The sequence below is a fragment of the Chenopodium quinoa genome, unplaced genomic scaffold (assembly GCF_001683475.1).
Source record: "Chenopodium quinoa cultivar QQ74 unplaced genomic scaffold, ASM168347v1, whole genome shotgun sequence".
Classification (NCBI taxonomy): domain Eukaryota; kingdom Viridiplantae; phylum Streptophyta; class Magnoliopsida; order Caryophyllales; family Amaranthaceae; genus Chenopodium; species Chenopodium quinoa.
In genome coordinates this window covers 5,413,588-5,485,676 of record NW_018742205.1, presented here as the reverse complement: position 1 = coordinate 5,485,676, position 72,089 = coordinate 5,413,588, and the positions used below count along the sequence as shown (strand labels likewise).

Genomic DNA, 72,089 nt, shown 5'->3' with positions numbered 1-72,089 from the left:
CCTTTTCTTAAGTTTTGTGCGACTAATGGCATAGTGTTTCATTTCTCTTGCCTAAACACATCTTCACAAAATGGTAAAGCCAAACGCATTATCCGCACCATTAACATGTCTCGTACTATACTCCACTACTAGAAAACAGGCCATTTCCAACGGAAAAATTCCGTCGGAACCGGTTGTCGGAAAACCCTTTTGTAGGAAAAATGACCTTTTCCGACAGAAAAACACTTTTTCGACGGATTTTTTGTCGGAATTGTTCCGTCGGAAGAGGAATTCCGGCACCAGAAAAATCCGTCGGAATTTTCCGACGGATACTACTTAGTCAGAGAATTCCGACGGAATTTTCGTCGGAAAATGGTCTTAAAAAAACCAAAAAAAAAAGCCTCCCACCACCCCCACCACCAGCCCACGGTACCCACCCCCTGCCCCCTTACCCACCCATACCCCCCTACCCTCATACATGACTGCCACCCAGTCACCAACATCCACCGTAAACCACCCACCTCCACCGTAAACCACCCACCTCCACCCCGTAAACCACCTACCACCACCAACAATTCGAAAACCCACAAAAGTAACGCAAAATTCCCACAAAAATCACACAAAAAACCCACAAAAACAACCAAGCAAAAAACAACGAAATCAACCTATAAAACTTAAACAAAAAAATAACGAAATTAACAAAATCAAATATTAACCACACAAAATCGAAATTAACCTACAATAACAATAAATAAATAAAATAAATAATTCAAACCAAATTAATAGAAAGAAAACGAAGACATACCATCAATTCCACCTCCAAAACCTTATATGGTTAAATTCGACCATAAAAACTCCAAATCTGGAATTTTTATGGTCGAATTTGACAATAAACACTATAATTATTCGTTTGTTGACGACCACCAGCCTACACAAATTCGTTTGTTGTCGAAAATTCGAGGAAAAGAAAAAATGAAGAAGAAAAAGAGAACGCCGGCGAAAAAGAAGACCTCTAGATCTAGACGACGGCGACAAAGAAAAGAGAAGAGAGAATGGGAAGGAAAAGAGGAGAGAGAACGAAGGAGAAAGAGGAACAAAGAAAGAAGAAGAACGAAGGAACAGAGAAAGAAGGAGAACGAAGGAAAAGAGGAACAGAGAAAGAAGAAGAACGAAGGAGAAAAGAGGGACGGGAAAGAGAAGGAGAAGAGGAGAGAGAAAGAGAAGGAGCAGAGGAGAGAAGAAAGAGAGGTGGAAATAGAAGGGGATGGGTATGCGTCTTATTGAGTAGGGTTTGGTAAAAAAAGGTTTTAATTTTTTTTTAAGATTATATTCCGACGGATTATAATTCCGTCAGAAATTTCCGACGGATTATAATTCCGTCGGAAATTGTAAATTCTGACGGAAAATTCCGTCGGAATGCACATATATTCCGACTGAATTTATTTCCGTCGGAAATTTTCGACGGATTTGTTGAATTCGTCGGAAATATCCGAAGGAACATAAATCCGTCGGAAATTTCGATTTTTCCGACGGAATTTCGTGTCCGTCGGAATTTGCCTGTTTTCTAGTAGTGCTCTTTCATGCCTCTCTTCCTCCTTCCTTTTGGGTTTATGCAATTTCCACGGTAGCCTATATTCTCAATATTCTACCATCTACAACCATTCAAAACAAAACTCCGACCAAAGGTTTATTTCATAGGTTGCCAACATATGATTATCTCCGCATATTTGGTTGTCTTTGCTACCCAAACCTTAGTGCTACTGCTTCACATAAGCTTGCACCTCAGTCAAAACCGTGTGTTTTCTTGGGGTTTCCCTCTAACCATCGGAGATATTTGTGCTATGATTTATCATCCAACAAAATCACAATTTCTCGTCATGTAACATTTGTTGAGGACATCTTCCCTTTCTCAAACCTTCAACAATTTAAAGAAATCGATTATGATTTCTTGGAGTCCAATCTTAATTCTGGTTTTAACACCATAATCATGCAAGCACGAACCTAACATGTTCCCAACTCAAAACCCACTCAAAATCACGGCCCAACCCACCAACACTCCCCTCCCACTTCACTCCACAGCCCGCCAGAACAGGCCACACCGCAGGTGGGTCGCGGTATCACCCATTAGGCCGCGACCAGCCCGCGGACCCCCTTGCCTGGCCCAGCTTCATCTCCCAACAGTCTAAACACTCCTTCCCACCATTCTCCTACTATCCAATTTGGATCTCTACCCTTCTCCAGTCCGGTCTCCACATCTCACTCGAGACTCGTACTCCAACCAACTCACACCATGGTCACTCGTGCCAAGGATGGGATTTTCAAGCCGGACCCAAAATATCAAGCTAATATTACGGTTCACGCTATTTCTCCTTTGCCTAAAAATCCGAAACTAGCTATGCTTGATCATAATTAGAATACGGCCGTGAATGAGGATGATAGGCTTATCGCGTACCTAACAAAAATAACCTAACTATTCCCTCTAACTATGTAGTAGGGCAAGTAAGGATCGAATCCCAAGAGACTATGGTTCATTCAATTAATCAGACTCAATTAATCACTAAGCACGTCACCAATCAATAATGGATGATAATAATCAACTAATATATTAAATAACACAATTAACTAGAGGAAATATTAATCAATAAACTAAAGCATCCAAGATCAAGCATTACCACGATTATGATTGATAAACTAATAAATCTACCCCCAATATATAAATCAATTGACAAGAAGAAAAGCAATCCCTAATAATAATACCAAAGGTCTCTTCCGAGTTATCAATGGCTTCCCAAATTAACTATCAAGCCTACTTCCGTGGAATCAAGCGAATAAGGGACATTAAACACCATGCCTAGATTCCTAATTATTCAATCATCTACTTCCGTGATGATCTTCAAACCCTTAATTGAAATAACCTAATCCCGTTAATACCCAACTTCCGTTGCAATAAGAACAAAGGGATGATAACAATACTAATTATCCCTAATCTAGTATTGGCATAAACACAATCAATTAAGCATGTCAATTGGGATTATTATTGGGGAATTTAAAGATCTACTTTATACATCAATCATAATCGGGCTTAGCAAGATCCCGGATTAAGGAAACTACTCACAAATCATAATTAAATCAAAAACAAGATCTAATAGAGAACACATAATTAAAGAACTATAAAATAAATAAAAGAGATGGAAAGTAAGAAATACCAAATACTTCAATTGATGATCTTGAATTCTTGAGGAACAATTAATAAAACTAGGATTAAAGATTGAAATTGCTTAAGAAAATAAAACTAGGGTTCTTGAGAGTTTTCTAGGGCTTAAGGAGAAAACTAATGAAAAACTAACTGTCTAAAAGTTAATTACAAAAGGGTATTTATACCCCCAAAAGATAATATTTCGGAAAAATAAGAAAATACGCGTTCTTGAGCTTTGCCCGGTCTGACCGGGCGGACCTCGCCCGATCGGGCGGAGGAAGGCTGCGTAAAATACGACAGTTTTCCTTCTTTGCCCGGTCTGACCGGGCGAACCTCGCCCGGTCGGGCGCGCGTAACACGTTTCCAAAATTGCATCTCATAACTTGATTTCTTCATCGCCCGGTCTGACCGGGCGAAGCCTGCCCGATCGGGCGCGCGTTGCACCGTTCAGAATTGGGCTTCTTCCTGTGAACTCCTCATTGCCCGGTCTGCCCGGGCAAGCCATGCCCGGTCGGGCATTCCACATAAATTGCAGTTCTTGGCTATCAACTCTTCCGAATCTACTAAAAACACGTCCAATTGCCTAGAAACGCTTCATATTCCTGAAAAGCTTACTAAAACAATCGAATACACTAAAGAAGAGATTGTTAGCAAGAAATAGCTCCGTAGAGCTCAAAACCATGTAAAATCATGCAATCAAACCGGGGAAAACCATTGTATAAAACACGTATATCAAATTCCCCCAAGCTAAACCTTTGCTTGTCCCTAAGCAAAGCAATGAATAAATAAATCAATACTTCACCCCAAAAGCAATTCAAATCAATAAATACGATTAAAGGTAAACTCGACAGTTATGCATCAAAGTCAACCAATCAAATCCATCTAACTACTCATCCTGTCTGACAATGGTCAAATAGAGCAAACCACAAGAGCATATAGAATTCAAGACTAGTGTTCACACACTCAACTCTCATTTATGTGGCGAGTAAAAGATATACTCGATCGCTCTCCATCCAACTCCTTTAAATGTGAACAATGCCCTCCCAAACTCACGCACTCGTGTGTTTTAAGAAAACAAGCACTCAACCTAGCAGTCGACTCGAAATATATCAAATCATTCTTTGCATTGGAAAACAACTAATTTCACATTCACACAACTCTATGCACAAAGGTCAGAAGGTCTTCAAAGCTTGTAATGTAAGGCTAGGGTAAAAGGTAGGAAATATTTGGGAAAATGTAAGAGTAAAGCTATGCTTAAGGGAGCCAAAATCCTAATAAATAAAACCAAGGTCAAAATAAATTAATGACCAAATCATCTCCAACACAACTCAACTCTACCAAAAATTCACCAAACATCCAATTATATTAAAAATTTCCAACACTTAAAATTTCACTCATATATACAAAATATAAAATTATAGAACTTGAGTGAACAAACAAACTTTGAACTCTCTTTTTTTTTTCTTGAGCAGCCTTCAATTAGAACACTTGAACATTGAAACAATTTTTTTCTTTTGCTCTTTCTTTTTCTTTTTTTTATCTCACATTGGAATTTTTTTTTTTCTTTGCACAATAAATTTTCAATTTTTTTTCAATCCACAACAATAAGAACAAATAAAAAACTTCTCAAATCCACCCAAAATTGTGCAAATTACATGCACACTACAACTCCCTCACCTCACTCACTATTAGCTCCCCCAAGCCAAGCTTGGGACTAGTAACCAATGGGGCTTAAATAGGCTTGTAATGTGGCAAAATAAACAATAAAAGGGCACAAGCAACAACATGGGTAGCAAGAAGGGAACAAATGTATCTAATATCGTCTGAAGGCCACCTAGAGGAACAAATGCCTTCGTCCTCCTCAATGTGCATATTAATGAGTCATGCAAACGTTACTCAAAGTTATAAACCAATACTCAACTTCATTGACATACCAGGAACTAACACACATTCCTAACCAAATCAACTAGTCAAGCACTATATTCACAAGTAGTTGGGCAAAATTGACTCATGTTAAGACATCCAAGCAATCAAACATCAAATCATGGCTAACCTATCCACAATACTCGTCATCATATACCAAGAATTAAAACAATTTTCATGAATGGGGCACAGGGAAGCATGATTTATTATTCATTGGATCGTATTTTTTGTATGTTTTTTTTCTTTTTCAAAGCAATAAAATCTAACCTAGAAAGCAATAAAATCTAGACTATGAAAGAAATAAAACTAAACTGAATACGTCAAAAAACAAAAAGAGAGAGAAAAGAAAGATACCTTAATCCAAAAATCTCCCCCAAGCCAAAATCAGACAATGTCCTCATTGTCTTAAAGGGAAGCTAGTAGTCAAGGCGACTACTACTTATCATCATCACCACAACAATGTCACCAAAGCCTCGAGGATTTCAATGCATCTCTTTGGAACAAATTTGGGCAAGAATGAAACAAAGTGTTAGTGGGAAAAATATAAAAATTGAGTTATGCGTACTATTCTGATCATAACTTTTTTTGTATAAATTATAATGCAGTGATTCTAATTGTGTTGGAAAGTAGACTTGAAGAGCTTTCCAACGATAGGTCACACGCAAAAATCCGATAAGAAACGTAAAAGTTACGGCCTGTTGAACTTGAGCAGTTTTGCTGATCCGTACGCGCGCCCGATCGGGCGAGCTCTGCCCGAGCGAACCCGAGTACAATCCAGCTTTCTTCTCCTTTAAAATCGAAACCTTTCTAGATCAAAACCTACACATATAGAAACTCCCACAAGAATAAAATATCCTCTCCTTACCTCTCTAAAATAAAACAAACGAAAACACAAAAATTAGAAAAGACTAAAATAAAAATAATGAAATACGGGTTGCCTCCCGTAAAGCGCTAGTTTATCAAGGTCTTAAGCTTGACCATTCTCCTTCCATCAGAAGAACTTAACGCCTTGAGTAACTTATCATACGCTCCTGCAAACATTTCATTAAGCACTATATAGGGCTCAATTGCAAGCACAGTAATCCTTACATAGAAAAGATTAGGAGCACACAAAGAAAACTCAAGGTAAAAAGAAAAATCAAAAGAAAAAGATGAAGATACACCACAACCTTCTGCTTCCTCCGCTAAAAATTTAGAATTAATAGAACGAACATGGAGGTAGTCTTGTTCTGTATCATCACCCAATAACGACTCTATTATTTTACGCTCACGAATAAGTTCATTACCAAAGGAAAAAGAATTTTCAACCATTGGTTCTACAACTAATGATTCTTCTTCTATTGGAACCAATGATACCTCAACCACTGATTCTATAACCAATGACTCTTTAACCATCGGTTTTTCAACAAATGATTCTTCCTCCGACGTATTATACAAATTATGATAATATTCATCATGAATCCTCCAATAAATTTCATTTAGAACAAACTGTTTTTCAGAATAATCATATACGAATGGAAAGATTCTAAAATCATCCGGAGCTCGAACAAAATACTCACTATAAGGGCAATCAGGGTTTTCATGATAAAGATAATAACAAGAACAATGGCCAGATGCAAGACGTGACAATAAATCATCCATCTCCAAGGCATGTATATCATCAACTCATAAGATAAAAAGAAGTTAATAATAGCCAAAGCAACAAACCAAAAGCTTAGCAAAAAAAACGAATCACAAATAATTAGATGAAAACCGTTAGTCCCCGGCAACGGCGCCAAAATTTGATAGGCTTATCGCGTACCTAACAAAAATAACCTAACTATTCCCTCTAACTATGTAGTAGGGCAAGTAAGGATCGAATCCCAAGAGACTATGGTTCATTCAATTAATCAGACTCAATTAATCACTAAGCACGTCACCAATCAATAATGGATGATAATAATCAACTAATATATTAAATAACACAATTAACTAGAGGAAATATTAATCAATAAACTAAAGCATCCAAGATCAAGCATTACCACGATTATGATTGATAAACTAATAAATCTACCCCCAATATATAAATCAATTGACAAGAAGAAAAGCAATCCCTAATAATAATACCAAAGGTCTCTTCCGAGTTATCAATGGCTTCCCAAATTAACTATCAAGCCTACTTCCGTGGAATCAAGCGAATAAGGGACATTAAACACCATGCCTAGATTCCTAATTATTCAATCATCTACTTCCGTGATGATCTTCAAACCCTTAATTGAAATAACCTAATCCCGTTAATACCCAACTTCCGTTGCAATAAGAACAAAGGGATGATAACAATACTAATTATCCCTAATCTAGTATTGGCATAAACACAATCAATTAAGCATGTCAATTGGGATTATTATTGGGGAATTTAAAGATCTACTTTATACATCAATCATAATCGGGCTTAGCAAGATCCCGGATTAAGGAAACTACTCACAAATCATAATTAAATCAAAAACAAGATCTAATAGAGAACACATAATTAAAGAACTATAAAATAAATAAAAGAGATGGAAAGTAAGAAATACCAAATACTTCAATTGATGATCTTGAATTCTTGAGGAACAATTAATAAAACTAGGATTAAAGATTGAAATTGCTTAAGAAAATAAAACTAGGGTTCTTGAGAGTTTTCTAGGGCTTAAGGAGAAAACTAATGAAAAACTAACTGTCTAAAAGTTAATTACAAAAGGGTATTTATACCCCCAAAAGATAATATTTCGGAAAAATAAGAAAATACGCGTTCTTGAGCTTTGCCCGGTCTGACCGGGCGGACCTCGCCCGATCGGGCGGAGGAAGGCTGCGTAAAATACGACAGTTTTCCTTCTTTGCCCGGTCTGACCGGGCGAACCTCGCCCGGTCGGGCGCGCGTAACACGTTTCCAAAATTGCATCTCATAACTTGATTTCTTCATCGCCCGGTCTGACCGGGCGAAGCCTGCCCGATCGGGCGCGCGTTGCACCGTTCAGAATTGGGCTTCTTCCTGTGAACTCCTCATTGCCCGGTCTGCCCGGGCAAGCCATGCCCGGTCGGGCATTCCACATAAATTGCAGTTCTTGGCTATCAACTCTTCCGAATCTACTAAAAACACGTCCAATTGCCTAGAAACGCTTCATATTCCTGAAAAGCTTACTAAAACAATCGAATACACTAAAGAAGAGATTGTTAGCAAGAAATAGCTCCGTAGAGCTCAAAACCATGTAAAATCATGCAATCAAACCGGGGAAAACCATTGTATAAAACACGTATATCAGAGGAATTTAATGTTCTTACTAAACAGCATACTTGGGATCTTATTTCAAGACTGGAGGGGGTGAATGTTATTCGTTGTATGTGGTTGTTTAAACACAAGTACAGGGAAAATGGTGACTTGGAGAGACACAAGGAGAGACTTGTTGTGAATGGCAAGTCTCAACAAGTTGGTGTTGATTGCGATGAGACTTTTAGTCCTGTGGTTAAACCGGCAACTATTCGTATTGTTCTGAGTATTGCTATGGGTAGAGATTGGCCTATTCATCAGTTAGAAATCAAAAATGCGTTCCTTCATGGTGACCTCCAGGAGACCGTATTTATGCATCAACCACCAGGATTTATAAATCTCAATGCTCCTACTTATGTTTGCCGGCTCCGCAAATCTCTCTATGGTCTGAAACAGGCCCCTCGTGCTTGGTACCAACGGTTTGCTAATTATCTCTTGCAAATTGGTTTTGTGTGCATCAAAAGTGATAATTCCCTCTTTATATTGCGACATGGTGCTAATGTTGCATATCTTTTGCTTTATGTTGATGACATTGTTCTTACAGCTTCCTCCATCAAGTGTGATATTATTGCTCTTCTTAAGTCCGAATTCTCCATGTATGACTCGGGGAAGTTGAGTTATTTTTTGGGAATTTCTGTTACCCTAACAAAGGACTCCATGATTCTTTGTCAGAGTAAGTATGAAGAGGAAATTATTCACAAGGCTAAGATGGACAGTTGCAAACCGGTTGTTACACCCGTCGACATTAAGTTGAAACTTAGGCCTCACGATGGTGAGCCAATGAAGGATCCCTCTCTTTACAGGAGCCTTGCAGGTGCACTTCAGTACCTCACATTCACCAGACTTGACATTGCTTATGTCGTCCAGCAGGTTTGTCTATTCATGCATGCTCCTACGGAACCACATTATAACGCTCTTAAGCGTATCATCAGATATATCAAAGGCACTTCAGATCATGGCCTACATTTATACCGTTCTGCTCCCACGAGTCTTATTTCATACACATATGCTTATTGGGGCGGCTGCCCGGACATCACACGACGCTCCACTTCAGGGTATTGTGTCTATTTGGGTGATAATCTTGTCTCGTGGTCTGTGAAACGACAAGCTACTCTGTCCCGATCAAGTGCCGAAGCAGAATATAGAGGCGTCGCTAATTAATGTTATTGCCGAAATCTGTTGGCTCCGGAATCTACTTCTCGAGCTGCATTGCCCTATTCGACGGGCATCCTTGGTTTATTGTGATAATATCTCTGCCGTATACCTATCTTGCAATCTGGTACAACACCAACGTACCAAACACATTGAGATGGACATTCATTTTGTACGCGATAAGGTCGCTCTTGGTAAGATCAAGGTCTTACATGTTCCGTCTTCATACCAGTACGCAGATATTTTCACTAAAGGTCTACCCCGGCAACTATTCTTAGACTTCAGAGACAGTCTCATCGTTCGTCCTCTTCCTGCTTTGACTGCGGGGGTGTGATAGGTAATAGATTGATATTATTTTGTCAATATTCTGTAAAGATATATTTTGTGTAATTTAGGTATCTCATGATTAAGGTTGTACATACCTATGTATATTGAATGAATGTGAAGCCTCCACTCAAGGAGAATTACACTATTCTACATATACATATATGCCAATGAATAGTTTCTAATGCAAAAAACCATGATTACATATTAGCCAAAAAATAATTATTTGATAATTAGAAATAAATGCTGAAACGAATCTAACAAAATCCTACATGTTTATACTTTTCTCAATATGAAATCATAAAACGAAGTCAAAATAAATTATGTGAATAGTGCATAGTGCATAGTACAAAGTCAAAGTATGTCATCTAATTTGGAACATAGGAAGTAAATGCTTATAAAGTACATAAAATTAGTTAACATACAGAAGAGTAATTAAGATAATGCTTATAAAGTTCATAAAAGTACGGGAGGTTACATTTATATGTTAGCGAATAAACGATATGAAGATATGAGTGCCGCAAATGCCAGAAAAATACTTGTCAAAACAGACATGCTGACGGATGCTGCCACAAGTTGTAAGCCTACAGTCATGTAATCTCCACTGCTGAGAATGATGGACAATGTTGCCCCTGTTGAACTTGATGAAAATAACACGTACGCCAAAAACTGTAATTCATAATTACCAAGCAAAAAATAATTATTTGTCCATTTATTGATATATAAGACAAAAGTTCACCAATAATCTACATTTGAGCTGAGTTCTCACTAGGGTGGAGTGGCTCAAATTTATACTCTATATGTACTTAATATATTATAACATAAATATACTCCCCTGTATTTTAGTAAGTGCTTCACTTTTCATATTTGGCTGTAATTTAATAAGCGCTTCACTTTTCATGTTTGGCCGTATTTTAGAAAGTATTCCATGTCTATTTTTGGAAATTTAAGACAATATTTTACTATTATCTACCCCATTAGTAGTTCCCTATATCATATTTTAAAATTTGTTAGATTCTCTCTCCTCCCCACTTATACCCACTATTTTTTTCGTAGTTTATTTAGAGAAAATTAATTCTAATAATCCCATCTTTATTTTGCCGATTAGTTGTCAATAATCCTACCTTTTGATTATTATCTAATGATCCTACACCTTTCTGGATCATTCACTTCTACTAGTCTCTTGTGACTGATTACTTGTATGTTGGGTAAGTTTTAGTTTTTATTTTATTTTCATTTTGTCCATCCTCCTACACTCTCTCTCATCCTCTCCATAGAAAGTCAACCTTCCTTCTCTTTCCTCCCTTTCTCTCCGTGCACCTCCCCTCTAGCAACCACCCCTTCCCTTCCCTACCTAGCTTCTTTTTCTTGTCTCCCCTTCCCGACCACCCTACCCACCTCCATGCAACCATCCCACGACCACCACACCAACTCAAATCCACCCCAAATAAAAAAAAAAATTAAAAAAATAAAAAAAAAACCAAATTGATAGATGGCGGTGGGTTGAGAGGAATGAAGTCGTAGCTGTTTGTGGTGGGTTGAGAGGAATGAAGTCGTCGCTGTTTGTGGTGGGTTGAGGGGGATGCATGGTCGCTTGTGGGTAGTTGTTGGTTCTGGGTTATAAGGTCACAGGCGGTGGGTTGAGGGGGTTGGTGGTGGTGTGCCAGCCATAGGAAAAGGTGGCTCTGTGGGTAGAGGTTGCCGATTTTAGGGGATTGAAAAAAAAAGGAGACAGAAATATTAAAGGAGGGAGATGGCTGGTCGTGAGTGGGGTGGCTGATTTTTGGGGAGGAGGTGGCTCGGTGGAGGAAAAAAGGTGGCTCGGTGGCCGGAAATTAAAGGAGGGAGAGGGGAATGGGAAACGAAAGAGAAAAAGGGAAATATATATATATATATATATATATATATATATATATATATATATATATATATATATATATATATATATATATATATTTGGACGAATTACAGACTAACACGCATGTAAACCTATCGTACTAGATGTCAACAAATCAAAGACCAATAGAAGATATTGTGATAGATACAATAAGTTATTATGATAGACAAATATAATTGCAAAAGAATAAAAGATGGCGTAATGTTGACCTGATCTCCGTAAAAGTCGATCCAAATTGCAGCCTTGGGTGGAATCACATCCTCTTTGGTGCGAAGTTCGTGACCTTTTATCCCAACTTGCACGGTTGTATACACCACCACAATAATAGCTATACCAAGCACATAACTATGTCGCAAAAAAACAAAAAAAAGTTCAAAATATACGTAGACCTCATACGAGACATGTACTCCAAATTTGTCGTGAACCAACCTTTTTCAAATTGTGTCGCAAAATATACGTAAAGCTCATATGAGACATGCACTCCAAATTAGTGGTGAACCAACCAATTTTTTCAAGTGAATTCAAATTAATAAATACTACTTTGTATTATTTAGGCGTATATATATGTCAAGATTTAAAATGATAAGAATAAAAGAATTGAAACAAATAAACCAACAAAAAACAAAAGAAGTACAAGGGGAGAAATTTCAGAAAATTGACGCTACTAGTCCTAACTATGAACGTTTTTCTTTGAAATATCACCTCAACAATTAATTAACTTCCTGGTGATTTCAACTTTGGAGGGTTTCTTCTAAGTATAGTTGTCCCAAATTTATTATGATCGGGTAAACTGGTTAGCATGTTATCACGTGTTGAGTTTTTAATGGTCGGTTAAAAAAAATGAAGATGGTGTACCGAGAAGGGGTAGGTGATTAAGTGGTAGAGGATTAACTTTTTGTAACTAACCTAACAAAAACAAGACATGTGTTATTATTAACCAGTCAAACCAGTTGAAAATATATAATGACCATTTTAAGAATGATGACTCCTAAAGTTAAGACCGCCCTAGAGTACGTTGATTAACAAGTAAAGACACTTTAAAGAAAACAAGTCGTAATTGAAATTAGTAGTGTCAATTTTTCCAAGAAATTTTATTGCATCTTAATTCTTTAGATATACTCTCACCTTTTTTTTTTTTTTTTAAGTGTCTCATTTGGGATTTTGGCACTATTTATTAAACATACTACGTACTTTGGCCAATGTTTGTGAATTATACATAAGAAAATATATAGTTTTGTGAGTATTTGTTGGAATCGTCTCAATGAGTAGATTATTAATATTCAATTGTTATAATTTATAGTTAATGATAATCAAAGATATTATTGCTCAAAGTTTTGAATCGATATGTGTGACATGTCACTGGGGCACTTTAAAAAAACGGAGGGAGTAGTAAATGAGTGTAGTAGTGCTTGAAGTTTGACGTAAGAAACAAGTTAATATACCTGAACCCTGGAAATACATGGAAGTCAGAGACGGAAACCATAAGAACAGAAGAGAGGAAAGAAACGACCATAGCACATGTCCTAAAAATGAAAGACCATAGCTTCATCCGTTCACCCTTCAATAACTTCTGCCCATCTGAATTCGAAGTTCTCTACGAAACGATGTTTACTTGTTCCGGCCTCACTCTAGCACTGCCCTCGGATTGTTCAGGCCTCACTCTAGCACTGTCCTCGGATTGTTCCGGCCTCATTCTAGCACCTCCCAGGGATTGTTCCGGAGTCACTCTAGCACCGCCCTCAATGTCCTCCAGCCTCACTCTAGCACCGCCGCCCACGACATCGTTTCCATGAGGTCGGGGAATATCTCGTTGTTGCATTTTGTTACAAAATGAAACAGGGGGTTTAGCCTTTAGGAATAATAGAGAAATTAATGTGATGCTTTGTTCAAGAACTTTTCGTACACTGTTTTTCTTATATACTCCGTCCGCATAAATTGTATTAAACTATTTTATATGGCTACAAAAATAATGGTCAATGTAATTAGGTATATACTTCAAACAAAATATATACTCCCTCCGTTAATGGTTAATTGCAACAATTGTACTTGTTGCGGAAACCAAAGCAAAAGTTTTAAAGCATGATTAAGAGCATATGATTAAGTGTTAATCCAACCAAAAAAAAAAAAACAAATTCAACTATTATTAAATTAATAACCCACCACCACTAGCACCACCCTACAGCACCAAAACCACCACCACCCAGCAGCACCGGAACCACCACCACCACCCAGCGGCACCGAAACAACCCAGCAACCACAAAACCACCGTCGCAACCACCTCACCCACAAAACCACCGCCGCAACCACCTCACCCAAGCACCCACGATCTGCACCCACGAACCCACCACCCACGATCTGCACCCACGAACCCACCACCACTGTAGGAACCAAATTCAAACCCAGAAAATTAAACCCACGAACCCACCACCACCGCACCCACGAACCCACCACCACCATAGGAACCAAATTCAAACCCAGAAAATTAAACCCACGAACCCACCACCACCGTAGGAACCAAATTCAAACCCAGAAAATTAAACCCACGAACCCACCACCACCGCACCCACGAACCCACCACCACCGCAAGAAACCCATTTCAAACCCAGAAAATTAAACCCACGATCCCACCACCACCGCACCAACGAACCCACCACCACCGCAAGAAACCCATTTCAAACCCAGAAAATTAAACCCACGATCCCACCACCACCGCACCCACGAACCCACCACCACCGCCCACGATCTGCACCCACCCACGAAGCAACCATTCACGAAATAGCCACCCTACAACCACGAAGACGATGATGAGAGATGAGAGATAAAGAAGGAAGAAGATGAGAGATGATTATGATGATAGGAAGAAGATGAAGATCGAAGAAGATGGAGGAGAGAGATGGTGGGGAGATGAAGATGGAGGAGAGAGTGATATGAAATTCAGAATTGATCTGATTTTTTTGGGGAAAAAATTTAGATAATTAAGTTAGATTAGGGTTATAATAATTTGTAATTATGTGTAGTATTATGTGCTAATAATTTTTAAATGAGGGTTTTTTAGTCATTTTACCATAAAAAAGTTACTACAAAAGGAAAAAAATAAGTTTGTTGCAACTAATAGGTAGTAGGGGTGAGCATGGGACGGGTACCCGTACCGTTAACACTATCGGTTCGGGTATCGATAACCAATAACACTAAAAATGATATCCATTACCCGAACCAATAAGTTCGGGTATCCGAACTTCGGGTACCCGGATTTTCGGTTCGGTTATCGGGTACCCAATATGATATCCAATAATAAAAATTTAGACTTTATAATATAGTTATTATGATATCTGTTTCGGGGTTTTTTGATGTGTCCCGCGGGAGAGTTACAATTCCAAGAATGCCCTTCGACGCCTGTGCCTGCAAAATCACGAAGACTCCTGGGGGTAGGAGCTCCGCCTCCGACGATCAAGTTAGTAAAGATACGGGAGGTAGAATGCACGTAATGTAGAAGTTACTTCTCGCGTAATGGGAGAATTCTGCAATTAATATTGCTCGGGGTAAGTGTTTTTCTTTTTGAGGAGTATTCAATGTGAACCACAAATGTTCCAACCCCCATTAATGAGGGTCCTTCCACTATTTATAGTGGGGAAGGGATGGTTTCCCTTTTAGGGTTTAGAGGACACGTGTCAGCAGAGGATTGGAGCCCTGCTGACCAACGGCTGGATGCCACGTGTCACTAGGCCATTGGGCCACGTGTTTAGGGTATTTTTACCCCAAACATTTGCCCCTCACTGGTGCTGACGTGGCAGGGTGCCACGTGGCGCCGGTGAAAGGTTTTTTTTTTTTTTTTTTTTTTCAACTCTTCAGATTCCTTTTGAAGGATGGAAAAGCAGAAGGCGAAGAGTCATAACCTTTCACCTTCTGGGACAAATTCTATAAATAGGAGAAGATGTCCCCCGAGCTCTCATTTACAAACTGCCAAATTTCTGAAAATTTGAGAGCAGCCGGCAATTTGAGAGTTGAGAGCATTCGGAGTTGAGATTCGTTGAGAGCAACCGGTCTACAGACCGTCTGGGTCGTTGCAAGCTAGCCAAAGGTTTTCGAGAGGGTAATCAGAGAAACCCAGCCGGATTTTGAACCGCCTGCGTCTTCGCAAGCATCCCAGAGAATTTCCAGATTTTCTTCTAGGTACCGTCTCTATTCTTTCTAGCTTTTTCATGTATTTCCGTTTGAGTCTTTTACTCGCATTTTTGTTCATTGGCCCCATAAGTAGATGGACCCCTTATACCCATACCCGGAACCTAGCTGTGAACTCAGCCGGTTTATTAGTACGGCTGAGTCTAGAACTGGGTCTGCCGCCTCTGTTCTTTGGGACAACCCTTTTTCAACACCCATATAGACCGACTCTCTGTCTGTGCAGGACACAATGGCCAGAATCCGGTCTACTGCCAGAGATCCCAACTACAGAAGTGGGAGCTCAGATGAGCAGCCGCTTGAGGTCCCAGCTTCAGGCGGTGAAGTAGAGCATGGAGAGGTAGAGCAGAGAGGCTCACCCGGGGGCGCTCCTAGCACCCCGGGTGATAGCATTTTAAACGAAGAGAGTGCTCCCCTCCAGGAGACCAGAGAGCAGGTAGGCTCTGATAAGGAGGTCTCCAACTCCCCAGCCGGCTCTGATGCCGGTCACGTTCAAAGTAGCAGTAGCAACTACTTAACCGAATCTGAGGATAGCGAGGAGGCGGAGAGGCCTTCTTGGGATAATAGGAACGATCCTCTCATGATCGCCGTCTCCTCCAAGGACCGCGAGCTCATGCGGGCTGCGCTGCCAGATTTTATCAAACGGCGGCCGCTGGGTGGTGACTATACAATAAAAGTCCCGGCTGCTCTGGGAACAATATGGTGGGAGGATGGACAACCGAACGCGAACGCTTGGTTCGGGTGCTACGAGGCGGCCTTCGTGGCCGGAGTCCGCTTCCCCTCTCCACGACACAATAAAAGCCATACTTAGGGGGTATGGCCTAGGTCTCTGGCAATTAACCCCCAACTCATGGGTAAATATTTTAGGGTATATCGCCGCCTGCGAGATGCAGGGCCTCAACCCCGGCTGGGAGGCGTTTGCCCACATGCATTACTTGAGTAGGAGCCCAGGCGGCTGGAGAGCCTGGTATACCTTGACCACCCAGCCCAAATACCTTATGACCTTGGACAAGCCATCCAAATGGTCGGACTGGAAGCACCGGTTCTACTTGGTTAAGGCCCCAACTACGGCAGAGAACAGAGAATTTCGGATCTACAACCGGAAACCAGAACTCTTGGGGACCAAGTGCTGCCTGCCCCCTGTCCCGGAGGATGATAGAGAGACCATCCTTGACTCCGGGTTTTTTGAGTTAGTTCCTGACACCCTCTCATCCGGAGAGATAGTAAGGGTACCTAGAAACTGGGTGCCCAAACATGAATTTTTTAGGGACGAATGCTTCTTGTCCGCTTGTGGCCTAAGCAGCATGTTTAAAAAACGTATGTATTCGGAACTCAGCCGGTTTCTTTCGTACCAGATGCTTTTATTTCCTTGCTTATTTATTATTCTAACCGTGTGCCTTCCTCTGCAGAAGAAGCCAAGAAAATGCTGCCCACTGAGAAGACACCGGCTAGGTCGGCTGCCGACATCCGGAAAGCCAATCTCGAGAAAAAAACTTGCTGCCCAGGCGGCGAAGAAGGTATAACCGTCTGATCCTTCTCGTTTATTTCAATCCTTTTATCCCATAACTTATATTTTTCTCGTTTACAGGACGGGAAGCAGATGCCCCGGTCCCTTCAAAAATAGGTCAGGCCTCCGCCGACCCAACAAGAGTCTGCATCCAAGGTGCAGAAGACAGCCGACCGGCAAACTATCGGCGGCAAATCAATAAGGGTCCCAGACGGGCCTGGATCTGCGGATGTGCTTTCTGCCATCCCATTGAGGACCGCAACCGGTCCCTCTGAAGGCCGTTCGGGCCGCCAAGGTAACTTCGACCTTACACTGCTTGATCTGCCCATGCGGGTCAAGTCTTATTCACAGTCTCGATCGCAGCCGGGGGATTCTCCAATCAGCCGGCAATCTATAGGCAGAGCATATGCGAGTTTCTCACCGTCTGTTTCTGGTGCAGATAATTCTCCCCGCTGGCCGGACGGGGCACAATATGCCCGGGCCATGCTGAAAGCCGTCCCCAGGGACGAGAAGGAGGCGATCCCTGGGATCAACTCCTTTAATGCCGACCGGGTGCTGGTCGACCTGGCCGACGTATGCTCCAACAACCATGCGGTAATTTTCTTGACGTGCATTTTTAAATATGCAGTATTAACCGGCTGTATTTTTGCAGGCTATGCTGCGCGTAGAGGGGCTCAAACGAGCTTATACCCGCAAGTCTGAGGAGGTAAGGAGAAGCAAACGGGCTGTTGATGACGCCCATAATGTTGCTGACTACTCTTTGTACATGCATGGCTTAGAATCTAAATCTATACGCATGGAACAGGCGGAGAAGACCAAAGCCCTCCAACAGCAGATTGATCAGCTGAAAAACCAAGTTGACCAACTGCAGGCGTCCCTGGATGATGCCAATAAAAAGTTGGAGGAACAGACAGAGCCCCTCCAACGGCTGAGCAAGGCGGAGACTGAAAATGGCCGCCTTGCCAAAGAGAATGAGCGCTTGCGCAAAGAGGCGGCTGCTGCCAATGAGAACTTCAAGGCCACCTTGGAGTCGGAGCAGGAGAGGCTCATTGAAGAGAATGAGCATGACTGTGCAAACCGGATGCAACGGGCGTTTTCCCTCATCCACCCGGAGGCGGACTTCACCGTCTGGGAACTCGCCTTCAAATATTCTGATCTTGCCATTCTGGCCGAGGAGGCGAATGAGCCGGGGCCCGGACCTTATGACGCTTGGGTTAGGGAGGAGATTGCGCGACGGCAGGCGGAGGCTGCTGAAGAGGAAGAAGTCGTTCCTGAAGCCGACGCAGCCGCTCACCCTGATCCAACCTAGAACCAACCGGAATAGGACCGGCTCACTGTTCGCCTGGAGTAGCAACTACTTCCCGGCCTGCGTGCCTAGCATTATCTTGTAATAGCGCCGGATGAGATGGGCTAAGCTGTAATAATTTTTATTTTGAATATAAACATTTTCACCGGCTGAGCCGGCTTTTGAATGCTTTTTATGTTTCTGCACTTCAATATTAGAATTCTTGATATTTTTTATACATATTTCTGCGAGGATAACCAAAAGAACCCCGCCGGTAACACTACCGCTTGGGTCTGCGCAAACAGCAAAGAAATTTGCAAAGGTTGCCAAGAAGACCCCACCGGTAACACCGCCGTCTGGGTCTTCGCAAACTAGGCGAAGAAATTTGCAAGGGTTGCCAAGAAGACCCCACCGGTAACACTGCCGTCTGGGTCTTCGCAAACTAGGCGAAGAAATTTGCAAGGGTTGCCAAGAAGACCCCACCGGTAACACTGCCGTCTGGGTCTTCGCAAACTAGGCGAAGAAATTTGCAAGGGTTGCCAAGAAGACCCCACCGGTAACACTGCCGTCTGGGTCTTCGCAAACTAGGCGAAGAAATTTGCAAGGGTTGCCAAGAAGACCCCACCGGTAACATGCCGTCTGGGTCATCGCAAACTAGGCGAAGAAATTTGCAAGGGTTGCCAAGAAGACCCCACCGGTAACACTGCCGTCTGGGTCTTCGCAAACTAGGCGAAGAAATTTCGACCCAAAACCAAACCGGATGGCGTCTGGGTAATTGCCCCTGGATAGCGGTCTGGGTCTTTACAAGCCAGGCGACTATCCATATGATATAGCTCGAATATGCACTAAGTGCCAACATTAGATTCGGGAGCCAGTCGGTTTATACTGAATTACCGGTCGGGACTTCGCAAACTAATCACGCCAGATTAGGATGTCCATTCACCGGTTGGGCTTTTGCAAGCATACCCCTGAATGAATTATGGCCTAGACCAAATGTTTAGGCCTGCTCTTAGAGAGTCAGGCGGCGGTATTGAGTACCGGCTGTCCTTCCAAAAAGTGAGCCGGCTGCAAGTTTGGGGTTTCTAGCCTGACCTTTTTTGGTGCGAAGGATCGTCAGGCGGATTTGTCCGCCTGTGTGATCGCTTAGAACAATTTACCACCCAAATGGGAGATGTTCTCTTCGATGAATTCACCCGTATGGGTGTCACCGGATGAAAAAATTAGTTACTGGTGCCGCTTGTGGTAGGCACAAGACATGGCGGCTGTATACAAAATTGAATGTAATTCTCATTAATCATTTGAAAATTTTCAAAAGATGTACAATACTTAGAAGTAGTATTTTTTGAGGTTATCTACATTCCAAGTTCTAGGCAACTTTCTTCCGTCTGGAGTTTCCAGGCGGTAAGTGCCGTCTCGTACTTCTTCAAAGATCCGGTAGGGTCCCTCCCAATTTGGGGTTAATTTGCCTTGTTCATTGGCCCTACCGGTTGCCTCCATTTTGCGAAGCACAAAATCTCCTTCTTTCAAAGGTCTTTTACGAACCCGCTTGTTGTAGGCTCTAGTCATACGCAGACGGTAGATCTCATGACGCAAGGCAGCATTCCCCCTTCGCTCTGGAAGAGCGTCTAATGCCAACCGCATGGCTTCCCAGTTAGCCTCCTCATCATATAACATAATGCGTAGAGTAGGCTCATAATGTTCAATGGGAAGAACTGCTTCAGTGCCGTATGTCATGCAAAATGGGGTCTCACCGGTTGCCCCCTTTTCGGTTGTCCGGATAGCCCAAAGGACATGAGGTAATTCCTCTGCCCATAGTCCACCGGCTCTTTCTACTTTCTTCTTTATCCCGTCTGAGATCAACTTGTTAAAAGCCTCAACTTGACCGTTTGCCTGAGGACGGCCAACGGATGCAAAACAATGGGAAATTCCTTGGTCTCCCAACTAGGTCTTCAGGACAGGCGTTTCGAACTGCGGTCCGTTGTCGAAAACCATGGACATTGGAACCCCGAACCGGGTGATGACGTTTCTCCAGATGAAAGAAATCACGTCTTTCGTTTTAATCCCTTTTACCGCCTCTGCCTCAACCCATTTGGTGAAGTAGTCTACTGCTACAAGAATGTAGCGGCGGCCGCCTGATGCAGGCGTATAAGGTCCCAAAATGTCCATGCCCCATTTAGCAAACGGAACTGGACTATGGATTGCCGTGAGTTCTGTTGCCGGTTGATGTATCAACTTAGCGAATTTTTGGCACTTGTCGCATCTCTTTACTAGATCCATGGCATCTGCTTCAAGAGTGGGCCAGAAGTACCCTTGTCGTCTGGTTCTTCTGGCCAGGGACCTGCCGCCAATATGCGAGGCACAAAACCCCGCGTACAGATCTTCCAACACTTCTCTCCCCCTATCCGGGGTTACACATTTCAAAAACGGCTGCAGGTATCCCTTCCGGAGGAGTTCCCCTTGATGAACAACAAAACTTGAAGCACGCTTCTTGAGCGCTGATGCTTCTGAAGGGTCATCCGGCAAGGTACCATCCGTCAAAAAGGACCGGATGGGATCCATCCAGGTAGCAGTTCTGTCCAAGACTCCAATGGGATCATTCTGAATACTTCGTTTTTCAATGACTTCCCAAAAGACCGTCCTAGGAGCATCACCGGAGGCTAATGATGCCAACTTTGAGAGGGCATCCGCCTGATTGTTTTCAGACCGGGGCACCTGTCGCAGATGAAATTCATCGAAGGACCCAGCCTCCTCTTTGACCGCCTGCAAATATTTGATCATAGCCGGATGGGTGGCTTCGTAGTCACCAAGGTATTGGCTAACGATCAGCTGTGAATCTGAGCAGGCGTCGACCTTTCTTGCACCGGCTGCCTTACACATGCGCAATCCGGCTAGCAGGGCTTCATACTCTGCCTCATTGTTGGAGGCTTGGAACTTAAACCGTAGTGCATATTCAAACTTATCCTCTTCCGGGGAATGACAGATAACACCTGCACCACAGCCGTTCACCGTAGAGCTGCCGTCTACAAATAACTTCCAGACCTGATCAGGGTTTTCCGGGTGCACCGGCCTAGTCATCTCGACAATAAAGTCGGCAAACGCCTGACCTTTCACTGCCCGCCTGGGTTCAAAAGTTATCTCAAGGCCTTGTATTTCAACAGCCCACTTGATCATTCTACCGGATGACTCTATAGCAGTCATCGTACGCTTGAGCGGCTGATCTGTGTATACCACAACCGGATGTGCCAAAAAATAAGGCTTCAACCGCTTGACTGCTACGAATAAGGCCAACCCAAATTTTTCGATCATGGGGTACCGGAGCTCAGCATTTTTAAGGACATGGCTGATGAAGTACACCGACAGCTGAATGCCGTCTCTCTCAGCGAGGAGAACGGCACTAAGGGCGTGATCAGAGACGGCTAGGTACATGTACAGAACCTCCCGGGGTAGGGGGCTCACTAGCCTTGGCAAAGAATGCAAGTGCTGCTTAAGCCTCTGGAATGCCGCCTCTGCTTCTTCACCCCATTCAAACCTTGACCTCTTCCTGATTGCCTGGAAGAAATAGAGGCACTTGTCACCTGACCGGCTGAGGAACCTCCCCAATGCCGCCAGACAACCGGTCAACTTCTGGACCTCTTTTACAGTGCGGGGAGACTTCATGTCAATTACCGCCTGTATTTTTTCCGGATTAGCTTCGATGCCTCTTTGGTCAATCAAGAATCCGAGAAACTTCCCAGACTCAACACCAAATACGCATTTCTTTGGGTTAAGCATGACCCGGTGCCGCCTGAGTGTGGTGAAGGTTTCTCGCAGGTCTGCTAGGTGATCCGTCTGTAGCTTGGATTTGACTATCATGTCATCGATATACGCCTCTACATTCCTGCCAATCTGGTTGATAAAAACGGTGTTTATCATGCGCTGGAATGTAGCCGGTGCATTCTTCAACCCAAACGGCATCACCGTATAGCAGAATAACCCCTGATCAGTGACAAAAGCCGTCTTCTCCTGATCTTTCTTCCAGAGAGGTATTTGATGGAAGCCGGAATAAGCATCCATAAAGCTCATTAACGCATGGCCGGCTGTTGAGTCGACTAGGCTGTCAATCTTTGGAAGCGGGTAGCTATCTTTTGGGCATGCTTTGTTCAGATCTGTGTAATCCATACACATCCGCCAAGTGCCGTTCGGCTTCTTTACTAGAACGACATTTGCCACCCAATCCGGGTAGTAGCATTGCCTAATGAACCCAGCATCCAACAGCTTTTTGACCTCAGCCGCTGCCGCTTGAGATCTTTCTCCACCATGATCCCTCTTTTTCTGCCTAACCGGCTGCTTTTTGGGATCTACGGCTAGCTTGTGGACAGCAAGATCCGGGCTGACGCCTGGCATCTCTTCCATTTCAAAGGCAAAGATGTCTTTGAATTCCTTCAGCAGCTGGAGCAAGCCTTCTCCCAACCGTTCGAAGGCTACCGTCTCGACCTTGACTGTTCTTTCAGGACGGCTGTCATCTAGGATGACATCAAGGCAGTCACCAGCCGGCTGAGGTCGTTGGTCATCTGACCTTTCCCCGGCTAGTGATTGCTATTTCTCCTTTTTGACGGGTGCCAGTTGGTCCGCCTTTCTTTTCATACCGGCTGCCCTTGGAGCCGGGACTGCTGGGTCGCAGTTATCAATATCTATGGGCTCGCCCTGGCCGGCTGCACCCACAGTTGTCTTGACGTCAGAGAGATAGCACTCTCTTGCCGTCTTCTGGTCCCCGCTTAGGGCACCGACTGTACCATCATCCTTCTGAAATTTGACCAACATGAGGGACGGGATGATGACAGCCTTAGATGCGTTGAGGGTAGGACGGCCAAATATCATGTTGTAGGCGGACAGCTCCTCCACAACTAAAAACTTGACTATCATGTGGCGTCCTTGCCCCTTTTCACCCAGCCGGATCGGAAGATCTATGCTTCCGACCGGATGCACTACTCCACCCCCAAAACCGACTAGTGGGTGAGGAGCCTGGTGCATGTTACCGGATGTGTACTTGAGCTTGGTCAAGCACTGATAACTGATTAGGTCAGACGAGCTCCCGGTGTCTATTAGGATCCGGCCAACCTTCTGGTTGGCAACCTTGCATTCGATGACAATGGGGTCATCATGAGGCCGCCTGACCTTGCCCCGGTCCTTTTCAGAAATAAGGACCTCAGGGAAGATGTCTTTCGACGCCTGGCCCTCATCCACTGAGTTGACCAGCTTCCTGATGTTGTCTTTAGTGCCCCGGATGGTGGGACCCCCTCCGGCAAAACCGCCTGCTATGGTGAAGATGGTCTCTTCATCCGTCTCGGAGTTTACTGGGCCGGTTTTTGCCGCCTGCCCTTTCTTGGCCTGGGTATTACCCTTAGCCTTGGGTAGGTAGGATTTTAGGGCCCCCTCATCTGCCAGCCGGTCCAATAGCCGCCTGAGGCTATAGCAGCCATTGGTGTCGTGGCCAACATCCTCGTGGTATTGGCAATACTTGCTCTTGTCCCGTTTATTCACGGGGCTTTTCATTTCAGCCGGTTTGTCGAGAGACATCCGGTCTTTGATTTCCAGGAGGATGGTGGAGCAATCTTTTGTGAACTCGTATTTGGGGACATATGGTTCTGACTTCCGCCTGATCTTCTGGGCCGGATGTCCTGATCGGTCAGCTGCCCAGACCCCTTTTCTCTTTTCTTCCTTTCTTGCCGGCTGATGCTGTTGCCGGCTCTCTTTTTTGTCAGACTTTTTATTATCTGACGGCTGCTTGACAGCACAAAGCTCCGTCGCCTGTATATAGGCTTCAGCTTCAATTAACGCCTCTTGGAGGGTAGCAACCCTCTTCCGGATGAGGTCAAACTTAAAGGTCGACCCATCCTTCAGACCTCGAAAGAAGTCTGTATAGGCCACTTCGTCTGATAGTCCTGGAATCTGAATTCTCATCAGATTGAACCGTCTGACGTACGACCAGAGGCCCTCCCGGTCGCCCTGCTGTATTGCCCCTAGGTCGAGGCTAGTCTTTTTGGCAGGAATATTCATTGAGAAATTTGACGTAAACAAGTACGCCAAAGTTCGAAAGCTGTTGATGCAACCGGCTGGTAGGTTACCAAACCACCGCTGGGCTATGCCCTTGAGGGTAGCCGGGAAGCATCGACACCAGACGGCATCATCTAACCCCTGGAGGTACATGAGGTTAGAGTAGGCCATTAGATGGTCTTCTGGGTTGGTGGTGCCGTCATAGGCCCCCACCAAAACATTCTTGATCTTAGGCGGCTGTGCCACCTGGGTTATCACTGGTGAGAACGCCGTTGGCTGTTCCCCCAAATTTAGCAGGCGCAGCTGCCAGTCCGTGGGTTGGAACGGCTGCTGCGCTTGCCCACCGAAAAGACCCGGTGACATAAAAGGGGATCCACCCAACCCATTCGGTGTGCCGAATAGGCCAGGCTGGATCACTTTGGGTCCAGACCGGGCAGAAGCTTCGCCCGTCTGGCTCCCAAGGTTCGTTCCCGTACGCCTGTGTGAGATGTCATGGAAACTGTCCGGGAAGGTCGACGTTGAGGCCGAAGCAGACGCCTGACCTCGCTTCTCTTGGAGAAATGTGCGGGCGTCTGAGAATGTTTTCTTGGAGCCATCCGGCTGTACATGCCGGATGGCCTTTCGCAGCTCCCCTTGAGGAAAACGGAGTCTGCTTGGATCAAACCTTAAGCCCTCCCCCTCCTTTGGCTTGGGTAAGGGGTAGGAACTCGTTCTTTGACCGCCTTCTTTCCAGAAGGCTTCTTGGCCGGCTGACCCTTCTTTGGAGTAGCTGACCGGATGAGGCTCTTGATCTCACCCTTGAAACTATTCATGAAAGACATGAGTTCGTTTCTTGTAACGGGGGCTGAGCCCTCCACCGTTTGGGCAATTCCAGCCGGTTGACCGGCTGGGTTGCTGGGAGCAACTTGGCTGATTTCCCGTTCTCTTCTATCTTTAGCACGAGGGTGCTTCGTTCTGAAAGACCCATCCGGGGCCACATATGTTTCAATTTCGTCGCCACTTTCATGGTCCGTCTGGACCTCAGGCTCGACCACAGGCCGTTTGCCTTGATTCGGTGACACAGTATCAGAAGTCATCTTAGAAGTACTCTCCCCACAGACGGCGCCAAATGTTTCGGGGTTTTTTAATGTGTCCTGCGGGAGAGTTACAATTCCAAGAATGCCCTTCGACGCCTGTGCCTGCAAAATCACGAAGACTCCTGGGGGTAGGAGCTCCGCCTCCGACGATCAAGTTAGTAAAGATACGGGAGGTAGAATGCACGTAATGTAGAAGTTACTTCTCGCGTAATGGGAGAATTCTGCAATTAATATTGCTCGGGGTAAGTGTTTTTCTTTTTGAGGAGTATTCAATGTGAACCACAAATGTTCCAACCCCCATTAATGAGGGTCCTTCCACTATTTATAGTGGGGAAGGGATGGTTTCCCTTTTAGGATTTAGAGGACACGTGTCAGCAGAGGATTGGAGCCCTGCTGACCAACGGCTGGATGCCACGTGTCACTAGGCCATTGGGCCACGTGTTTAGGGTATTTTTACCCCAAACAATATCATTCAACACTAATTAGCAATAACACCACATGATCATGACCAAAATACTAATAATTACTAATCATTTAAATTATGAAGTGATTACGAAGTAAAATAATCGTTTAGATTTTGAATAAATAGATTTAAGTACGAAAAAAAAAGAAAAAATTGTTTATCGGAACGGATCGGGTAACCGTTAATTTTAAAATGATACCCGATAACCGTACTCGATAACAAATTATCGGATCGGGTACCCGAACCGTTATGGTTATCGGAATGGGTACCCTAATTTTCGGTTCGGTAACGGTTCGGATTTTCGGGTTTTCGGTTTTTCGGATAATTTTGCTCAGCCCTAATAGGTAGCACCTATTAATAGTATATGTTGCAACTAACCGTTAACGGAGGGAGTATACCTCCTCCGTTTCTTTATAGTTGTAACACTTTTCTAAAATGGAAATGTCACAATAGTTGTAACACACTATAGAAAGAAGGTTTTATGGTGAAAATTGTACTATTACCCTTATTTAAAGCTTATGACCCACTTTATTATACTTCTAACAACCTCTTAACTCCGTTTTAAGTGTATTATATCATATGAGATCCCCTTTTTAAATATCGTGATAAAGTGTGTGTTGCAACTATAAAGAAATAGAAAAAGTATAAACTATAGTTCATAAAATAATCATCCATTAACGGAGCTAAATAAAGGAAGTCTTCAAGTGGTAATTAATTTATTATAATTATTGGTGTATATATAATAAATAAATAAATAAAAGAATGTCAAGTATTAAGAACTCATGCTCAACATGACATAAATCGTGCATAATGATTTGCCTTCGTCCTTGCTTGCAACTAAGCTAGTTGAAGTAATTTAATTACTTAACAAAAAAATTCAAAGGGCGATTGTCCTGGCAATTGGTGCATAAAAGTAATGATATTTATACATAGTTGTTGTTTAAGACATTTACCTTGAAACGTCAAAGTCAAGGAGAACTCTCATTACACAAAGAAATCAAATTCAAAGTAGTTTCTCGTTCAATTTTCATATAAGCGTCTTTTAATGATACAGACTACAGAAGTTACATTAGCTAGCTATTAAGCTATACTACATGAAGCTAAACGGTATTGACGATTCATGTATAGAGTTTGATTGAAATGGCTATTAAGCTACACATAGTATACCTAACCCTTCTTTCTGTTTTTGTTCTCTGCTTCACCGGGAGCCTGGCCTATCGGTGATATAGACTCTTCCTGACGAGTTGCCTACCGGGAGATCCTTCTATCACTCGACCCAGGGCACGTCTTCACTCTCGAAGAAAGAAAGCAAAAAGATCCAAGGGAGTTAAATAAGACCATCCGGGGGTCCCCCCCCGTGGTCAAATGATTGTGTGCACTTGGAATGTAAGGGCCCCGTGGGCACCAAAAACGGAGGTTAAAAAATTAGTTTGTCGCTAGGTATTTGACCAAATAGGATCGTCCAGTTCCTATAGAGAAGAAAGCAATGCCCAAAGACTCCCATGCCTTTCTTGGTCGGACCAACCCAACCGAATAAAAAGATGAACCCCACTGCAAATAACATGGGTGTTTTGTATTGTATTGAACGGAGAGTGGGCAGAAGGGAAGGAGGTCCTCATATGAATCACGCTCTGTAGGATTTGAACCTACGACATTGGGTTTTGGAGACCCACATTCTACCGAACTGAACTAAGAGCGGGAAATAGCCATGCGCCAGAGAACCAAGCTCGCTCTCACTACTTATGGGGCTCAACAGTCAGCCTCCATTCGAATTACGTTAGGGCTTCATAGGGTCTTTCTGTCCAGGTGCAGGTAGTCCGCATCCAAAGATGAGGTAAGGTCGATAACCTTCTTTCGTCCGGGTCGTAATGAAATGTTTTTTCGTATCTCATCTAGCGCGAAGCAAAAAGAAAGGTCCCCCTTCCCGGCCCCCCCTAGCCACCTACCTACTCGTGCTCGTAGCTCGATCGGAGGGCACTTTTTCTTTTCATTTCGTCGTTGCTCATTCCAGTATCGCTGCCTCGCCCAGCTCTATCAGCAGGCAGAGACTCAAAGGAAGCTGTTCTAACAAATGGGGTTGACTGTGCTGTGTTGTTCTAAGAATTCAAAGGCTTGCGTGACTAACGCACAACGGCTTTCGCGCTAGCGCGCTTACCCAGCCTATTCAAGGGATTCTTTCTTTCTCTTTAGGCCCTTTTAAGTGTTGTCCAATCTACGATACCACCAGACGCACCTCGTCCATCCGCCAATCAAGGCTAATGGAGCGAAGGGACTCTCCAAAGAGATGCCCGAGCAGAACACAAGGTAAATGGAGTCAAGGCTTTTTTTCCTAACCAACCGACCGAGTTGGGCTGAGCGTCCATGTTGCAGAACCCTGCCTGACTGTGAGACCGACTGGTCGAACAGAGACGAAAGTCGGCCATAGTGATCCGGGAGTATGATACCCTATAGCTTTACAGTTACAAGTCATTTTCTCAACGGCTTTGTTGTGTTCTACCACCGGAATCTCAGGTATTGGAGCCTCACTCGAGGGCCAATCTTCGTCCGGCCCGAGGAAACCTTTGCACAACTCCGCGGGTTGGCTGGTTGGAAGGATTGCTTTCTGCCATCTGTCTTTCCTTTCTCTCTCTTCTCTTAGCAAAGAATCACCCCCAATTCGGTGATCCGCCGGATAGGACAGGGAAATACCGTACGCCCACTACGAGGAGACCCCTTCTTCCTAACTTTCTCTTTGTGGAAATTGCCCCGGGGTGGGTGAACCCTCATAGATATCAGGTTCCCACATATATAGAGTCAAAAAATATATTGTGTCCGAAGGGGAGGGGGGTTTTCTTCGGGGCTCGATAGAAGGTTGGGAAGTAGTACGCCCGGTTCACGAGGTTCTAGATAGCCGTACAAGATATATTAATAATATAGGTTCTTTCTCTTATCGGAGCAACTTCCGAACAAGTATTACTTCCAGGAACTCTCCGGACTCAGGAACGAACAAAGACGAGAAGGAGCGAAAAAACAAAAAAAAATTCATATCAATGAAAGGTAAATCAGCATTAATTGATAAAGGAAAATCTGTATTAAATGATGTTTCAGATTCCAACCAACTCAATATGATGGATCCATCCGGAGCGTCTGGATCGGAAATGCCTTCAGTTATTCTTCAAGGGATTCCGGTTATAGCAGTCATATCAATTCTACTAAGTTATTTAGTAATTCCTTTTGGTTCTCGCCTCCATCCTCCCCGCTGGCTGTATGGGCGGGTTGTCCCTCTTATTCTAGCGCTGACCCCTGATTTGATTCTCCGCATCTATCGGGCAAAGAAGCAGCGGAAAAACATCAAACAATTCATGCTTACTAACTTTCAAAATTAAATACCGTTACTGTATAGGTGGATCTCATTGTGAAAGACCGACACTAACTTACACTAAGAAGATAGTTGTTCCTTCGTCACTTTCGTGTACCCATCGGACGGCAGCCCACATCCCCTCGATCTCCTTACCAGCTGTCCGACTGGACGCAGTTGATGTTATGGATCAGCCTCACTCTTCAGGCATTGGAAACACATCACGTTATGGCAGGGTAATGTTTCACCAAGTTGAAGCGTTCAACGGCTCTTCGGCCTACCACCGCCTTTCTTGAAAAAGAAAGTTGAGCTTTTTCAATTGAAGCTAATGTTGTGCTGTCCTTCCCCCTCGCTTCATGCTTTCTCGTGAGACCTATCTATCCCTGAGGAGTGATAATAGTAGCGGTCTTCATGTTTCACGGCTGGAACAGCGGCATTCACCGTAGCCAGCTGTTACCATAGTAGCTGCATGAATCAACCCAGCGTTTACCGTGGGCACGATAACTGGTACACCAGAGGAATGCATTAATTCAGTCATTAAAATGATTCCTACGACTACATGCGATAGCTACCAGTCGGCTGCTCCATCAAGTCCGGGAGACCCGGAACAGCTGGATCCATCATAAAGTTCCGTGGTAGCTAGGCGAGAGCCCTTCCACACGGGACTCCCGGATCACTATGGACGACTTTCGTCTCTGTTCGACCAGTCGGTCTCACAGTCAGGCAGGCTTATACCATTACGCTCACGAGCAGAATAGACGCTTGAGCCCTCTCGCAAGCCCAGAAGACACTTACGTAAATCGGGTTGAAGCGGAAAGCATAGTAAGAAGGGCTGAAAGGCCATGTCATATTCCTCGGGAATTTGCCAACTAAACAACTGGAGGAGGCCCTTCGTAATCAAGTAGAGGTCGGTTCTTTGCCATCCTGTATTGTTAAATAGAGCGCCCACCCTGCATAGATTGGGTATCCAGGCGCCGAGAAGCTCGAATGTGAGCAAAGGCTTGCTCTGTTCTGGGAGCACCTGCCTCCCACCTTTACTCGGACATCTTTACCCTTAGCCATGAACCCCCAAAAAATTGGATTATTTTTTTACGTGTATCAGCCGTTTCGGCTATAGACCTAATTTTCCTGGGATTGTAGTTCAATTGGTCAGAGCACCGCCCTGTCAAGGCGGAAGCTGCGGGTTCGAGCCCCGTCAGTCCCAACCTAGGCGCTGCAAGCGATCAATTCATCTCTCCAGACATGGTAAGCCTATCTTTCTCCATATGGAAGTGCTGCGGGCGTCTGACAACCTTCCCAGTGAAAGTTTCTCGGTTCCAAGAGAAAGGAAGGGGCAAAGATAGACTTTCCACAGTAAGCGGAGATAGAATGGCACTGTAGGAACCGGTCGGATTCGAACCGACGAATAGAAGTTTTGCAGACTCATGCCTTAGCCACTTGGCTACGGTTCCCTTTGCTGCAGCCTATCTCTCATCTGGATTTCCTCAGTGACAGCCACCCCGACCTAATTCATGATGAGCCCACCAACTAAAGATCCAATTGAATGTCCATCTGCAATCAGTGCCATATCATGGAGTATAAGTGCCTTTTACCAGCTTCAGGAATTGACTCTGCTGCTGCCCAGAAAAGAGACTTGTCGTAGATAAGCTCTGCGATGATATGTGGTTTCCTGTACCAACTATTTCCCTGAAAAGGAGGTGATCCAGCCGCACCTTCCAGTACGGCTACCTTGTTACGACTTCACTCCAGTCATGAAGACAACCCACCGCTGGAACTTGCTTTGCTCTCGCTCCGCTCGTTGAAATTACTTACCTACTCCCTTTCTTATCTGGGTTAGGACTAACAAGAATGGTTGGGCCAACAAACATCCATCTCGTTCGAAACAGGTGATATTTTAGTAGGTAAATTAACGCCTCAGATGGCAAGCCGGGCTGCCCACCTAAACCCGAAGCAGTTATAGATGTCTGTCGATGACCTCAATACGGGAAGCCCCCCCACCTTAGGTGCTTGCCCTTAGTTGATTGGGGGAAGAGGGCATTTCCATCGATCACGAGCGTCGACGTGTCGAAGTGAAAGCCCCGAAAATCTTTTTCTATTATTATACCGGCAATTAGGTAATTTCGGGAAAGGAGCCTGTGCCGCACAAACCAAACAAGCTAAAGCTTGCCTGGTTGGTAGTTCCCGTTCCCTATTCGTCTTGGTCCCTGTGAAAGGTCCAGTCGATGGGAAAGAATCCATGTTAAAGTCTTATTACCGAGTGCGAGCTGCTCTTTCTTACTTCCGAGTTGGTGAGTCACTCGAAGCACTGGAGTGATCCAGTAGCGGGGAAGGGGCCAGTTTGACTCTAGGTTGGAGCTGCTACTAGTAGTAGAGAAAGAAACCTACGAGATGAATTGGACCTCAGCCCGAAGAGCGCTTCCCTGGCGAAGAGATTAAAAAGGACTCAGAAGAGGTGGGAATTCAAGGGTTAGCCGAGGAATTCTGTGAAGTTTCCCAATCTACAATCCTAGCCCCCCTAGCAGGTTCGACAGGACCTGATAAGAATGGATAGCTTTAGAAAGAAAACAGGGAAGGGGCCTTTATGACTATCAAAGTGGACCTCTCCTCTGAGCCCGCGAAAATTCCCCTTTTCTTTTTTATTTTCATTGAATTTATCATTACGATAGGTGTCAAGTGGAAGTGCAGTGTCTAATGTCCTCTCGAAAATCGGATACCTTTTCGTTTTCATTTCTCCCAGGCAAAGCCCAAAGGCTGCTATCCCAATAGGCCAGCGAGCGGAACGAGGAGAAGGCCCGAAAATCATACCACCGCGGCCGAGCATGACAGCAAGCGTAGGTTTAGCTTACGTATGAAAGGGGCTTGACGATCCGTAGTCCGACCCCGTTATCATGGTAGAGGAGGCCTAGGATTCAAAATGATGTTACTGCATGGATCGGGATTATAAATTCTTCGAGTTTCAAGATTATTTTGATAAAGTAGCTCATTTACCTATTCTAATCAATGACTCCTTAAAAGCGTGATCAAAGAAAGTTGTGTTGCATATAAAATAAGATAGATGTCGTATTATAGTAATATAGTTGTATGTTGAGCAAGTCTATCCTAATTACAATTCAGATTATATGTTTGTTATTCTTGCTTTGGTTCACTTTCACGATCTCTAGCTAAAACATGCATTTGAACCCAAAAAACATATGGAGAATATGGATTAGGAGGAACAAATTGTTAAAGGATCAACTCAACCAAAAGTTTGAACTAATGGTTTGAAACCCGTGATTATTGATTTATATACTCCTTCATGTGCCCCCTCATATCCAACGCGAAACATTCCACTTGAAATTAGGGAGTGGATGAGATTTTCAAGTGAAAGTTTTACTCAATAGCTTCCCATGTACAACAATTTGTCATAAGTAAGCTCGTTTTCAACATAGAATGGAAAGTTATTATGTCCGGCCTTGTTTCCCTAGGTGAACATTTGGAAGTTTGCCTAAACCTTTACCTATTCTCTATCCCAAACTCTTATCCATAATACCTATACCGTGTGATCAGTCATCATGGGGGTTATTTCATTAGTATTATAGGGGTTATTCAATCGGTCAGTGTTACAGCTTTATAGGGGTTACTGCGTCAATGTTATAGGAGTTACTTTATCAATGTTATAGGAGTTACTCGTTCAGTATTATAGGAGTTACTTTGTTCTTTTACAAACGATTGCATAGTGTGGCCAACCGCACACAAAACGTGTTAATCGATTATATATTTCAGTTTCCTGTTATACAACTAGTTTTGTTTTTGTTTCTTTAATCATTATTGCTTTTTCAATATCTCATCATATACGGATTACCTTATTATTGAACAAAACTATAATTCAACACAAATAAAATGCAAGTAATACAACTGTCTTTTTTACAAGAGGAAGAATAGTACCGTAATGATGTAATTCCATATACAAAAAACCCACTAGAAAAAATTGAATTTTATGATTATTAATGCGGCAATAATGAACATTCAAGAGATATTTCCTCTTTCTGGAGGAAAGCAATTAATCCAACAAACTAATTAAATCCTTTAGATGAAATGAAGAAAGAACAAGAAAAAAAAAAAAAACAAGGACAAAAAACAGGAACTTGATCGATCAATGTTAAGTTACAATGATGTATATACGTGCGATCAAGTACGGTTAGTTAAATTAAGATCTAGATAACTCAGTGAACAAATGGTATCCTGAAATGAGGGAAGCTGATGCAAGAGAGAAGAACGCTAGAAAAGCCATGGCGACGGCTGTCGATTCTTTTTCTACGATTGGATTTACGTATCCCATATTCCTTGCTAAATTTGTATTCATGGCACCAGTTGATGCTGATGATAGTAGCATGTATGTCATTACCTACAACGTAAAAAATACCTATTATTAGCAAGTATTTCTTCGATCGATTCCTTTTATTTGTGCGTGACAATGTTCTATTAGAAATTAGATATATTGAGTGGTGTAAAATTCTAAACATTACGATAAAAATAAGTAAATAAATACTACTCTAACTACCCTACTTACCTCTTATTTTATTTAAGTCAATTAAATTGCCTAAAACTATGTGTCGGTCAAACTGTAACACTTATCAAAACACAGATTGAGGGAGTATATATTTGAGGGATGATATTGGACACAACTCTAGAATTCTAGGGCTTTGGACCAAAACTTTGGGTTGTACTCTTTCTATTGATAGGTAATAATAAGTTAAATTAAAAAGGGTATTTTTAAGGCCAACCTGATCTCCAATAAAGTCAATCCAAACCACGACGTCTGATGAAATAATATCTTTTCCAATGCGAAGTTCATGACCTTTTATGCCAACTTGTATGGCCGTGTACACCATCGTAATCAGTGCTATTGAAAACACATAACTGCGCCATAAAACAAAAGAAAATGAATTCAAGTTGTAACTAATGCACCAAATGCACATCAAGGATGTGTTATTTCACCTGCATTTGTCAAATTGATAAATTCATTATATTGTACCTAAATTCAACAAAACCATCCATGATTTCACCTCACAATTACACATGATTGAACTTGATCAACTCTTATATTAGACGACCATGCCTTAAACTGTACTTATTTTGTAAGGCTGAGAGAATGTGCCCTCTATTGGCCATATGACCATATCTAACAACTACGAGTATATGTAATGCTTTTTTCTCTAATTAATCGAAAATATTATTGATCAAAGTTCAACATACAGGGTATGTTTTTAGAGGGAAATTACCTGTTAGGCTCACTTAATTGGAAGTTAGGGATAACAACCATAATGATGAAAGAGAGGAAAGAAAAGAGCAAAGCGAATGCCCTTAAAACCAAAACCAACACTCCCTTTTTCATCCAATCCTCCTTCCTCCATTTTTGAACATCGGATAATCCCCGGAAGTGTGACTCCGGCCTCCCCTTAGCACCGCCGTCCTCCATGTCGCTTCCTGGTGGTAGAGGAATCTCGGTCTGTTTCTCGGGTTGCTGCGTTACCTTGCTCATTTAGCTAGCTTGTAAAAAATTATATTAAGAAACAAAACAATAAAAAAAAAAACAATGGTTTAAAGAAAGATGGCTCTTAATTAATTAGCTAGTTGTATACTAATTTGATTATAAATTATGCTCAATTTATCTAACATGAAATTTGATGTACTGTAATCTTTAATTAGCTAGAGGATCAAAAGCTGTCACAAAGCTGTGCTTCAGAGTTGAGGGACCTATGTACGTGAGTAGTGGTGAAGCACTATATATATAACAATATGTTATTTAATTGATGAGGTTATGACATAGTTTAGACTAATTATTACTATTTTTTCGGAAAAAAATATATATAAAAAGATGTTTAGCCCTTGTTCATTTACATTTCTTAATTATTTTTTCATTGGACTATGATGGAAATATTCGGCAGATTTTCTTGACGTATAATATACGGATTGAAGTAAATAATAAGTATAGTGTTGCAAAAGAAGATATCCTTAATCAAGAATTACTAATAGTGACATTATAAATTAATTTAAGCCAAAGCTTAAGCAAATAATTAATCATGTCTACAACTAAATGATAGTGTGGTCAAGGGTAGCGTTGATACCAGCATAATAGTGACATGGTCACTTCCGCAAAAGTTTGTTTTTTCTCCTTATTTATTGATTAACTTGGTTAGAAAGTAAGAGTGTTACTATTAAACTCAAATCAATATTATTTACATACTAGGGCAACTAACACGCGTGTGATGAGCACACTAACCATATCTAGTCATGTTTGGGGAGCTTTTCCAATTGTTGAGGGGGAAAAAAAAGGGCAATTAACCTTAATGAAGGCAAAACCCAAAAAAATAAATAAAAAATAAATAAAATAAAAACAATTAACATTATTGAAGGCAAAATATGAAAATATTTAAACTTGTACATAATAATGAGGGTAAACATATAAACGCACATTTTAAAGGTTATAATTGGCATTACATTATTTATAAGAGTAATTTTGTACTTTTTATAAAGTAGGGATAGAGATTTACTCATTAATGGTACTCAAATCCTAAGCTATGAAATTTAGACCTAAATTAAAATTTGTCACTGTATAGAAAACCAAATGTAAAATTAGATTGAACTACAAAAATTACAACCTTTAGAGACAAAATTATTTAACTTTGATATCTTTACCCACTTTTCAATGGTTGATTCTATTATATACAAGTATTATATTAAGCCATTATTGGTACCCTTACCATTTCTTTTTTTTGACGAATATCCTTACCATTTCACTCACAAACATGATAACATAAAGAATACCATTAACGAAGCCATTTACAAAGTATGAAAATCAGCCAATGGCTTTTGGTGTAGTGGTGATATGGGTTGCACTATAAGGAGGATCGCGCGTTTGATAAAGGTATTAAATATAAATGATTTATTTTATAGTAAGAGATTAAATTACAATTTTATTTTTATTGTTTTTTCTAAATGGCATAATTGGAAAAGTAACTTAATTGAAAATTGTAGGTGATAAATGTGAACATTTGGGCCGTCAGGCGGGGTGGAGTTGGGCTTTTTGACAAGCCTAAATCAAGTTTCTCAAGTCAGGCTTGGGCCAATAGGCTAAATGGCACAAATATTCGACCTTGGGCCGACTTTCACGTAATCAACAATACTGGAGACGAGTTCAATTTCTTTTACCAAATTCGGAGTATACAATTTAGGCCCAAGCACCTGCATATCACATAAAAACTTAAAACCGGATTCGGATATTCAATTTTAATCGGGTATCTACAAAATTGGATATTGATTCAAATTTTAAAATCGGACAAAATATAAAAGTTTTTGTTTACCCCTAGCTCATTGCTCATACCATCATTGTAGTCATTTTATGATTCATAAGATGGTCTCTTAAATGTATGCATACATCTAGTTAAACATTTTGAATACGGTTATAAAACTATGTACATAAGTATATAAATAGGCTGTCCCAGTTAATATCCGTGATAAACAAATTTCGTTTATCACGGAGTAACACCGCTACCTCATTTTCATTGCAAAAATTACGCTTTTGTCCCAGTGATAAACAAATTTTGTTTATCACGGAGATAAACTTGTATTTCCTCAATAGTCCCTCCATCTTATAAAAGTGTTACAATAATGCCTTAGGTAATACATGGTTGTTCTGCTCCATTTATTATTTCATTGTAAAACACGTGTATATTAGCATATATGAAGTATATGGCTATATGCTAGCCTTTTTCTTCCTTCTTAGACTCTGTTCAATTCATCTTAACAAAATAATATTCAGTAAAAATAATTTCAATTCAGTAAAAATAATTTCAATTCAGCAAAAATGATTTCAGTTCAGTAATAATAATTTCAATTTAGTAAAATTTTGTCATTTTAAAGAAGAAATATAACAAAGAATCAGTAAAAATAATTTAAGTTCAGCAAAAATAATTTCAATTCAGTAAAAATAATTTCAATTCAGCAAAAATAAGGTTAAGTGAACAAAGCCTTATTATAAGTTACTTAAAGTAAGGTTGATGGGTAACTCATTTGGTAGCAAACATAGTTTTCCAAAATATAAATCATGGATCAAACCATATCAAGTAGCATGATTCATGATAATACTACCTTCCCAATAAGTAAATCATAAAGGATAATAAAGCAAGAGAATAGCAAATTCAACGTTTTCATAAAGGATAATATAACAAGAAAATAGCAAATTCAATGTTTTCAAACCCAATAAAATTTATGGGCCCATCCTACAATAGACATATAGTCCGAATAATTGAAAAACGGGCCCATGTCAAATTTATGTAGCCAATCAAATTTCTTACTTAAGTTTCAAGGAATATGTGATGCAATATTTAACAATTACTTAGTGGTCTACTTTTGCTAGTTTTAATGGGAGCCACATCGACAAATTTGCTTACTTAGTTTTGATCCACCCTTGACATAGGGATGTGAATGTGATGTTCCCTCCTTTTCACCTTTTACCTTCTTTTTCTCTCTTTGTCTACGGTTCTACGGGAAGCCTTTTTGTATTGCTTCTAAATGCTTCATACTACTAGTAGCTCTAATAATTATTCATTAATAAGAAGACTAATCTATATTACGATGTAATTTTATTATTCGATTGAGCCATAGCGGCAATATAAATTATAAATAGTGATGGGACATTGTACACATATTCTTAATCTTGTCACTAGGTGAAAATTTCACATTGTTAATCTATAACATTATTAGCAAAATATACATACTAGTACTAGATAGTAGATACCATATTTTATGATATTATGCATTTTGTTTTGATAAGCAAAAGGATTAAGAAGTCTCAAACAAGCAAATCAATTTATTAAATGTACTTGGATCCTGTAAAGTCTGTTTCTAGGAGATATTACATTAAAAAATCATTTTTATGAGTGATAAATATTACTCCATATTCAGTTTGTGTATAAATTGAAAGGAGTTGATGATTGCTACAATGATCAATTTACATATGACTATGGGAGCCATACTCGTGATCCAATTAGCTTCTTGAATAAATTGCCCATTGAAAAGCGTGACAAATATTCTAGGCTAAACAACGCCTAATTTATTACTTGATCGAAAAACTTCCACATGGGAGCTAAGTACAAAATCTTAGCTTGAAAAATTGATGATAGCCCCCACTATTAATACGAATGTCTTGTTTTCTTGAGATGTGGATTATTACTTAGCTTGGGATTGTCTGCAACCTTCACGTAATCTTCGAATCATGACAATCTTCAAAATTACTAATAGTAGCATCTCTTTATTCTTGATTTTTGGGTGAGCTTTGATAGGCGGTTACAGACTACGGAGTAATAATATACAGAGTGATAGAGTATAAAAACATATTCCTGGGCCTCAACCATAAGTTTAACCTTTTGGTAGAGATGGTCGTTTAATATGGTATCGGATCCTTTGTAACACAAAGGTCACGGGTTCGAATCTCATCCACCCCTCCTTTCAAAGTGGAATATTTCGCGCAAGGCATACGAAAGACCCATGTTGCATCCACATATAAGGCCCAAAAGGCACTCATGTGAGGGGCGTGTGATAGAGTATAAAAACATATTTTTGGGCCGCAACTATTAGCTTAAGCTTTTGGTTAAGTTGGTCCTTTAACACGATTAATTAAGCAGAACCTTAGCTTATTGGCTTCTACTACTTGGAAATTATAATATTCATTGTGTTTGAAGGTGTGAATTGAAAACGCTAATCAAAGGTTCATTACTTTGGTTGAGTATTGGTCCTTTAACACAAAGTAATTAAGTAGTACCTTAGCTTATTGGCCTACTACTCGGAAATTATAATATTTGTGTTAGAAGGTGTGAATTGCAAACACTAATCAAAGGTTCATTACTTGTGCATTGATACACTACTGCATCAATTGTTGAAAGTGTCATTCAACAGCAGTAGGAGTCATCATTTAGCGTCGACAATCTTCAAAACGTATGTGCTTTCAATCTTAACAATACTAAAATGCTTCATAGCCGAATCGTCGACTCTCCAGAAGGGCATTTTTATTGTGACTAAACAAGGCATGAAAAATATTCAAATTAAAGGTCGTGGTAGCCTCTTAGTAATTTACTTAGTCTTCATCAAAAAAGATTTACTTAGTCAAAGGTTTATAGATGGCCTGTGGCAGATTGATTACATCATTGCAGTCATTCGTATTTTTCTCAACAAATTTGAGAAGTGAGGTATTAGACACGTCTATCGTGAGACAAATCGAGCAGTTCATACATAGCTAATGTTATTGGCCATTTAGTTACTAATATATAAACATTGTACCTCGTGACAAATCTATTTATTAGGCCGGCCTTGAAGATTTTAGAAAAAGTTTCATTAAGCCCTTTGAAAATTTTCTACAAGTTAGGAATACATTGGAAAACAAATTGTTAATTGAAGGATCACAGCAATTTTGTTAAAATATTGAAAAAATTTAGTGGTAAATTGTTGTAGATTACAGCTCCTTTGTGAAAACATTGAGAATGCTCAGTGTTAAATGGTCGTAGACTGCCTCAAAAAAAAAAAAAAAAAAAAAAAAAAAAAAAAAAGATGGTCGTAGACATGAATCTTCCAACTTCAATTCTAAAATGTGCAACTTTTTAACTATTGCAATATTTTTGGGCATTTGGCCTCATTCGGGATTTGTTCTGCCGTCCTTGTATAATATTTGTACATTTTTTAATTTCCCTTCTTATCTCCAATTAATCCTTCATTTGTTAAGTAATCATGAGGATTGTCTGAAAGTCTAATTGTAATCTATATATCTATTCTAAATGTGCATTAATTTTTCTAACGTAAATAAATAGAGTACATGAGCCGTAACAAAATAGAATATGTGACTAATTCGACCTTTTCCGGCGGAAATTCCGTCGAAAGGCGTTATTCCGACGGATCTAATTCTGTCGGCCCTATTTTTGACTTTATTTAAAATTCCGTTGGATAGGATTCCACGGAAAAGTCAGTAAAAAAAAAATAAAAAAAAAAAACAGCCCCCACCCCACCTGCCAGACCACCCACACCAACACCCACCCACACCCACCCAGACCACCCCCACCCACACCCACCCCAGACCACCCCCACCCACACCCACCCCAGACCACCGACACCCACCCAGCCCACGCACACCCACCGTATCGATCTCCACCTCGCCACCCCCACCCACACTGTACCCACCCAGACCACCCCCACCTCCCACCCACCGTATCTCCACCTGGCCACCCCCAAAACCACCGTATCTCCACCTCGTCACCCCCACAACCCACAAAAACCACAAAATTGAAACCAAAAACAAAAAAAAAAACCGAAAAAAAAAAACAAAAAACCGAAACTTCAAAAATAAAAAATAAAAAAGAAATCGAAACAAAAACCACAAAATCGAAACAAACAATTTATATATTAGATAGTCCGAAAATCCGAAAAATTACAAACTTACATTACAAAATTTAAAAACTTATATTACAATTTCATCATAAAAATGAATTATAATCATAAATTTGTGAAAAATAAACCTAGATCTACAAACTAACCAATATTTAATCTATATTTCCGACCTTCTACGGTGCTTGACGGCGGACGACGCAACGACTGGTGGTGGTTGAAGCGGCGTTGGTTGTTGCGGATGTGGTTGTTGTTGTTGCGATTGTTGATGTTGATGTTAATAAGAGACGTAGATAGAAAGAAGGAGAAAGAGGAGAAGGAGAAAGGAAAGAGAAAGGAATGAAAAGAACGAGAAGAGAGGAGATGGAGAAGTAAAGAGAAACGTAAAAGAAGAAGGAGAAGAGAGGAGAGAGAAATGAGAATTAAAGGGGGGAACCGGGTTTTGTTTAGGGTTTTTTAGGGTAAGTTTTTTTTTATTTAATTATTTTCCGACGGAATATTCCGTCGGAAATCTCCGACGGATTTTATTTCCACCGGAAATTTAATGTTTCGACGGAATAATCCGTCGGAAATTTCCGACGGAATATTCCGTCGGAAAGCCCATAAATTCCGACGGATTTTTAGTTCGTAGGAAATCCGTCGTAAATTTTCGGCGGAATTTTATTTGGTCGAAATTTACTGGATTTCTGACGAAAAAAACATGTCCGTCGGAAATGGTCCGTCGGAATTCGGCTGTTTTCTTGTAGTGATTTTCTCTCTATTGATGGGATATAACTGAGAGTCTATTGTATGTACTACTAGGGACCATAACCCTAAATGTCTATTTATATAGACTTCCTTCCCTAATCTGCCCATCATGCATTAGAAAAGGTCCAACGGTCTCTACACATGAAACTAAACCCATACCCTATAAACACTAGTAGAAAAAACTAAATAGGCACCCCCCCTACGGCAGCGGTTCATGAAAATCGGTGCCAACTAAAATGAGCGCCAATTAAAATTTCAGAGTTGGCACCGGTTAACCGTTGCCAACTGTTTAATTTTTTTTTAAAAAAAAAAAAATAGGTTAGAGTTGGCATCGGTTAACCGTTTCCAACTGATTATTTTTTTTTTAAAAAAGAAGAAAAAATAAAAGGGTTAGAGTTGGCACCGGTTAACCGTTGCCAACTGATTATTTTAAAAAAAAAATTAAAAGGGTTAGAGTTGGCATCGGTTAATCGTTGCCAATTTTGGAAAAAAAAACCCGGGTTTTATACTGTTACATTGTTCTTCTTCTTCAATTCTTCAAAATCAAGCGTGTTTTAGGTTCCCCTCCTCTCTTCTCCTTAGCACGCTGCTTCATTCAACTCAGCTCCCCTCTTCGTCGTTCCTCCATTGAAGCTAAGTGCTGCGAGCTTTCTCACCTCCATTGGAGACCGTACTCGCGTCGTACTCCGGCAATAACTCCCTCCATTGTCTTCAACCTAAGGTAAGTAGCAATTAGGTTTTACTTATATCCCTCCATTGATGAATTCCTTCGACTTTTTGGTGGATTTGCTTTACAATGTAGTAATTATAAGTTCCTGTAATCTAAGGTTTGTCAATATAGACGCGCATTGCCCCCCCTCCACGTACAACAAGCTTCTTGCTTGCTCTCACGGTTGGTCTAAAGCGCCATTTCAGGTATAATTTTGAAACCCATTATTCATGACATACAATTATACAAAGTACTCTTTATATTAAGCATTATTGATATAATGGTATGGTAGATTTATAGTTGTGGTAGATTTATAGTTGTGAATTAAAATATGTTATAGTTAAGTCTAAATTTAATTTGTCTAATTTAATTGTTTGATTTAATGGACTTTGACCTTAATTATATATTGATGCATATATAATAATAAGAGTATTGTTATTGCCTTAGGGGGGGTGTTAGAATGAACCATTTAGGGGGGGCATGCATAGTTTCACATTTGCTTGCTAACTTTAGAGTATCTCCATTTTCTCGTTCTCTTTAATCATATGTCCCTATTTGTATTTATTATCCATTTCTCATACATACTTACTAACTTTTAATTTGTTTTTTGTTTTGTTTTTTCTTTTTGCGTTTTATAGGTTCATATGTGAATTGAAGTTTAAGCTAGTTAAGTTTGAAGACTACACATTAATTTAGCTCAAGTGGGAAGTTAGAAAGAATACATCCATTGTGTTGGTATGAATTATAAACTTCTCTAAGCTATAAATATTTCTTTCTCTCTATCACTGTTTTAATAAACGTTTTTTCATGCTAGATATTAGATTTGTGTATTATATAATGACAAACTAAATACAACAATAAATATATGAAATGTTTGCATTGCATCATCATGTGCCTAGATACCCGTTCAAGGCTTTCTCATTAGGAGAAAGTCTTGAATAGTCCCCGGTTGGGACTGTTCTTGAACGTTTACTCTCACTTAGGTGGTGAATGTATGTCTTTTTTTCGATTTTAAGGAACATCTTGGCTTACCATTTCCTCGATCACCATGTTCTCTGGGTACATATGTGGGTAAGTAATTACCTACGTCGTGTACTTGGAGAACTGGGGGGAAATGCTGCCGGATTTTCCTTAAAATTGGAAAGTTGACATACCACTACACGAAAAAAGGAAATTGGCAACGGTTCAAACCCCCCCCCCCCAAAGGCAACGGTTTTGAACCGTTGAGTATTTGAGGGTTGCCAAATCCCAAATAAATTGGCAACGGTTCAAAACCGTTGCCAACTCAACCAATTGGCAACGGTTAACAGTTGCCATTAACCATGCCTCCTTTTTTTTTGTTTTTAAAAGTAATTGGCAACGGTTAACCGTTGCCAATTGCTTGAGTTGGCAACGGTTAACCGTTGCCAAAGCCAATGGCGCGCTTTTTTTATTTTTATTTTTTAAACATTGGCAACGGTTAACCGTTGCCAATGACCTGTATTGGTTTTTTTTTTTTTTGGCTGCACTAATATTGACCTTTTTTTGTTTTTTTTTTTTTTTTTTGGCTGCATTAATATTGACCTTTTTTTTTGCTGCAATATTAATAATAATAATAATAATTATTATTATATTAATAATAATTATTATTATTAATATTATAATAGTAATAATAATAATAATAATACTTATTATTATTATATATGATAATAGTAACAATAATTAGTAACATTAATAACAAAACATAAATAATTAATAATAACAATCGCAAGAGATGATATAAATTAGAAAAATGTTTCATGTATAGTACATAATTAATAAGCTAAGCCTAGGATTGATGAAGAGATGATATAGTACAAAAATGTATGACGATATTTACAAATTAAATGTGACGTAGGTCGCCAACATCTCCCGAATTACATGGAGTTCCTCACTCGTGTATGGAAGTCCCGTTTGCCCCTTGCAAAACTTAGAATACACAAAACGTGAGTTAGTAGAAGTGAAATAATAATAATTGGGGTTAGTTATAGGTGACTAATGCTTGAGATTACTAGAAAAGAGCAAGTAAGAGGTTTTGGGACGCAATTTCAACCAAAATGGCTCAAGTAAGGCCATTTTGGCTACTAGGATGCCTATTTTCTATATTTCTTGTCTATTGAACTCATAACTAGTTAAAACATGTCATTATCACTTAGTTATAGGTGACTAATGCTTGAGATTACCAGAAAAGAGTAAGTAAGAGGTTATGGGACGCAATTTCAACCAAAATGGCTCAAGTAAGGCCATTTTGGCTACTAGGATGCCTATTTTCTACAATTCATGTCTATTGAACTCATAACTAGTTAAAATATGTCATTATCACTTAGTTATAGGTGACTAATGCTTGAGATTACAAGAAAAGAGCAAGTTAGAGGTTATGGGACGCAATTTCAACCAAAATGGCTCAAGTAAGGCCATTTTGGCTACTAGGATGCCTATTTTCTACAATTCATGTCTATTGAACTCATAACTAGTTAAAACATGTCATTATCACTTAGTTAAATGTGACTAATGCTTGAGATTACAAGAAAAGAGCAAGTAAGTGGTTTTGGGACGCAATTTCAACCAAAATGGCATACCTCTTCAAGCTGACGTGTGTCTGTACAGTGACTCATCACTATGTCATACATGAATCTCATAACGTATAGGCCACAGTCAACTCCGTTTTCCTGTTGTGCGCACTAGCATGAGGAACAAAGCACATGAATCAAAATGCATAGCAAATAAGCAACATCTTAAGCATTGTAAAGTAAGAAAATCACAACATCATGGGTGAATTACCTTGGGTGCTTTCCATGTAGGACCTCGAGAAGATCGAGGATTTATCTTCTTCATGGTACTACAAAAAATCAAAGTAATAAGTTCAAATTTGACTAGTATAATCAATACATATGAGTTAAGATATGAAAAATGAATAATCAGAAGTGAAACAAACTAGATGCTTACTTTTGCAGTATGGACCTCACGAGGTGCTTTCTTACTTGAGGTAACCGAGCAGAATCAAAGTAGAAGATTGTGTTACTGGAAACACAAATCACAAGTAGGGTCCAATGATAACTACACACGAAACAAACAAATCAATAGTTAGCCTATTACAACAAATAAACTGGGAAAACAAACGAACTTGACTAGCATAATCAGACGTACTCCTCATAGTATGGGACGAATATGAACTTGTCTCCCGTACTCACTGATTGCCTGATACCCCGTTCAGCATAGTACAACACGCAGCGGAGTTGCCTAAGATTCTAGCAGTGGACATCTGCTCAAGGCACAACCACCCAACTTGACAAGGAGATTCAAGCTCCCATATTTGCTCCTGGAGTGCTCTGCATGCATGATTAGGGGTGTACACCGGTCCAAAACCGGACCGGACCTGTTAGGACCAGGACCTGAATCAACCAATTTTGAGGACCGGGGACCGGACCTGATTCAGCAGGTCCGGGTCAGGTCCAGACCTGAGCAATCAGGTCCGGGTCAGGTCCAGACCTGAACAGACCTATTTTGTGTGTTTTTTAAAAAAAAGAAAATAAATAACTTGTTGGACCTGTTTATAGACCTGTTTATGGACCTGTTTACATAAAACCTAAAAATATCAATAACAAAAACTACATAAAATCTCTAAGTCTCAAATATAACAAATAATTCATTAAATTACATTTGATTAGTACACTGTCCAACAAATTTACAAAAATTCACAGAATACTACATTGCATATATTCTGAAAATATAAACAGATTTTAAACTGTTCCATAAGTTATACAACAAGTAGAGTAGCCAAAATAATGAAACAAATATTTTGTAACTGAACATTTCATAAGTTCTGAAATGATTCATTTCCCAATTAACTTCCTTTCTGGTCTTTAGACAAAGTTAGATAAATTTTCAAAGGAATGTGTTAACAAAAAATTAATAACTAATTTGGCTTTAGTTTGAGTTAATTAATTAATTAGAAGGGCACTTTAATATTAAAAAGTTAACAAAAAAAAATTGCAAATAAGAAACAACAGAGTACCAAAAATAGAACAAGCATCACAGCACAAGTGCACAACACTAGAACACAGTTCATACAATAAACATGAAATACAACAACTGAGTACATGAAAAGAGAGTACCACAAATATTACAAATACATTAGTCCTTAAACATGTGATCAAAGTCACTTAGGGGAATTACCACTAATGACACAGTCATACGAAAGACATAACACACCAACAACTAAAGAGAGAAATTAGATACAACAGCTATGAAACCTTCCTTTTCCCCTCGTCCAACCTGCGTATTTCCCTGATTTATCAATCTACTCCCAGCAAATTCACAATATAAACAGATTTTAAACTCACAAATCGAAAGAAACCAAAATTCAACATGAATTCGAAACAATTGAACTAAAAAAATTCAAAAACAGTTACTTTAAATAAATAAAAAACTCAAAAAAAAACATGAATTCGAAAAAAATGAACTAAAAAACAGAATTTCAACATGCAAACATCAAACAATCATTATTAGCAATTGAAACATGAATAAACATATGAATGCCTCACATTTAATTCAACATTTCAAATTAAAAAAATATCCAATTCAAATATAATTCGATTTAATTAAAAAAAAAAAAAGAACTTACAAATCCCACCGTGAAGGAGTTCGTGCAGGTGGACGAAGATGGTAGTCTGGCTGATGCAGCGTGTAGAGGTTTCCGTGCTGCTGGTCTGGTGGGTGGTGGCGACTGGTGTCTGGGCGGTGGCGACTGGTGTCTGTGCAGATCTGCTGCGTGAGGGAGTGAGTGTTGGTGTGGTGTCGGCTGAGAGAGAGAGTGCGTGAGTGAGGAGTGAGTTAGGGTTAGTGGGTTACAAAAATGAACAGACTTGTTTTGAAATTCGGATTTTTTTTTTTAATAAAAAAGGCATTTTTACCGGGTTTCAGGTCCAGACCTGAAAACCCCGGGTTTGGACCTGATCCGGACCGGGACCGGGAACCTTGATTTTCAAGGACCGGGACCGGACCTGAATCTACAGGTCCGGGTCAGGTCCGGTCCAAACAGGTCCGGGTCAGGTCCGGTCCAAACAGGTCCGGGTCAGGTCGGTTTTCAGGTCCGGTCCTTTTTATGTACACCCCTATGCATGATATCACAACGTTAATCGAAAACCAAACGACAAACACCACTAAACTGAATAATATAAATTGAGTATCAGTTGAATTACCTCATGGATATTTGAATGAGGGAAATGTTAAGCATCGCACCACTTAGAAATTTCTTCACATCTTCTTTGAATAGCCATGCCGTTGCATCATCATCGTAGTGGAACATTTCCTTAGGAAGTTGGATTTGGATGGGGCTGTCATTAGGCAACACGCAAACACGGTTGTGCAAATAAGCTAACTCCTGAGATAGCGATTGAAGCACCGTGTCTTCAACTAATGGAGTAGCTTGCGTAGCTGAACATCGTGAAGGGCTCTTCATCGACGCTTTTCCACTCACCGAGCCATGTTCACTCCTGTTCTTTGGCCCCTCCACCCTCTTCTTTGGAGTTTGGCTTTTCTTCGATGGCTAATAAGACAAATCATATAAATAGTTAGAAAAGATTTCCATCCAACTCTTGGGAAGAAAAGATTAAATCGTGAAATCTAAATCTTAATTACCTGGTTCATCAACCGTATCCAAGCAGTTGGCCATTGCACAAAACTATCTTTTGCTGCCAAGAGTGTAGTGAACTCATCCTCCTCCACGGGCATAGGTATTAAGATCTCCTCGAACCCGGGAACCACAAAATGAATCCCGACAGAATAATGCTCGGGCAGAAGAGGTCGAAGATGGACCGTGCCTTGTTCGGCCGGTTGTGCACTACTATAGGCAACAACTTTCAAAGGTCCATCATATGATTCCCCCGGGTGAAGAAGTTCACAACGGGTCTCTTCCTGCACCAATTAGGAAGATACTTCATTTAAATATTCATAACTAAGCATATTAGGTGTAATATAGGAGTTAAATCAAGACTTGAGCAAAAAACATGGAAAATGGGCAAGTTAGAACTCATTTAGGCCATTTCGAGCCGAAAACACTCTAAATGAACCTAAAACTTGTGAAATTGATTTTTTAGGTTGTTTCAAGCCACAAATATTCATAACTAAGCATATTAGGTGTAATATAGGAGTTAAATCAAGAATTGAGCAAAAAACATAGAAAATGGGCAAGTTAGAACTCATTTAGGCCATTTCGAGCCGTAAACACTCTAATTGAACCTAAAACTTGTGAAATTGCTTTTTTTAGGTTGTTTCAAGCCATAAATATTCATAACTTAGTATCTTAGGCGCAAAAAAAAAAAAAAAAACCAAAACAAGTGCAAAAAAAAACGGAAACCGGGCAGGAAGGGCAGCGTGTGCACAGCGAGGAGGCTGCACAGCAGCTGCAGTGCTGCACAGCAGCCTCCTCGCTGTGCTGCAGCCTCCTCGAGAAGAAAGAGAAGGAGGAGGAGGAGGAGGAGGAGGAGGAGGAGAAGGAGGAGGAGGAGAAGGAGGAGAAGGAGAAAGAGAAGGAGAAGGAGAAGAAAGAGAAGGAGAAGAAGGAGAAGGAGAAGAAGGAGAAGGAGAAGGAGAAGGAGAAGAAAGAGAAGGAGAAGGGAGAGAAGGAGAAGGGAGAGAAGGAGAAGGAGAAGAAATAGAAGGAGAAGGAGAAGAAAGAGAAGGAGGAGGAGAAGGAGAAGAAAGAGAAGGAGGAGAAGGAGGAGAAGGAGAAGAAGAGAAGAAGAAGGAGAAGAAAGAGAAGGAGAAGGAGAAGAAAGAGAAGGAGGAGGAGGAGGAGGAGGAGGAGGAGGAGGAGGAGGAGGAGGAGAAGGAGAAGAAAGAGAAGGAGGAGGAGGAGGAGGAGGAGGAGGAGGAGGAGGAGGAGGAGGAGAAGGAGAAGGAGAAGAAAGAGAAGGAGGAGGAGAAGGAGAAGCAGACAACAACACATCACATCAACAAATTAAAGCAACACAAACTACTCAACACAGCGAAGAAACACCATTTCACAGCCAACTTAACCATTTCACAACACAATCCAAAAACAAATATCATTATCCAAACAAGTAAGCACAAAATCACCTGTAGAATAGGAAAGTGATGAGGTGTCGGAGTATCAAGCCCCCTTGAGTTCGCATGTGAAGGAGTATCAATCTGCAATAGTGTATTGATAGTGAAACATTAATTAGAACCGTACCCACGTAACTCAGCATATCAAAACTTATAGAGTTGAATTCTAATCATTTACCTCCTGTTCTCCTTCTCTTCGTGGGTGGCTACTTGCGTCGGCCGGTGTTGTCGAGGAAAAGGGCAAGGTCGGCAAATTCATTTGCTTTGCCCATGCATTGAACTCTTTGTGCATCTCATTGCGCACTTGTTCTTTAATTGATGCCACTGTGGCATCGAAGTTCTGTGGCGAGTTCACACTTGCTCGAGATCTTCCAGATTTGGTATATTCGGGACCCATTACCTTCTCCCATCCTAGCAAGCTCCCCCCAGCACCTAATACCCGTCCCGGATGGTAGGGCTTTCCCATAGCCAAGGTGAAGGGGTCCTTCTCTACCGTCGGGACGAGCTTGCCTTCAACAAGCTCTCCAGTGTACTCAAGCTGTAGCAAAAACAAAATGGCAACATGAAGTCAATGTTTATATAAAGTGATATACATGCAAATGAATAAGTTAGTTCACTAGTTCATAGTTGCTTACCAGCTTATCTGTCATTTCTTTGGTTTCCGGAGCCTTGATGGACCATTTTCCGGTCTTCTTGTCCCGCGAATGCATAGAGCAAAAGAAATCCCCAGCACGACTCACCAAAGTACTGGTCGTGGAGTCAGACGGCGCTGTGGAGGACCCTAGAAGCGCAGTGGGGTATACTCCTTTACTCACCCACGTATCCCTCCATTCATCATACGTCATTGCTCCCATATGATGGTGGTATTGCTTTTGCAATGCATTCCTGGAATTCTGCTCCCTCATTTCCTACATAAAAAGATATATATGTTAGTTTCATTACTAATAAAAAAGACGATAAATTACAACACAATATTCATCAGAGTTCTTTAAACGTACAATTTCTTCTTTTTTACATTTTTGATGAACGAAAGCCTCCCAATCATCCTTCGATATGCTAGGCCATATTTGCCAAGGGAGTTTCTCTTCATCGATGACATCATCATCACTGCCACCTCCTTTCTTGTTCTTTGGTTTCCTCACAAGTTTCTTTGTGATAAACCGACGAACTAAGTTACACTTGAAGCTTCTGAATCTTGCCGCAAGTAAGGATTCAAACACCCTTCGCTTGGCGTACTCATTTGGAATGTTAAATAGACTCTGCAAGCACAAATAACAAACATTATTGGTTTGCCCATAACATAATAATAAATTGAAATTGTTTATAAATAATCACATCAAATCAAACTTACCCTGGTATCATTCCAAAACGTGTCAATCAAGCCTGTAGGTACGTCGCTCATAAGAAGCGTAATGGGGATTTTGCGCGCACAAATCCCAACTTGACCAGCATACTGACGACGCCATTTACCTGAGGGTTGCCCTAACCTGTCATACTCCAAGACCATAGGACCGACAGGTTTCTTGAAAGCTGTCGTCGGACCCCTCTGCTTTTTCTTCGCTGGTGTCTGCACCCCCGCTCCACTTTGATCCTCACGAAATGGCTCCACAATGGCATTATCGATTGGAGGCGCTTGCTCAGCTGCAATTTCAAAGTCATCTACCATTCTCTCTAATACATCTTGCGCCTGATCTTCTGGCTCACCCAAATCAGTTTCCTTGTTCACATCATACGGCTGGTCCCCATAATTAGATGAATCATCTAAGTTAGATTCAACATCCTCAACTCGAACACGGAATCGATCGTCCGCCATTAGATGTTAAAACTTGTCATTACAAACATAACACGTTATTAGCTGCTGAATTGTAAGGTAAACTTATAATCATATATAAATTGCTGAATTATAATACAAATAAACTCTGAAAATGGTGATGCAAGTTACTTTATTCATTTAAAAGAATATAAGAAAAATGGGCAAGTAATTCAACAATTTCATTCATTTTCACCTAAAATGTGATTTTTTTATTCTTTTTACGCCTGCAATTCAAACTAACAGAAAATATACAGTACCTCAATCTAATATTCCTTCATCGTGGTCGGATCTCATGTAATTGGCTTGGTCGTCTATCTCATTTGGCACAGCAGGTCTAGGAACGGTGAAAGGTGCCGAGTCATCAAAGGCACCATATTCTTCCTCATCCTCGACATCTCCAACACCAAGGATTCTTCTTTTGCCGGCTAGCACAATAGACCATTTTGAGTCGGCAGGGTCAGATACGTAAAACACCTGCTTAGCTTGAGATGCAAGGATGAACGGTTCCGCACTATCATTCAGGTTGCCAAGATCTACAAGAGTAAAGTCATCAAATTTGACGTTACGCCTGATATTATCAACCCACTTACACCGGAAAAGAGCAATTGTGAAGTCACAATAATCAAGCTCCCATATTTCTTGAATTCGACCGTAGTATGACAACTCTGCATCAACGGGTGATTTATCCTTAGCACTTGCAAACTCCCTTGACGATGCCACAACCGTTACACCACTGTTTTGGGTCGAGGACGATTTCAGATCTTGACGCTCAGTCCAAAATGTGTACCCATTTATGTCATATCCCTCAAATGAGCGAACATCATCCCTAGGACCATAAGCAAGCCACCTTACTGTAGCTGTGACACTCTCATCCATTCCACCCATCACTCGATCACGAAACCAACTCACAAACTTCTTATTGTGCAACTGCATCAGTGCCCTTTCACCTTTCGACGGAAACTCATCACGCAAACTATCCATGTGCTCGTCTAAATATGGGTGAACATCTGCAACATGGTGCAACACATATAGGTGTGCTTGTAAGAACTTCTCTCGATCAGGTGACATTCGTTTCGACCCGATTGTGCCATGACCATCAAGTCTACCTTCATGTCGAGAAGTAGGAATACCAATAGGTTCAGCAACGGCTATATAGTCGGCCACAAAATTACCAATCTCCTCGGCCACAGTCCCTTGAATCATACTTCCTTCCGGGTGAGCCCGATTCCTAACTTTATCTTGCAATGTACCCAAGTGTCTTTCAAAAGGATAGCACCACCTCAAGAACACTGGACCGCACAACTTAATCTCACGCACCAAATGAAGAATCAAATGCACCATTATGTCGAAAAACGAGGGCGGGAAGTACATCTCAAATTTGCACAAAGTCACAACCACATCCGCCTGTAAAGCATCAAGGGTACAAGGATCAAGCACTTTGCTACATATTGTATTGAAAAACGAACAGAGGCGTGTAATAGCTTCCCTCACGTGCTTTGGCAAAATACCACGTATTGCAATTGGTAGAAAAACTTGCATCGGAACATGACAATCATGGGATTTCATACTTGTCAGCTTCAATTATCCATTTAAGGATACAAATATTTTCATGTTAGATGCGTACCCTGATGGAACCTTAATGCAATACAGACATTCACAAAACCTCCGTTTTTCTACCCTTGACAATGTGTAGCAAGCCGGAGGTAAATAGGCCTTCCCCTCTTTGGCTTTTCCCTCACTTTTCTTCTTCGACGCATCCGCGGCCTTTCCCTTTTGCTCTTCCCCTTTCCCTTTTTCGAACCCGTTTCTTTTTCCTTTTCCTGTTCCTTTCCCTTACTAACCCTTTGCTGAACCCACAATTCTGGACGCACCCCCATCTTTTCCAAATCTAAACGTGCACTCTTTCCGTCCTTTGTCTTGTTTTGAATATTCATCAGCGTTCCCACAAGAGCGTCACACACATTCTTCTCTATATGCATTACATCAAGACAATGCCTAACGTCATGTTCTTTCCAGTACGGGAGCAACCAAAAGATTGATTCTTTTTTAAAGAGAGCAACTGATTCCGCCGCTTTTTCAAATTTCCCAAATATTGTTCGTACACCCTTGACCCGAGCGTAAACCTCCTCACTAGTCAGTGGCCTAGGAGCAGTCCCCTCCTCCACCGTCCCATCGAAAGCCTTTTTTTGCCGACGGTACGGGTGATCGCGCCTGAGCAACCTTCTTGTCCTCAAATACACCTGTTTGAAAGAATGATCAAGGCGTCTGCTTGGCGTATCATCAATACAAATGGGACATGCCTTCTTCCCTTTATTCTTATACCCAGACAAGTTGCCATATGCAGGAAAATCATTAACGGTCCACATAAGAGCTGCACGCAATGTGAACATCTCATTCTTATGAGCATCAAACACGGAAACCCCTTCGTCCCACATCTTTCTCAAATCATCAACCAATGGCGCAAGATACACATCAATGTCGTTTCCAGGTTGCCTTGGCCCCGATATCAAGAGTGAAAGCATTACATATTTCTGTTTCATGCACAGCCAAGGAGGCAAATTGTAGATCACTAAAAGTACCGGCCATGTGCTGTGCTAGGTACTAAGAGTGCCAAATGGATTCATCCCGTCCGTGCACAAACCAAACCTTAAATTTCTGACTTCATCACCAAATTCCCCAAACTTCATATCAAGGTTCTTCCATTGCGGGGAGTCGGCTGGGTGCTTCAGCATTCTGTTTTTCTTTCTTCCCTTTGCATGCCACCTCAAGTTTTTAGCGTCTTTTGGTAAAGAGAACAGACGCTTAAACCTTGGAATTATGGGAAGATACCACAACACCTTAGCAGGAGGTCCCTTCGTACCAGCATTGCAACTCTTGCGCTTGTAGCGCGACTTCTTGCATCTTGGACACTCCTCCAATTGTTCATATTCATTTCGGTAAAGAATACAATCATTAGGACATGCATGTATCTTCTTATACTCCAAACCAAATTGACACATGAGCTTCTTAGCGTAATAGTAAGACTTAGGAATTTCATTCCCATCGGGCAACATCTCACTTAACACGCTCAACAAGGAAGTAAAACTACTGTCCGTCCACCCATGCTTCGACTTAATGTTAAAAAGAGTAAGCACGGCTGATAGTTTGGAGTATTTTTTGCACCCAGGATACAAAGGCTTTTTAGAAGCCTCCGATAATGACTCAAACACGTCACCTTCAAAACCACGCATCATATCATCCACACCTTCATCCTCAACCTCATCCACATGATCATCCTCAAATCCCTCCTCAGCACCATCATCATCAATATGTTTATCATTCTTGTATTCCTCGTCCACACGGATATCATTGCTTCTATCTTCATGCACATCATACCCAATAACATCCCCACTGTACTCTCCTTCTTCACCATGCCAAATCCACACATGATATTTAACCCTAAACCCACGACAAACTACATGATCTCTAATGATATCAACACTATTGACCACCTTCACATTATTACAATCAACACAAGGACAATAGAGGCACTCGAAACCCATTCTGGGCTGATAAGATGAAGCCGTCTCGCAGAACTCTTGAACCCCATTAAAGATTTCCAATGTATCACGTCTACCATACATCCATCCACGATCCTTCTCCATTAAGTAAATTGTCTCTAAACATGGCAATATATTACGAATGATAATGTATAATTGCTACATCTACTATATATATAAATCAAATTCAAACACACACCATGCATATAACTTTCATATACATACACAAATGAATATATGCTTCCAAAGGGTCCTTATCACTCCAACCTAACCCATCCTTGAACGTTTACTCTCACTAGTGAATGTATGTCAACTTTCCAATTTTAAGGAAAATCCGGCAGCATTTCCCCCCAGTTCTCCAAGTACACGACGTAGGTAATTACTTACCCATATATGTACCCAGAGAACATGGTGATCGAGGAAATGGTAAGCCAAGATGTTCCTTAAAATCGAAAAAAAGACATACATTCACCACCTAAGTGAGAGTAAACGTTCAAGAACAGTCCCAACCGGGGACTATTCAAGACTTTCTCCTAATGAGAAAGCCTTGAACGGGTATCTAGGCACATGATGATGCAATGCAAACATTTCATATATTTATTGTTGTATTTAGTTTGTCATTATATAATACACAAATCTAATATCTAGCATGAAAAAACTTGTATTAAAACAATAATAGAGAGAAAGAAATATTTATAGCTTAGAGAAGTTTATAATTCATACCAACACAATGGATGTATTCTTTCTAACTTCCCACTTGAGCTTAATTAATGTGTAGTCTTCAAACTAAACTAGCTTGAACTTCAATTCACATATGAACCTATAAAAACGCAAAGACAAAAAACACATTAAAAGTTAGTATGTATACATCCATTAATTGAACTAATAAGGGACTATAATTAATTGTAAATTAGCCTAAACTAAACTATAATTCTTCACTTATCTAAACTAACCTATAATTCTTCAGTTATCGAAACTAACCTAAACTTACTTGAACTTAATTAATTGTAAATTCAACCTTGGTGGTAACAATCTATGAAAAAGCCAACAAAGAATAACCCAAAACATTATTGAATATCACAATGCAAGCTCAAATCAGCATAGTAATTCAAAAAACAAGAAACCCAAATAAATACACACAAAAACCTAATTTGCTAGCTACTTACCTTGAAGCTGCTTCAATGGAGGTGAGAAAGCTCACACAGCCCTTCAATGGAGGTGAGAAAGCTTGCACAGCCCTTCAATGGAGATGGAGGGAGAAGAGAAGAGGGATTGCGTGGGAATTGTTGAAGACACCAAGATTTGAAGGAATGAGGAAGGAGGAGGGAAAACGCAGAAGGAGAGGAGCAAGTTCGCACAGCTAGCTCTTCAATGGAGGTTCGTACCTCGCACCAGGCCACTTCAATGGAGAAAGAGGGGAGCAAGTTGAATGAGGAAGGAGGAGGGAAAACGCAGAACCTTTTTTTTTTTTGCAATTGAATGAATTGAAGACGTTGATGAACAGTGACAAAACCCGCAATTTTTTTTTGAAAATTAGCAACTGTTAACCGTTGCCATTCATGAACCTTTTATTTATTTATTTTTTTTTTTTAAAAACGCAGTTGGCAACGGTTAACCATTGCCAATGTTAATCAATATTTTTAAAAAAAAAAAAAAAAAAATTGGCAACGGTTAACCGTTGCCAACTCTGATATTTTAAATGGCGCTCACTTAAGTTGGCAACGGTTTTCATGAACCGTTGCCATAGGGGGGTTGCCTATTTCTTTTTTTCTACTAGTGTACATTCACTAGTGAGAGTAAACGTTCAAGGATGGGTTAGGTTGGAGTGATAAGGACCCTTTGGAAGCATATATTCATTTTTGTATCTATATGAAAGTTATATGCATGGTGTGTGTTTGAATTTGATTTATATATATAGTAGATGTAGCAATTGTACATTATTCGTAATATGTTGCCATGATTAGAGACAATTTACTTAATGGAGAAGGATCGTAGCTGGATGTATGGTAGACGTGATACATTGGAATTCTTTGATGGGGTTCAAGAGTTTTGCGAAAGGGATTTATCTTATCTTATCCTCGAGGTCCTACATGGAAAGCACCCACGGTAATGCCACATGATGTTGTGATTTTCTTAATATACAATGAGAAGATGTTGCTAATTTGCTATGCAATTTGATTCATGTGCTTTGTTCCTCATGATAGTGCACACAACAGCAAAACGGAGTTGATTGTGGCCTATACGTGATGAGATTCATGTATGACATAGTGATGAGTCATTGTACAGACACACATCAGCTTGAAGAGGTATGCCATTTTGGTTGAAATTGCGTTCCAAAACCACATAATTGCTCGTTTCTTGTAATCTCAAGCATTAGTCACCTATAACTAAGTGATAATGACATGTTTTAACTAATTATGAGTTCAATAGACAAGAAATATAGAAAATAGGCATCCTAGAAGTCAAATGGCCTTACTTGAGCCATTTTGGTTGAAATTGCGTTCCAAAACCACTTACTTGCTCTTTTCTTGTAATCTCAAGCATTAGTCACCTATAACTAAGTTATAATGACATGTTTTAACTACTTATGAGTTCAATAGACAAGAAATATAGAAAATAGGCATCCTATAAGCCAAAATGGCCTTACTTGAGCCATTTTGGTTGAAATTGCATTCCAAAACCACATAATTGCTCTTTTCTTGTAATCTCAGGCATTAGTCACCTATAACTAAGTGATAATAACATATTTTAACTAATTATGAGTTCAATAGACAAGAAATATAGAAAATAGGCATCCTTGAAGCCAAAATGGCCTTACTTGAGCCATTTTGGTTGAAATTGCGTACCAAAACCACTTACTTGCTCTTTTCTTGTAATCTCAGGCATTATTCACCTATAACTAAGTGATAATAACATGTTTTAACTAATTATGAGTTCAATAGACAAAAAATATAGAAAATAGGCATCCTTGAAGCCAAAATGGCCTTACTTGAGCCATTTTGGTTGAAATTGCGTACCAAAACCACTTACTTGCTCTTTTCTTGTAATCTCAGGCATTAGTCACCTATAACTAAGTGATAATGACATGTTTTAACTAATTATGAGTTCAATAGACAAGAAATATAGTAAATAGGCATCCTTGAAGCCAAAATGGCCTTACTTGAGCCATTTTGGTTGAAATTGCGTACCAAAACCACTTACTTGCTCTTTTCTTGTAATCTCATGCATTAGTCACCTATAACTAAGTGATAATGATATGTTTTAACTAATTATTAGTTCACTAGACAAGAAATATAGGAAATAGGCATCTTAGTAGTCAAAATGGACTTACTTGGGCTATTTTGATCGAAAATACGACCTAAAACCCTCAAATTGCTATTTTCTTGTAATTTCAATCCTTAGTCACATATAACTAAGTAATGATGTCATGTTATTATGAGTAAGTATGAGTTCACTTACGTTTTGTGTATTATTCCAAGTTTTGTTCGGGGCATTCCTACTAACTAACCCCAATTATTAATTCACTCCTACTAACTCACGTTTTGTGTAATCTAAGTTTTTCAAGGGGAAAACGGGACATCCATACACGAGCGAGGAACTCAATGTAATTCGAGACATGTTGGCGACCTACATCACATTTAATTTGTAAATATCGTTTACTTCATCAATTCTGGCCTTACTAGTGTACTATACATTATTATTACTAATTAATATTGTTTGTAGGTAACATGACACATTTTTCTAAATTATATCATATCTTGCGATTGTTATTATTATTTATATATGTTTTGTTAATAATAATACTAATTATTGTTACTATTATCATAATAATTATTATTACTATTATAATATTAATAATGATTATTATTAATATTAATATTATAAAAATAATAATTATTATTATTAATATTATAATAATAATAATTATTATTATTAATATTAATATTATAATAATAATTATTATTATTGAACAATAGGTATTATATATGTATATATTATTGCCGCCAAAAAAAAAACACAAGTCAATTGCACCGGTTAACCGTTGCCAACTACATTAAATGTAATTAAAAAAAATGGCGCCATTATAGTTGGCAACGGTTAACCGTTGCCAACTATTTGGGGATTTGGCACCCCTCAAATCCCCAACGTTTCAAAACCGTTGCCTTTGGGGGGATTTGAACCGTTGCCAAATTTTGTTTTTCGTGTAGTGAAAAGACGTAATTAAGCCTGACAATAATAATAATTACTTAAATGGATCACTTTATTTTTGGGCTAAACTATATGATAGCGTATAAATACAATCATAACTGTATAGTCCACATACATTATTTTTTAGGTCCATAAATGTCTTACATGAATCAAGCATAGGTGTGTAGCATGGAAATAACATAATTGTGATCCAAAATGTCTATTTCCAACTGGTCCACTTTAAACTTTAACAAGATCACAATATGGTCTAATAGAAGAGTAAACCAAACCGAATACTTTATTTATGTAGAAATACTAGAAACCACAATATTCAAAATATGTCTATGTCATACAAGCAATAAAATAACAAACTCCCACTGAAACTATATATCCTTATGTGGCATGACACTCATACGAGTAGTGTGCTCATGAAATACTTTGGGTGGTAAACCCTTAGTAAGAGGATCCGTAATCATGGAGTTTGTGCTAATATGCTCTAAGGACAATTGTTTACTCTCCACTCTTTCCTTCACAGCTCTAAACTTGACATCAATATGCTTTGATTTTGTCAAGCTTTTGTTATTGTTGGCATACAATACTGCTGACCTGTTGTCACGTAGCAATTTGAGTGGTCTATCAATACTATTCACTATGCGTAGACCTGTGACAAAATTCCTTAACCATAATGCATGGTTGGATGCCTCATAACAACTGCTTCCATGGTGAAAGTAGTTGTAAGTGTTTATTTGACACTTTTCCAAGAGACAGCTCCTCTGGCTATGACAAAGATATAGCCAGATGTGGATTTCAGGCTATCTTGACATCCAGCAAAGTCAGAACATGTGTATCCAATGATCTCAAGTTGATCTAACCTTCTGTAAGTGAGCATGTTATCCTTCATTCTCTGCAAATACAGCATAACCCTCTTTACTGCTTTCCAATGATCAAGTCCTAGATTGCTTAGATATCTCTGCCCAACATTCCAACAATGTATGCAATATCTGGACGAATACAAACTTGATCATACATAAGGCTCACTACAGCTGATGCATAAGGGATTTTCTTCATTTCTTTATTCTCAAAGTCATTCTTTACGCATTGTGTGAGACTGAACTTATCTCTCTTAGCCACAGGAGTATCACCTGGTTTACAGTCTTGCATGCCAAACCGTTTCAAAACTTTCTCGATATAGCCCTTTTGTGACAATCCAAGAGTGCCTAGATGGCGATCTCGATGAATTTATATCCCTAACACAAAAGAGGCGTCCCCAAGATCTTTCATCTCAAAGTGATTTGATAGAAATCTCTTGGTTTCGTGCAAATAGCCTATATCGTTGCTAGCAAGCAATATATCATCAACATATAAAATCAGGAAAACATGCTTACTCCCACTAAACTTATGGTACACACAATCATCAACTGCATTTTTCTCAAAACCATGAGACATAACAACTTGATGAAACTTAAAGTATCATTGACGAGAAGCTTGTTTGAGTCCATAGATGGATTTCTTTAATTTGCAAACCATTTTCTTTGAATTTCCCGAAACAAAGTTCTCTGGTTGTTACATATACATGGTTTCCTCAATGTCACCATTGAGAAATGTTGTCTTAACATCCATCTGATGTAACTCAAGATCATGATATGCTACAAGTGCCATCATAATCCTAAAGGAGTCTTTAGAAGAAACTGGTGAATAAGTCTCCTTATAATTAATGTCTTCCTTTTGAGTATAGCCCTTAGCGACAAGACGAGCCTTACGCCTTATCACATTGCCATTTGAATCCCTTTTGGTCTTAAAAATCCATTTACAACGAATGGGTTTCACATCTTCTGGCAATGAAACAAGGTCCCAAACGTCATTGTCCATCATGGACTTAATTTCCTCATTCATGGCATAAATCCACTCTTGAGAGTTAGGGCCTTCAATGGCTTGGCGAACGGTAATTGGATCATCATCCACCATTTCATTATCCAACTCTTATTCTTAAAGTAGTGCAACAAATTCTTCACTAATTTCATTTTTATCCTCCTGTTCTTGGAGAAAAACAATATAGTCATCTAAAATTGCACTTCTTCTTTCTCTAGTGGATCTCCTTAATGGCACTGGTTCTTGAAGTTGTTGAGTTTGTTCATCAGGAATTCCTGTTGATTCTGAATAGGGAAATCATTTTGAGTTTCTGGAGTTGTACCTTCAATCATGTCAGGAATGGATGTCTGATCATGATTGATAACAATTGAAGGAAGAGAGACTTGTTCCTCTTCGAAAATAAACTCTTTAACCTTATCTTCCCTTCCAAACTCAACATCTTCAAAAAAATCTTGCATTTCCAGTCTCAAAAATTGATCTAGTTGTGGGATCATAAAATTTATACCCCTTAGACCTTTCAGGGTACCCAACAAAGTAACAACTAACAGTTCTAAAGTCCAGTTTCTTTTCATTTGGCCTATAAGGCCTTGCCTCAGCTGGACAACCCCAAATGTGTACATGCTTTATATTGGGTTTCTTACCAGTCCATAGTTCATAAGGGGTTTTAGAAGCTGCCTTAGTTGGTACTCTATTGAGAATATAAGTTGCGGTCTTAATTGCCTCTCCCCAGAGGGAATCTGGTAAGGTATAGTGACTAACCATACTCCTTACCATCTCCTGTAATATATTATTGTGTCTCTCGGCTACACCATTCATTTGAGGTGATCCTGGCATGGTGTATTGAGGGACAATTCCACATTCCTCTAGGAATTTAGCAAATGGCCCTGGACGTTGTTCACCAGATCTGTCATTTCTGCCATAGCATTCACCACCATGGTCAGATCTGACTTTCTTAATTGTTTTCCCAAGTTGATTTTTAACTTCGGCTTTATAAGATTTGAACACGTCCAATGCTTGGGATTTCTCATGAATCAAATATAGGTATCCATAACGAGAATAATCATCTATGAATGTAATAAAGTATTGTAGACCATTCCAAGAAACCGTAGGAAATGGTCCACAAATGTCCGTATGTATTAGTTTAAAGACATCTGAAGCTCGTTCGGCTCCTAATTTCCTTTTGTCTGTTTGTTTCCCTTTGATACAATTAATGCATACATCAAAATCTGAAAAATCAAGGGAATCAAGAATTCCATTTGACACAGGTCTTTGAATTCTTTGTTTAGAAATATGCCCTATACGTTTGTGCCAAAGTGATGAAGAATTCTCATTTGCTAATTTTCTTTTGGTACCACTAGAACTGACATGCAAACTTTCATTAGATGAAGCAATAGTATCCAACAAATATAGGTTGTCAAATCCAGATAAAGAACCAGATCCAACTAACTTTGAATTATAAAAGGACTAACTTTATTGTTTCCAAAAGAACAAAGATAACCAGATTTGTCCAATGTAGAAACAGAAATCAAATTCCGCCTAAAAGACGGTACAACAAAAATCTTTTTCAAAGCCAAATAATATCCAGTCTTTAATGATAACCTAAAAGTGCCTATAACTTCAACTTCAATTGCCTTGCCATCACCCACAAAGATGTATCTTTCACCATCACTCGATTTCAGCAATTCAGGCAACCCTACATGGACACACTTATGTGAGTAGTAGCACTAGAATCTAGCCACCAAGTGTGTTTAGGTACCGAAATTAAATTAACCTCATAACAAACAAAATAAAGAAACATACCCTTTTTCGCACATCATGCGTGGTACTTAGTGCATTATTTCTTCTTGTGAGTCGTCCCACCATAGAAGAAGCATCCAGATGCTTTTGATTCAGCCTTTTCTTCCTTATGTTGCTTCTTTTATGGTTGCGAAACCGCATCCTTAGCTTTCTTCCTTTTCTTGCCATCCTTAGAGGAAGATGCCAAGTTGCACTTTTTGTCTTTTCTTGCTTCAATCTCTCTTCCTCTTAAACATAATGAGAAATGAGCTCATTTAGAGTCCATTTCTCCTTTTGACATTTATAATTGACCTTAAACTGACTGAACTGTTTAGGAACAGATATCAAAACCAAATGCACGAGCAAGTCATCAGACAACTCTAACTTTAGTGCCTTTAATTTTAAAGCAATATGAGACATTTCCATAATGTATTCCCTTATGTTCCTTGTTCCTTTATACTTTTGGAAAATAAGACTACTCAAGAGAGTACTTATTTCTGCCTTTTCGTTTTTAGCAAAATGCTTTTCAAGTTCTGTAAGGAACAATTTGGCATTATCCTCTTCGGACATAGTGCCCCTGAATGATTTCGAAATTGCACGTTTCATGATCATAAGACTCATGCGATCTAAGCATTCCCACTTCTCCATATTCCCCTTTTCAATAGAGGAACTAGAATCCGTAAGAGCAGCGGAACGCTCAACCCGAAGAGCAAGGTCTAGATCCATGCAACCAAGAACGATCATAACGTTCTCTTTCCAGCTCTTAAAGTTTGTCCCATCAAGCATGAGTATAGTATTAATGTTGGCAGATATCACATTAGCAGAAGTATTCACCGAAGAGAACACAAACAAACAAAACAAGCTCACAATTAATTCCAAAATTCAACTTTAATAATCAGATTAAAATATTGACAACATATCCCATCACAAGAGACCTAGCACGACATTAATTTTTAGTTTTTGGACAGAAAAATTACTTGTAAGTGGTCCTCTTAGTGTAGTAATCAAATATTAATAATAAAATCTTGTCAAATGTTAAGCCTTTCTTTGGACCGACTTGACATTCACATGGAAAACCTTATAATTGTTACATATTTATTACCACAAGCATGATTAATTTTCGGCCAAATAATAGCCTTCCTTTGGGCCGACCATTAATCGCATGAAAATTAAACACACACAAATATCTCAATATTTTAAATAAATTAATCTACACAAAAGTGGTTACTTTGATAACATATTGTTTCAATTAATAAACCCAAAATATGAGACATAATATTTTACCTAATTGTCAAATATAAAAATCTGATTTAACCCTTAATATATGTACATATTAATCATGCGTTAATATTACTCTTGATTGATTCATGCTCAACGATCAGATTAAGAAACTGCAGTATATATTAGCATCCAATTCAAGAATACGATTTGATACTACAATATTTATGAAAATTCATGGAAGCATTAGCATATAGACCTTCGTGTATAATCAAACCATATCGCTATGATAAAAAGTAAACACCGTTAATCAATGGTTCCAAAACGTAGTTAAACGAAATTAATCATCAGATGAGACAAAATAGCCGAAAAACCGAATATCCCATATTAAAGAATCACACGAAGGACAAAAACATCAAACCGTGGTTCACCAAAATTACATGCTCAAATAAAACAAATTAGCCGAATCGAAGCGTAATATTCAACTAAAATAATACTTTGTTTCAACAAAATATACGACACAAAGTAACTGACCACGCACATGAATTTAATTATTAAACAAGAGACAATAACTTCATGATAAATCGCATCCAATCATACGATTAAACCAAAATTAATGAAATTAAATTGACCGACTAAACCAATATGAAGGAGGCTCATAATACCACTTGTTAGGATTAATTCCTACTATATACTTTAATCTTCATATCAAATTAATCGGTAAATCTTAATAACGGAAGCGTACCTGATTCCATGATAATTGATCGAGCCTCTTCTTGATTATGCGTCTTCTAGTAAATACACACTCTAAGGTTTTCTCTCTATTGATGGAATATAACTGAGAGTCTATTGTATGTACTACTAGGGACCATAACCCTAAATGTCTATTTATATAGACTTTCTTCCCTAATTTGCCCATCATTTATTAGAAAAGGTCCAACGGTCTCTACACATGAAACTAAACTCATACCCTATAAAAGACGTAATTAAGCCCAACAATAATAATAATAATTATTATTTAAATGGATTACTTTGTTTTTGGGCTAAACTATATGATATCGTATAAATACAATCATAACCGTATAGTCCACATACATTATTGTATTTAGGTCCATAAATTTCTTACAGTATGTAATTTTATTTGTTTTTGAAAGCACCTTAATATTTTGTACTACTTAATAACCTAGGATACAATGATGTTGTAGAATTGGAAAAGGGCTCAATGCTTGAGCTTCTTCTCATTCATTCAAATCATATATATATAGTACAAAAGCTTCCCAAAATATAAGAGATAAGATCACAAGATATTCAAGATATAATCTTGTGTGAATCAAATCCTATAAACAAGGAAACTATAGTATATGATAATTGTGAATAATATTCTCCTAATATTTTCCTAACACCCCCCTCCCCCTCAAGTTGGAGCGGATGGACTGAAGATGCCCAACTTGTGCAGAAGGAGATCAAACTGCGATTTGCCCAATGATTTGGTAAAGATATCGGCCAATTGGGCATGTGTAGGAACATAGGAGGGAGCAATGAGACCATCTGAGATAGCGTCCCGAACGAAGTGACAGTCAACTTCAATATGCTTCGTTCGTTCGTGGAAAACCGGGTTCTTTGCAATGTGCAAAGCTGGCTGACTATCACAGAATAGCTTAATAGCCTTGGGATGATGAACACCTAAGCTCAAAAGAAGATCGTTCAACCACTTTAATTCACAAGTGATAGCGGTCATGGAGCGATACTCTGCTTCTACATAACTTTTTGAGACTGTGTTCTGCTTTTTAGTTTTCCATGAAATAGGAGAATGACCTAGAAATACCAGCCATCCTATCAAAGATCTGCGTGACAAGGGACACACAGCCCAGTTTGAATCACACCAACCTTGCAGAGTTAATTCACTGTCAGATCGTAACAAAATACCTTGACTTGAAGTACCTTTCAAATATCTAACAACTCATAGAGCTGCTTTCCAATTCTCTATTCTTGGTTCTTGCATAAACTGAGACAAAATATGAACCGAACAGGCCAAATCTGGTCATGTGACAACTAAATATATCAGCCTATCAACAAGTCTTCAATATACTTCGGGATCAGAAAGAACATCACCACTAGCTAAACCAAGCTTGTGGTTTTGCTCAATAGGGAAACCGATCGACTTGGCTCCTAACAGACCGGCTTCAGAAATGATATCAAGAGTATACTTCCTTTGACAAAGGAACAAACCAGATGAAATACGAGCCACCTCGATGCCCAAAAAATATTTCAGAGAACCAAGATCCTTCATGTGAAAACAATCACTAAGATATGCTTTGAATGCCCTTAAAGCAGCGGAATTATTCCCAAAAATAATGAGATCATCAACATAAACTAGCACATTTATTTGAACGGAACCACTAGTAAATGTAAATAAAGAGTAATCAAAGTAGGATTGTAAGAAACCGTAATCCTTCAAGGTGGATACCAATTTAGCAAACCAACATCGGGGTGCTTGTTTAAGACCGTAAAGAGATTTACGAAGCCTACATACCTTATTAGGATAAGAAGACTCAAATCCAGGGGGAATTCATGTACACTTCCTCATCAAGATCTCCATGTAAAAATGCATTGTGTACATCCATCTGATGCAACTCCCAATTTTTAGAAGCTGTTATTGCAAGAAAGGCTCGAATTGTGACCATTTTAGCCACAGGCGCAAAACTTTCTGTATAATCAATCCCCTCCTCCTGATGATTGCCAAACACAACCAATCTAGATTTCAATTGTTCAATTACCATCAGAATTATATTTAATCTGATATACCCAAGGTTGTTATGATCGGGATCCTACCTTGGATTGATGGGGGGGATCGAATCGATAGAAACGGATCTTAGGATCGTAAGATCCTACTTAATAATGAATAATATTATATATTATGCTAAAAATTGACTTAAAAACATTTCTTCTAAGGGGTTTCAATGCTAAAAGACATTGGTTTGCTTAAGAAAGGTCAATTTTTATTTATCTTTGTATGTATCATAGTTAGAAGATTAATAACACAAGTTTAAATTGATAAATCATGTGCAAATCTGTCAAGAATAAGACCTTAAACTATGACAATTGCAAGTTATCAATTGATAAAATCATATTAATGTATCGGATTCGCTAACTTATTAGCGATAATTATCGAATACATTAAATTTAGGTGCATATAACCTAATGAGTAATAAAAAAATGTCAAAATAAATTAAAGTCTCATATTATAGTGAAATGTTGGATCGGATCGTAGGATCGTAATAAAATCGTAGGATCGTGTTGAAATCCTACCACTCATAATTAATATCAGAGTAGGATCGTAAGATCCTACAAACTTTAAGATCCTACCAAAGATCCGGATCGATCACGCAATTTTGGATCATAGAATCGTAGGATCGTAAGATCCAGATCGAGATTTTAACAACTATGGATATACCCACTGGCTCCCAAGTGCACGCTTTCCGGGAGGAAGATCTTCTTTGGGCAAAGGAGAACTGACAATGTAGAGTACTTCTTTGGGCAAAGGGCTGACCAGCCTCGGCAAGGAATGCAAGTGAACTTTCAATTTCTGGAAGGCCGCCTCAGCATCCGGCCCCCATTCAAACCTTGCCTTTTTCTTAATTGCCTGGAAAAAGTATAGGCATTTGTCGCCTGATCGGCTTAGAAATCTTCCCAAGGCCGCCAGACAACCTGTTAACTTCTGAACCTCTCGGATGGTACGAGGCGACTACATGTCGATTACCGCCTGCACCTTCTCAGGGTTCGCCTCTATTCCTCTCTGATTGATAAGGAATCCGAGAAATTTCCCAGACTCAACTCCAAAGACACATTTCTTGGGATTGGGCATGACATGGTGCCGCCTGAGTGTGGCGAAAGTTTCTCGGAGGTCCGACAGATGATTTTTCTGAAGTTTAGACTTGACAATCATATCATCAATATATTCCTTGACATTTCTCCCAATCTGATCAAAGAACACAGTGTTTATCATTCGCTGGAAAGTGGTCGGGGCATTCTTAAGACCAAACGGCATGACCGTGTAACAGTATAACCCCTGATCAGTGACGAAGGTCGTCTTCTCCTGATCTTTCTCCCATAAAGGAATTTGATGGAAACCAGAGTAGGCGTCCATAAAGCTCATCAAAGCATGGCCGGCTGTTGAGTCGACCAGGTTATCAATTTTAGGCAGAGGGTAACTGTCTTTGGGGCACGCCTTGTTTAAGTCTGTGTAGTCTACACACATTCGCCAGGTGCCATTCGGCTTTTTAACAAGCACCACATTTGCAACCCAGTCTGGGAAGTAACATTGCCGAATGAACCCTGCATCAAGTAATTTTTTAACTTCGGCGGCTGCCGCCTGACTTCTTTCTTCGCCATGGTTCCGCTTCTTCTGCCGTGCCGGCTTCTTTTTCGGATCCACGGCCAGTTTATGTACCGCCATATCAGGACTAATGCCTGGCATTTCATGGACTTCGAATGCAAAGATGTCCTTGTATTCTTTCAATAGTTTGTGAAAGTCGTCACCCAGGTCCCTTAGAGCAGTCGTCCCAACCTTGATTGTTCTGTCAGGACGCGAGTCATCTAACATCAGGTCCGTATGCTCACCAGCTGGCTGAGGGCGGAATTCATCCGACCGCTCCTCTGCCAATGATTGCTACTTTCTGTCTTTTCTTGCGGCCCCTGTCTGGGATGCCTTTCTCTTCTTGCCGCCTGCTTCTTGAACAGGCGCACTCTCCTTGACATTGTCAAGGTCTATTTTTCCACCGCTCGACATAGTGGCCATAACAGTGGGCTTGACATCCGAGAGATAGCACTCTCGGGCCATCCTCTGATCTCCCCTTAGGGACCCGACTGTTCCATTATCCCTCTCAAACTTGAGCAACATAAGAGATGGGATTATAACAGCCTTGGAATTATTCAGGGTTGGTCGTCCCAGAATCATGTTGTAGGCCGAGAGTTCTTCTACTACCAGGAACCGGACTACCATGTGTCGTCCTTCCCCTTTTTCGCCCAGGCGGATGGGTAAATCCACTCGTCCCACTGGGTGGACGACTCCTCCTCCAAACCCTACTAAAGAGTGGGATGCCGGATGTATGCAATCAATCTGATATTTTAGTTTCGACAGACATTTTCTACTGATGAGATCTGAGGAGCTTCCGGTATCTATGAGGATTCGGCCAACTCTCTGGTTGGCCACTTTACATTCAATAACGATAGGGTCGTCATGCGGCCCTCTTACCCCTCCTAGATCTTCTTCAGTGATGACAATCTCAGGAAATGAATATTTGGAGGGGCGTTCTTGGTGAACGGAATTTACATCTAACCGTCTGATATTGTCTTTGTTGCCCCTAATAGTGGGGCCGCCTCCTGAGAAGCCGCCTGCAATGGTGTAGACGACTGCATCATCTGTATCGGAGCTGTCGGCCTGTTGATTCTTTTTGGTCGACTGCTTTTTCGAGGAAGTGTTCCCCGTAGATTTCTTGACATAAGTGTCAAGATCACCTTGCTCAGCCAGGCGGTCCAGATACCGCATGAGACTGATGCATTCATTGGTGTGATGACCAACATCTTCATGATAATCACATAATTTTTCTTGGTTCCGATTGTTTGCAGAACCCTTCATGGGGACCGGCTTCTCAATTGAGATCCGTCCCTTGATTTCCTTTAGGATAAATTGGCTATCCTTGTTAAACACATACTTTGGGGAGTATGGTTTGAATTCTTTTTTCTTCTTCTGGGACGGCTGTTTAGAGGAATCAGTTGCCTAGACCTCTTTTCTCTACTCGTCTTTGTTTGACGACTGCTTTTGTCGTCCTTCTCTTTTGTCGGACCTTTTCCCGTCTGACTGTTTTACCGTACTACAAAGATCAGTCGCCTGTATATAGGCTTCCGCTTCAATCAAGGCCTCTTGAAGAGTCGCCACCCTCTTTCGGACCAAATCAAATTTGAAGGTCGACCCGTCTTTGAGACCTCTGAAAAAGTCAGTATAGGCTACTTCATCCAGTAACCCTTGAATCTGTATTCTCATCAGGTTAAACCGCCTGATGTAAGAACGAAGCCCCTCCTTCTCGCCCTGCTGAATTGTTCCTAAATCAAGGGTCGTCTTCTTCGCAGGGATGTTCATGGAGAAGTTGGAGGTGAATAAGTAAGCAAGCGTCTTGAAGTTATTTACACAACCAGTCGGCAGGTTGCCGAACCATTGTTGTGCGATTCCTTTGAGAGTCGCTGGGAAACACTTGCACCAAGTGGGATCATCCAACCCTTGAAGGTACATCAGGTTGGTGAATGCCATCAGATGGTCTTCTGGGTTAGTAGTGTCGTCATAGGCGCCTACTAATACATTTTTCACTTTGGCTGGCTGAGCGGCTTTCGTAATTTCCTTGGAGAAGGCCGACGGCTGTTCACCAAGTCTAAGCAACCGTAGCTGCTTGTCCATAGGTTGGACATTTTTTGCTGCATGTCCACCAAACGGAGGTGGCTGTAAAAAATATTGTTGTTGCGGTACAAACGGTAAGTTTGGTACCGCCTGGTCGCTATGAAAGCCGGACTGACGGGAGGTGCCACCTGACTGACTCTCATGATACGACTGAGTATGCCTCATCGAGGTATTTCGCAGACTGTCTTGGAAGTTTGAAGTAGAGGCCGACTCTGACAATCGGTCACTCTTCTTCTGTTCTAGCAGTAGCCGAGCGTCTGTGTATGTTTTCCTCGACCCGTCCGCCTGAATATGACGAACAGGTTTACTATTTCCTGGAGTAGGAAAACGGTATTTTGTGAAATCAAGGGCAGGTGGCTCCCACTTCCTAGATTTAGGATGAGGGGTCGCCTCTCGCCCTTGAACTGGCTTCCTCTTCCGTGAAGTGGAGGGTTCTCCCTTGATCAACTCTTGAATTTCTCCCTTGAAGTCCCTCATGAAGGTCATGAGTTCGTTCCTTGTGATGGGAGCAGACCCATCAGTCGGCTGCTGCCGAACAGGCGGTGCGCCTGCTGGCTCGCTTCCAGTTTGAAGATGTTCCCGTTCCCTCCTTTCGGTGAAGCTGTGTGAGCTTCAACTTCAAATTCATTCTCATTATCGTGGTCCGACTGAACTAGAGGGTCGTCCAGGGGACGTCTCTCTTCAGGAGCCGATACAAACGTGGATGCCATCTCAGAAGTACTCTCCCCACAGACGGCGCCAAAATGTTTCGGGGTTTTCTGATGTCCTGCGGGAGAGTTACAATTCCGAGACTGGAACCGGACGCCTGTACCTGCAAAACAAACGGATGCTCCGGATGATTGGAGATCCGCCTCCGACGGTCAAGTTAGTACTTGATTAAGGAGTAATTAATGCGGAAATTAAAGTGACTGGGTCTCTCTAGGTGAGAGAGTTTAATGTGTGTAATGTGCGTAATCTCCCTTAATGAGGATTAAGGGAGGTATTTATAACCTTGGGAAACGTGCCAATCTAGGTTTAGGTTAACCTTGGGCTGATTGGGCTTCCCTCGGAAGTTGGGCCTGGGTGGCCGACTTCTCCATTAGGCATGGAGTATGCCACGTGTCATGACATAATAGGTCCAAGGCGGACGAATAAGCGTGTGCCACGTGGCAAGCCCTGAGAGGTCCAACTGGGGAACACTTGGCAGGACCTGATTGGCCCACGTGGCGCATTCCGATTGGTGGGAGCAAAATCCCCTAATCATCTTCCATAGTCCAAGTGTCATTATCTTCTAAAGCCTTGATTTCCTTTTTCATGGACTCTCTCCATCCTGCATCTTTCATGGCCTCCTTAAAAGACCGAGATTCCTTACCAAAAGTTATAGCTGTAAGAAACTTTCGGTAATTCATATAAAATTGTTACAATTTATATAGTGTGCTATAGGGTAAGGAGTACCTAAGGAATGTTGTGGAGACGATGTGTTAGTAGATGGAGATGGATCGTTTGTGAGAATGGAATGCGTTACATAATAAAACTAACGAAACTTTTTCTCGCATGCCCCGGCCTAGAAGCTAATCCGTGGGCTGCACATCACCTGTATCGACTATGGATTGTTGCATTGCAGCAGAGTCCGCACCCCCCTTGCAGTCAGAGAGCAGTTGTCGTAGG

At 40.4% G+C, this 72,089-nt stretch overlaps 2 protein-coding genes, 1 long non-coding RNA gene and 3 other non-coding genes across 6 annotated transcripts; 2 read left to right on the top strand and 4 right to left on the bottom strand.

Moving 5' to 3' along the window:
• The first annotated feature begins 8,456 nt into the window (after positions 1-8,456).
• On the top strand, positions 8,457-9,545 carry LOC110732499 (uncharacterized mitochondrial protein AtMg00810-like). The gene has a single exon (XM_021912450.1). It carries the CDS (start codon positions 8,457-8,459, stop codon positions 9,543-9,545), a length of 1,089 nt encoding a protein of 362 aa, XP_021768142.1.
• Positions 9,546-27,922: 18,377 nt separating this feature from the next.
• TRNAW-CCA lies at positions 27,923-27,996 on the bottom strand. Its single transcript has one exon. It is a non-coding gene; the product is annotated as a tRNA-Trp (tRNA).
• A 2,768-nt stretch (positions 27,997-30,764) lies between these two features.
• TRNAD-GUC lies at positions 30,765-30,838 on the top strand. The gene has a single exon. It is a non-coding gene; the product is annotated as a tRNA-Asp (tRNA).
• A 174-nt stretch (positions 30,839-31,012) lies between these two features.
• Positions 31,013-31,085, bottom strand: TRNAC-GCA. Its single transcript has one exon. It is a non-coding gene; the product is annotated as a tRNA-Cys (tRNA).
• Positions 31,086-33,375: 2,290 nt separating this feature from the next.
• Positions 33,376-35,342, bottom strand: LOC110725842 (CASP-like protein 4B1). Its single transcript, XM_021905308.1, has 3 exons — positions 34,896-35,342; positions 34,398-34,533; positions 33,376-34,018 (listed from the first exon to the last, which is right to left on the bottom strand). Exons 1-3 carry the CDS (start codon positions 35,153-35,155, stop codon positions 33,821-33,823), a joined length of 594 nt encoding a protein of 197 aa, XP_021761000.1. The 5' UTR covers positions 35,156-35,342; the 3' UTR covers positions 33,376-33,820.
• An 8,932-nt stretch (positions 35,343-44,274) lies between these two features.
• LOC110725834 lies at positions 44,275-45,334 on the bottom strand. Its single transcript, XR_002512238.1, has 3 exons — positions 45,302-45,334; positions 45,100-45,201; positions 44,275-44,449 (listed from the first exon to the last, which is right to left on the bottom strand). It is a non-coding gene; the product is annotated as an uncharacterized LOC110725834 (long non-coding RNA).
• Positions 45,335-72,089: the final 26,755 nt, after the last annotated feature.

Coding starts and splice junctions, on each gene's coding strand:
- LOC110732499 (XM_021912450.1), top strand. CDS start 8,457: ATGTGGTTGTTTAAACACAAGTACAGGGAAAATGGTGACTTGGAGAGA.
- LOC110725842 (XM_021905308.1), bottom strand. CDS start 35,155: ATGAGCAAGGTAACGCAGCAACCCGAGAAACAGACCGAGATTCCTCTA. Junction 34,534..34,895: donor CAATTAAGTGAGCCTAACAG/GTAATTTCCCTC, acceptor TTTATGGCGCAG/TTATGTGTTTTCAATAGCAC. Junction 34,019..34,397: donor TTGACTTTATTGGAGATCAG/GTTGGCCTTAAA, acceptor TTTACGTTGTAG/GTAATGACATACATGCTACT.